The 72,089-nt window shown below is 45.5% G+C and overlaps 4 protein-coding genes across 4 annotated transcripts in view; 1 reads left to right on the plus strand and 3 right to left on the minus strand.

Moving 5' to 3' along the window:
• Nucleotides 1-26,041: 26,041 nt before the first annotated feature.
• Nucleotides 26,042-27,271, plus strand: LOC136451720 (uncharacterized). Its single transcript, XM_066452399.1, has 2 exons — nucleotides 26,042-26,332; nucleotides 26,422-27,271. The coding sequence occupies exons 1-2, from the start codon at nucleotides 26,042-26,044 to the stop codon at nucleotides 27,136-27,138; spliced, it is 1,008 nt and encodes a 335-aa protein (XP_066308496.1). The 3' UTR covers nucleotides 27,139-27,271.
• A 1,637-nt stretch (nucleotides 27,272-28,908) lies between these two features.
• On the minus strand, nucleotides 28,909-29,817 carry LOC136454386 (E3 ubiquitin-protein ligase SINA-like 10). The gene is made up of 2 exons (XM_066454831.1): nucleotides 29,674-29,817; nucleotides 28,909-29,607 (listed from the first exon to the last, which is right to left on the minus strand). Exons 1-2 carry the CDS (start codon nucleotides 29,815-29,817, stop codon nucleotides 28,909-28,911), a joined length of 843 nt encoding a protein of 280 aa, XP_066310928.1.
• A 4,987-nt stretch (nucleotides 29,818-34,804) lies between these two features.
• Nucleotides 34,805-40,494, minus strand: LOC136451721 (E3 ubiquitin-protein ligase SINA-like 10). The gene is made up of 3 exons (XM_066452401.1): nucleotides 40,422-40,494; nucleotides 40,062-40,331; nucleotides 34,805-35,823 (listed from the first exon to the last, which is right to left on the minus strand). Exons 2-3 carry the CDS (start codon nucleotides 40,323-40,325, stop codon nucleotides 35,236-35,238), a joined length of 852 nt encoding a protein of 283 aa, XP_066308498.1. The 5' UTR covers nucleotides 40,326-40,331; nucleotides 40,422-40,494; the 3' UTR covers nucleotides 34,805-35,235.
• Nucleotides 40,495-65,384: 24,890 nt separating this feature from the next.
• Nucleotides 65,385-72,089, minus strand: part of LOC136454387 (E3 ubiquitin-protein ligase SINA-like 11) — a 55,175-nt gene continuing 48,470 nt past the window's right edge. The window contains exon 4 of the mRNA XM_066454832.1: nucleotides 65,385-66,119. Within this exon, the coding sequence (XP_066310929.1) occupies nucleotides 65,385-66,119 (735 nt within the window). The remainder of the gene's footprint in view (nucleotides 66,120-72,089) is intronic.

Genomic DNA, 72,089 nt, shown 5'->3' on the forward strand with positions numbered 1-72,089 from the left:
GCATGATTCCTACAAGTATTCCACACTTGTGTGCACAAATTTAGGGGGAGGTTACTCTATAGGTTGGATGCTTTGAGACTAACATCCTTTCAAGCTTATCATGTGTGTAGTAGTCTCATTGCAAGGAAAATGGAGTCCCCGGAGTTAAGCATCATACTTCAAAATTCCACCACCTATTGTAAAGTGGTAGAAATCAAATTGGTTTCCACATATGGTATTTCTAAACCAATATCATCATGTTGATTTCACTTTGATATTCATATGCTTCCTCCATGCATTATATAGAATAAATTCCCTTGAGCAATATTTTACCAAGTATGCATATGTTTTGTCTTCTACCATATGTATGCATAGATTTAGGGGGAGCTTAATCTATATAATGTGAGAGTCAAATTTTGTGACCTATTCCTTTCAACATACAAAGGTTCACAAAGTTTGACCCTCCCTTGTGCTACTAATGTCTTCATTTTCGGTGTTTGATTCCAAAGGGGGGGATTTAGAGGACCCAAAGCAAGCATTAATTTGTAGGAAGTAGTAAATGGTCCGAGAAAGGAAGGATAGTGGATTATGGATTAGTCTAAGTAATGGGGAGAATTTATAGGAAACAAGGCTTAATTCCATAATGCCACATGGGGACAATTGCAAGGGCAAGATAAGTGTTCATGTAGTATCTTTTAGTCTTACAAGTAATATCTTTTAGTATCAAGTAATATCTTTTAGTATCATATAAACTTGCCCCTTGCATTGCATCCTAGCAAGTAGATAGTTTTTAAATTCTAAATTTTTATTATTTGCTTACTTTGGTCGTATTGTCATCAATCACCAAAAAGGGGGAGATTGTAAGGAAAATGGACCCTAGGCCCATTTACTTTGGATTTTGGTGTTTGATGACCAACACAACCAAATTGGACTAATGAATTTGCAAGTGTTTATTTTGTAGTTCAATAGGGTGCAAGACGTGACTTGGACGAAGGCGACGTGATGATACGATGATCAACACCATAAGCAAGACCTTAGGAGCACAAGAGAAGACCCAAGATATCAAGCAAAGTCCAAGCATAAAGATAGGAACCAAGCCGTACGCAAGATCACGAAGAAACAAGCTCGCAGAGGCGACCGGACACTGGACCGGACGCTGGAAGAAGCAACCAGACACTGGACCGGAGGCTCGGCAGACATGTGTCATCAGCAGCGACCGAACGCTGGATCGGACGCTGGCGGCAACCGACCGGACGCAGGGCAGCAGCGTCCGATCGAGTACAGAGAGGTTCCAGAGCGGCAAAACTACGACCGGACGCGTTCGGTGGCAGGCGACCGGACGCTGGCAGCGTTCGATCGGTGATTCATGGCTTCAACGGTTGGGAGAACCGGACGCGTCCGGTCAGGACGTGATCAGCATCCGGTCAGTAGCAGAAAAGCGGGACTTCATCCCCAATGGCTACTTTCTCAATGGGGCTTATAAATACAACCCCCAACCGGCCATTTGAGTATAGTGGAGCTGAGGAAACATACCAAGGGTGTTGATACACCATTTTAGTGATCTCTACTTGCATAGTGCTTAGTGTTTTATTAGGCGATTAGCGTAGGTGCTTTGCGAAATGCTTAGGTTGATTAGACCACCGCTTATGCGCTTGCTCTAGGTTTAGGCCTAGTGTTTAGTGAGGTTTGCATACCTCTTACCACTCGGTGCTTGCGAGCACCATTGTTGTACATCGAAGTGGCTTGAAGTCTTGCGAGATCACACCAACCGCGTTTGTGGTGTGGCTGCCACCGTGTACCAGAGGGAACAAGGCCCACGGCGTTTTGACCGGAAGCTTGATAGTGAAGACGGCGGGGAGCATCGAGGAGAGGCTTGTCGGAAGGCACATCAGAGACCCACTTGAATGTGGGGAAGGCCCAAGGCTATCCACGGAGTTACCCGACCGGGAGCTTGGCCCTTACGAGGGATTCCTTGCGAGGGGCTCCAACGAGGGCTAGGGGGAAGCTTGTGTGCTTCTTGATACCTCGGTAAAAATACCAGAGTCGTCGACGGAAGTTTGCATATCTCTACCTTGCTCTTTAGCTTCCGTGTTTACATTGATTATATTACTACTTTTGCGGTAGAGATAGCAACACACTAGCAAAACCGTAGTTGCACATTTAGATAGTTTATCTATTGCATAGGTTTTGCTAGAGTTAGAAAAAGAGGCCATAGTTTTGGAAGTAGATTTTTTAAGTTGCCTAATTCACCCCCCCCTCTCTTAGGCGTCACGGTCCCTTCATATACAATGGGTTATTATCTTGCAGATGGCATATATCCTTCATGGGCCACATTCGTAAAGACCATACCTGAGCCACAAGGTAATAAGAAGAAATATTTTGCCCTAGGCCAAGGATCTTGTAGGAAGGATGTTGAATGAGCCTTCAGAGTTCTACAAGCTCGTTTTGCTATCGTTCGAGGTCCAGCTCATTTTTGGGATGATGATACGCTTAGCCTAATCATGAGGGCTTATGTTATTATGCACAACATGATAATTGAGGATGAGCGAGATGAAGAAGATGATTTCAATTATGATGTGGTGGGAGAAAATGTGAAAATTTCTCATGACTCTACACCTGAACCTGAGGAGTTTATTCAGAACTACAAGAATATTAAGGATCAACAAATTCATATGTAGCTTAAAGATGATCTAGTTGAGCACCTTTGGCAAAATCATCCGGACCTATATAAACAAATATAATTGTTTTTCTATATATGGTTTTAGTTTACTATTTTGTAGAATAATTTTAATTACAAAATTATTGTGGACATAATTTTTGTAATTACGCTTTGTCATATTTTCCTTCATCTATTGTTGTCATATTTGCTTCATATATATTATTGGGAATATTTAAGATTCACAGAAGTCTAAATCATATTTGGATCATATATTTTTGTACACATAGTTGTGAACTTACACATGTATGCTGATAGAAAGCACATAGTACTGACACTTATACATGTATGCTGATAGAAATCACATAGTACTGACACTTACACATGTATGTTGATAGAAAGCACATAGTTCTGACACTTACATATGTATGATGTACAATGCAAGGTTTGATTCAAACATGAAAAGAAACTGAAATTAAAATCTTTTAGCTACTGCAGTGACGGCACATGATCTTAGACCGGCAGGACATGTTGTACTGTTGCTGATTATCAAGCATGACACTAAGGTCCATTGTCATAATCCTCTCTTCGTCCTTCTTGTTCTTCAACTCTACCTCCTGCGCCCTCAATTCTAACTCTTTCTTCCTCAACTCAAGATTTAATTTCTCATTCGCAACCTGCTCTTGTTCAAGTGCAAAAGCTTGTTTGAACCTTTCATCTTTCTTTAGCTCCTTGTCACTATCAAATTCTTTCTTCTTCGCCCACAAATTCTCTAAAGCTTATGTACAACCTTTTTTGCCACCTTGATGTAGTGCTGCTTTGGCCTTCTTGTGGCCCATTGGTCTCGACAATGTATTCTCCTCTGGAGCAGCAACTTCATGTCCATCTGTAGTAGTGAGCGAAGGTGTAGGCAGACTCAAATTGGAGGTTTTCTTTTGCGTCTTATTAGATGACTTCCCAGCCAGTTTGTCTAGTTTAGCCATCCATTTTGCTTCTCCTCTCAATTGTTTTCAGCAATCCATAAACTGAAATGATCTCTTTTGCTCGTCTTCAGACTTGTACATAGCATTTGCGTCCTCAATTTGCACGCACGCAACACCCATGTATCAAAAAGTAATTAAATTGTAATTTATGCGTCAGAGAGAATAAACATATGCTTATACATAGCTGGTCAGAACCTTATCTTGCATTGTAGCACCACTTTGTCGTCTACCCGCAATCCTAGAGAGACATCCTATAAACTTATTCACACTGTCTTGTATAGTAGACCAACGGTGCAGAAGAGAATTTTGCGTACGATCTAAGGGGAAGGGCAAGTTTTCATCGAAGTAATCATGAATTCTAGTCCAATATGATTTATGTGTTTGATTTGCTCCTATGATTGGATCCAAGCTCACATTCAGCCACGCAGAAACCAAAATCTCATCTTCCTTCTCACTAAAATTCTTTGATCTCTTGTGATTTGGTCTTGCAGAGGAGGTTGATGGAGTCACTAGCACTTCCTATGATTGTTGCTCATTACAAGGGTTGCTAAAGTCTTCAAAATTCACTGGATGAGTGCCTTCACTCATCATGCTGGTATAATAATTATCGTTTGCCCCCATAGATCCTATTAAAAAATTAAAAACACCAACCTTATATAGAGAATTAGAGATATTACTTTTACATATACACTTAAGCCAACTTGGTTCATAGAATATCACACACACACACACACATCTACACGAGGCAGGCATCAAGCAAGCAGCCAGAGAGGGAGACAAACAGGGACAGGGACAGACAATGATGACGGTGGCTGAGAAGGTAGTAGTAGGACCATCAATAGCACCAGAGAAAACAGTAGTAGTATGAGCAGCAGCACCAGAGTTACTGCATTCAGATCTCCATTCTTAATGCAAACAACATAATCATTAGGCTGGTATATCAAAATGCCTACCCCATAATGAAACCAAAACATTAAATTACTTCCCTCCGAAATGAATAGAAACTCAGAATTTTTTCAAGGGACTAAGCGTTGGCATTTCTTCAAGTGGAGTGCACTCATGCTTTTAGAAATAATCTTCCTTTAGCACAAAATGCAATTGTACTATAGGGACACTTGCCATTGCCCTCTTAGCCAGGATGGACAAAGCAAATAATGATGCATTGATATTAGGTATATGATAGCAAGCCAGCTTCAAAAATAATAGAAACCCAAACATTATCACAACAGAAGAGGCAACTTGCAAGAAAATAAGTTAAATCATGATCACAGGTAACTCAATTGTACTATCAGATACTATGTAAACTATAGTGCCACTGATATGTTGATACCCAAACACACATTCAGTTACTGAAAAGTTTAGGGTTTTCTGCCGAAACACTTGCAGAAGACATATTAGACTTATTAGAATATCACCCATTGCAAAGATAAAATTCCTAAAACACATGTTGTAAATATAACAAGACAGGATCCTCAGTAACACTTGGAGCAATTAGAAGATCTTTCTGAAGCCACATGTGCAGATTATGTTGGCATCAAGTAAACCACATTTGAGATATTTGGCAATAGAATTAATCGCAAGTGAGGAAAACCAAGTGAGAGATGGTCCTGGGACAAAGAGAAGAAATGAACTCGATGCGCTTCTTCAGTAGAGGCTTCACCCAACTGAGTAAGATATCGACTGACGTGTTCTATTGTACTTGTGCTATCTTGACTAGTAAACTTAGTAAATTCTAGAAGCCTATAGTTTATAGGAAGGGACACCAAATTATACCACTCTGGATATGAATGTTTGTACGAAAAGGTCTGCCCTTTTGGTTTTAAACCAAACTGATTTTTTCATCATTTCGCTTACTCTGAACAACAATTCATCAACATTTGAGTTTGGATTTCTTGGCAATTGCTGACCCATCTGCAGATTAAAATTCTGAGTGCCTTGATATCCTAGATTTTGAATCATATTGAGGGTATTATAATCTGAACCACAATGATATCCTTGTGGAATATCTATCTGTCGGGCCCCTTACTGATTTACTGTTTGAAATCTCTGATTGAAAACATTAGGATCTGTATTTTTACGAATCCTTTGGACTGATGGTGCTATTTTTGAGCCGGTGGTGGTATTTGGCCTAATGTACCAAAATTAACCATCTGATTCTGAACTTGCCCTGTCGGCTGTTACATATGCTGCACTGATTATCTATGATTATATTGTATTTGATTGGTAGTAGCACCCTGAATTTGCTCAGATAGATTCTAAATTGCCTGGGCTTCATCACTCTTAGCTAGTGCTACTTCTTGATGGCTAGTGCCAGCTTGATTAGTCCCCTTAGTCGACAGATGCAGAATTTTGTAATAAGTCGGTCCAACCTGATCAAGTGAAAATCCATGAAACACCTCCTTCATGGTATTGTGGAATGTATTCAAGAAAACTATATTATGATTCAGTATTGCATCATGAACTGATTTGTTGACAGCTTCTACAATGAAACGCCTATCATCAGCTTCGTTTGTATCTGACTGTCCATGCATCAAAACTCTCTGCAATGGATATTTCTGAACGACTTTATTGTCACATGTTTTGGTGTATGATAACAAGCACTTGTTCTGAAACTCCTCTATAGCCTTACCAATGACATCTTTATCTTCATCAGGTAAGTCTTCATAAGATACCATAAGAATGCCCTTGTTGTTATGAACCGCCATGACGATTGTCGTCCCACCGGGCATGCCAAAAAGTGTGTTGACACAAAAATGTGGTAATATGTTCAACACACAGCAAGCCAAATGATCTGAATGGAACAAGACCAGAGATCTGCTTGGCTTCAACACAGAACCAGCCGATTCGGAAACCCAACGATGTGTCAGTCAATTTGACCTACAATTAACAAGAAGAGGAAATCTTATCAGTAATTTAAGGTGGAATATGTTGGTGTTGCACTAGACAGTTCCAAATATACGGCTAGATAGCCGATTCAATAAGGCTATCGACTAAATAGTCGATATCTAGCTAAATGGAACATGATCGATATAAAGCGTCGAGCCGATAAGTCTGATGAAAAGAGTATAACATGCGAACAAATCGACCGTCTAATATAAATAAATCTACAAACAGTTTGAATCTAATCTATCATCATCAACAGTGAGGTTCGATCGGGTCGATGCAGCTATGATAATAATAACAAACTAAATCCAAAGAATCTATAAAACCATCTATATGTTGACAGATTCACGAAAACATGCTATATGCATGAGAGTAGGCAAATCGGTAAAAATAGCCGATGCAATCATAGCAAACAAACAGAGTACAAATCTTAATCGTGAACAAGACCACTAATCGATAATTTCTAATCTAAAGTCTTACCAGTGAGGTTCGACCGGATCGATGCAGCTATGGTAGTGTTATTAGATTAGATCTCATTAACTAGTGAGTTTGTTTAAGATTGAAACATGTCTTTGGATGCATACTATGTTTGATTGGAATAGAGATAAAACAACCGATCTAGCGGAATTAAGCCATCAATTATAAGATTTAAAGCATGACCAGATCAAAGGACGACCAATTAAGATGATATGATGCCGATCTATCTCTATCTCCATCAGATGATTTGTTATAATTAATAAAATATTAATTATAATAAGATCAATAATAGGAGAATCAATAAAAAACAGCAAGGAAAATCTTACTAATCTTAGTAGACTTGATAACTGGTGATATTGTATTAAACAACAAGTTATTTAACACAAGATCGATAACTTTGATCTATATTATGATTCGTAAGAGATCAATCAGCTGATGCAACCTTTCAAACTACGATACAGATCGATAACTAACTTATATTATGGATCATAAAAGATCAATCAGCCGATGCAGCTTTACAAGCACAATACAAGTCGTGACGGTACTCACAAGCAAGCTGGAGGTCGATCAGTCGATGCAGCCCTGTTTGCTGAAGAACTCGCCGAGATCTACATTACTCCTACTCCTAATGCGATGGCGAAAGCCGAAAAAATTGTATTGATTGAGTGTTCGTCCTTTTGTATAATAACCAAGGTCTAATATTTATACATGGAACCTACATATGAATCCTACTCAAATACGACTCATTATAATTCTTAGAATAAAAAAAACTTCCTAACTTAATAATAACATGGACCTTAATTTTTCTTATTTGTATAGTCCGACACATCTTCCTGGCACCATTATAGCCAATTTAACGTCGTCTTCTGACGTCATCTATAAAATATCCGATTCTGACATCGCATCTAAATCAGCTGATACCGATTCACATCTAATCGATTCCTTGATGACATAATCCTGGAAGCTTCAAGTTCCCGCGTTCTTCTTCTCAAATTTTGGTGTAAACATGTGCCATCCGTTATTTCAATCAGAATGGATTAGATTCTTACCACCGCAAAACATGTCAACATCGTCCACTTCTTCCAAGGCCTCAGAGGTGTCGTCAGGGAAGGAAAACACCATTGGAGCCTGGGGATATGAAGCATCGCCGGCATATGTCACTGGCCGATGAAGACCGCAGCTGCCCTGACGAGATACGCCGCAATAGCCATCACGGGCTGGACCTCGACGTTGCTGTTCACTCCAGTTGTGGGTGCCATCGGTCGAATCGATGTCGTTGCAACCAAATCCCGGCAGAAATCGACCGCCTCCGGCCTGGGGGTTGCGACCACCGGCCGACGGGGCCACAACCCGCTTTTGTACGCCGCCGCGCACTGCATGCCCCAGGGCGGCGACAGCAGGTCGTGGCGGCCGCATCTAAAGGTGCTCGCGGCCAAATTGCAAGACACGCATCACCTCTCTATGCCGATGCTGGGACGGAGGGTGTGAAAATTGCTAGCCGAATTACGTGGATGGGTGGAGGAGCGCGGGAATTCTCTACCAGAATCGGGCACGAGCGCGAGAAGAGAAGCACGGGAGAAGATTGGGGGCGCCGTCGATTTGCACATATGAGGGGTGCGGGCTGAATTTTTTAGAGCGAGCAAATCTTGGGAAGGTTTGGGGAGCTACCGGAGTGGTGGTTTTTCTCCTAAGCACGCAAATTTTAGTTTTGGGGTATTTATTAGACTTTTCTTGGAGATGCTGTGAACTGTCCTTTGGACCTGCACAACTGCATCTAGCATTATGCTCTCGATCACACATCTAATAGTCATTTGACCATGCAAATTGCTACTACCATTATGCTCTCGATCATACACTTGTTACGCCTCATCGCACGCTATTTGTGATGGGGAGAATTATTTATTTGGCACTGAAATAAATCAGTGTTTCGTATTTGGCACTCGAAAATTTAAACTTTCTTATCTGGCATCAAGTTGAAATTTCCTTTCGTAAATGGCACTTCCGTCCATTTAGGTCCGTAACGGTGTGAAGTGACTGGTAAAAAGACATGAATACTCTTGTTTGCAGCAGAAATCCATGGTGCCAAATAGAAAAGTTCAAGTATTTTCGTATGGACGATATTGCCTGCAAACCTATGCAGCAACTGCCATCCAATTGAATTATAGATACGCTATAATCCCAGAAATTTGTATTCACACCAAAACAAAAACCTCACTGTCACTGTGCTATCTCGTACACACTGAACAGTGCACTTCAGACTCAGAACAATTGGCACACGGAATCAAGAATTTTGAAGCAATCACCCTCCCAGTCCACCACAACTGGTGGCTCCGACGAGTTAGTGACCCCAGAGGTCACAACCACAATGCGGCACGAGATGAGCAGGAGCACTAAGACAAGTAATCAGCTGATCGTGAGAGGAGTTGGATGAGCAAGACCGTACCACGCACTTGCTGAAGCTGCCCCGCAGCGCGGCGAGCGCCACCAGGTCCGCCTCCGAGAGCTGAGCGCCGCCATCTGCACGCACCCACCAATCCGGCGTCAGGGATCTCCCGCACGACACGCAAACTGAAGGACGAGAGAGGTGGGGGCGGGGCATTACGTGAGGAGGAGACGCCGGAGAGGTAGATGAGTATGGCGGTGAGCCCCGAGAAGATGGCCGCGGCGAGTGCGAGCGGGAGCACCCGCAGAGCCGGAGCAGCCCTAGGTGCCATGATGCGCAGCGCCGGTAGTAGATCGAGATGGAGGGAGAGGGAGAGGGGAGGGGGGCCGCCCGTGCCGTGCCAGGCCGCCGCGGCGCGCCACCTCGCCAGAGGACAGCCAGCGCGGCGGGCCTGGACGGTGCGCCGGCACACCGGGAGAGGGGAGAGAGAGAGGCGGCGCGACGGCGGCAGACCATGCCAAGCCAGGCTCGCCCGGCGCCGGGGCCCATGGCCACCCGCAGCGCATGGAGGCCGCCGTGTTCGGGGCCCGCCACAGCGCCGCCACCTCGGGAGATAGAGGGTGAGGGAGAGAGGAAGGGGAGGCGATGGGAGCAACTCTGACGGCAGTGGTGGCTGCATGGGCGGCATGGAGGTTGGTAGAGGTGTAGCGCGCGTGGTAGTCTTCTGTGTATAGGGGTACATCGGACACAGGGAAAAAACTGACATGGTCAAACAGTCAACTAACAGATTGATCAATGAAAATGGACGGCAGTGCCATTTACGAAAGGAAATTTCAACTTGATGTCAGATAAGAAAGTTCACATTTTCGAGTGTTAAATACGAAACACTGATTTGTTTCAATGCCAAATAAATAATTCTCCCTTTGTGATGTGTCTGACTTTGCTTTAACTTCTCATCATACCGATTAAAGTTTGGGAAAATTAGATTTATGCCACTATATCAGTTATGATTTTAATATTTGGCATTGCTTTAGAAAAAATATGGATTTGAGCCACTATTCTGTAAAACGCGTTCCGTCTTATGCAGTTATGCTACTACTATGTACTTACACCTTTTTTTAGCTCGTTCCTTGAAGTTTATTCCCTCTCACATCGGATGTTTGACACAAGCATGGAGTATAAATATAGACTAAAAAATAACTAATTGTACAGATTGCGATAATTTGCGAGACGATTTTTTAAGTCTAATTAGTCCACGATTTCATAATGTGGTGCTATAGTAAATATGTGCTAACGTGGATTAAAGTAAACATGTGCTAACAGGATGGTAGACGGTACTGGTAGAGTACAGACCCTTGAGAGTCCATGGACACTAGCAGGAAGGACACGGACCGGTCCATGGACACTACACTAGCCCATGTACTTTCGCGGTTTCACGCTTCAGAGTTTAAGTTGTCAGAGCTTTGGACGCCTGCCTCTCCTGTCTTGTTTGATGTTGGGCCAGCGGTTCAGCACACAGTGCCTGGCTCCTGGGCAGGGCGGGCGAGCAGCCAAGCAAAAGATTTTTGGCGGTGCGAGTGGATCGGAGCGCAGCGCAGGATGAAAAGGATCGTTTGCCGCTGCGCCTGCAGGGACCGTGGCAGCCGGCTAAGAGCAGGCCCAACGCACACATACGATATTATAATATGCTTCAGCTTAAAGTAACGTGCCACGTAGATAAAGGGTATTTTCCATAGAATAAAGTCGAAGAGGTCTCGTATGGGTGTCACTGTAAGTGTTGGACAGTAATAAAAAAATAAATTATAGAAGTCGTTACTAATCGACGAGACGAATTTATTAAGCCTAATTAACCTATTATTAATATATGTTATTGTAGCATCGCATTGTCAAATCATCCACGAGGCTAAGGGTGTGTTTAGTTGGAGAGGTGAAATTTTTTTGAGTGTCACATCGGATGTGTCGGAAGGATGTCGGGAGGAGTTTTGGATACTAATAAAAAAACAAATTACAGAACCCATCAGGAAAATACGAGACGAATCTAATGATACTAATTAATCGGTCATCAGCACATGTGGGTTACTGTAGCACTTAAGTCTTTTCATGGACTAATTAAGCTTAAAAGATTCGTCTCGCGATTTTGCCGAGAACTGTGCAATTAGTTTTTTTTCATCTACATTTAGTACTCCAATCATGTGTCCAAACATGCTCTTTTACTGTAGGAGATAAAAAAAATTTGGAAACTAAACAGGGCCTAATTTAGTTCTACCGTAGGCCAACCAAAAAGCAGCTTTAACTTTGTTAGTCGTTCGCTTGATCTACTTCATCAATACTTTTCAGCGAACGAACAGTATTTTACTCTCACAACAAATCAGCATAAGCCAAATTTGAGCGAAACGAACAGGGCAGAGTTCCACAACGCTCGGTAAGAGATAGCTTCACACTTTTGTCAGATTGGGCACCCAGTTCTTCTGCGGGATGCTCTAAACCTCTGCGGAGCCATCAATGGTCTGAGCTGGAGGCACCGGGCAGACGTGGAGCCTGAGGCTAATAGCCAGAGTGGCGTGTTAGGCCTTCCCCAACATTGCTTTTTTTACTAGAGCCCCATGTGCTATGTAGGATCGGATAAAAAAATAGGTGCTCTACACTTGTCATAGTGGCTTATAGAAGCTACATATGCTTAGGGAGAGATGAAAGCTCTAGTTTGGTTTTGGTGAATTGATGAAACCCTAAGTGCTAACCTATTACTCTAGTGATTATAAGATATGTAGCACATTTCAAGTGATGGAGCAAATGGAGAAGATCATGGTGACGGTGGAGAGGCCATGTTGATCAAGTGCTAGGCTTGGAAAAGAAGAAAGAGAAAAATAAAATGGGTTCAAGGCAAAAATGAATTTGATAGGGGCATTTTATTTTGGTGATCAATACACCTAGTGGGTCTGATCATATTTATGATAGATACTCGTACTATTAAGAGAGGTGAAACTCGCATCGAAATGTGGTTATCAAAGTACCACTAGATGTTCTAACTGAGTGCATATGCATTTAGATCTACTGGAGAGCTAACACCCTTAAAAATATTTGTAAAAATATGCTAACACATGTGCACAAGGTGATACACTTGGTGGTTAGCACATTTGTTCAAGGGTGGAGAAGTTAGAGTTAAGGAGGCGCTGGTTCTTGTGACCGGACACTGGTCCTGCGCGTCCGGTCAGTATTGAAGAGGTGACGCCGCTCTCAGCCTGTGACCGAACGTAGGCGAGGGCAAGCGATCGGACGTGACGGTGGTGAGTCCGGTCGCTTGTGACGTATGCTGACGCAAGTAAGGAGGCGAGGAAGAAGTGAGCGGACGCAGGGGCGCGTCCGGTCATGCATGACCTAACGTGTCCGGTCGCGTTTTAGCAGCTCGGGAACCTTACTGGAGTTGATCTGATGCGGTTCGGCTCGGTGTGTTGGCTGGGGAGGAACGCGCGAGCCGACGTAGTGGCGCAGCATCACGTCACGGCTGGGTTACGCGTGTGGTGCCTATTAGCGCGTGAACCTTCAAGTGGGTGAATCGCTACAACGAGGACGTAGGTTACCGGCAAGCAAGTGAATCTCGGGAATAAATCATGTGTCGTCTTGTCCTGAGGATATCATTGGTTCTCTTGTGATTGATTGATTGATCATCGTTTGCCACGTCGGTATAACATTTCTACCTCACCCTTGCATTTGCTGTTTTAGTATTGCTAAGCTCTTTAGTGTAATTAGTTTTGAGAGCTAGCTCGTGTCGGGTCTAGTGGTTAGTGAAGCTCGTCAGTTAGCATTTGAGAGCTCACTAGCTAAGTGGTAGTGACCTAGCATTGTGTGTTTAGAGACTATATTAATTAGAAATGTGGTAGGTGGCTTACATTTTTAGTGGCCTAGCGTAAGAATTGCTTGACCTCATATTTGTCTAACCACTTTGTTTAATGTTATTATACAAAGTTTTATAGGCTATTCATCCCCCTCTAGCCATTAGAATCTTTCACGAGGGTGGTGGTCCATGCTAAAAAAGAAGAGGGAGAGGAAATAAATGTGAGATGTGATAAAAGAAAAAAAGTTTATTTATAAACCACAAGTAATGATAATTTACATTATATCAATAATAACCTCAATATTTACATAGTCTATATAGATCACTTTATTTATACTAAAATTACTCGGAGTGCTGGCCTCCCTCGGTGCTACCTTGTAGCACGTCCAACCGTGGCATACATCCTTTTTAGCTTCAGTAAAAAGTTGACATCCACGCATGCATCGACGGGATGAACACACAAGACCACAGTGCAAGATGCCTGGTGTTCTGTTCCTGACATATGCATGTCGCTTTCAATGTTCTCTCTTCTTTTCTCGTCTCTCCGACTCTCTCTCTCGCAACGCAATGGTCCCCTACGAAATTGTGTTGGGGGATCTGCTATTTGCCTCACAACGCGAGCTTCACTGTGTGCTTTGCAGTCGTCTCAGATGAAACCACTGGTACCTCTGCAGGGTACTGTCAGATTCTGCGAAGCTACCAACTCGCGTGACATGGAAGCTGGGGCATACAGCCAGCCTGGTGCGTTGGGGCCGGGCTTATACCGTGTCCATCAACCCTTACCTAAAATACAACGTTTGGTAGCGATACTGACAAATGGTTCAATACTTATTTTTGTCTTCTTCACTAAAAAAATTCTTTCTACAAATATATCTATAGGAGAGAGGATAATTAGATCTAGGTTATACCTTCTGACACTCAAAATAGATCTTTCACGTAGATACTATGTTAGAGTAGCTGTTGGAGATCATTTTGGATTTGGGTCTCCGAGTCTAGGTAGTGTTTAGTTCCCAAAATTTTGTAATTTTTTTTAAAATTTTTCGTCACATCGAATCTTTGGACGCATGCATGAAGCATTAAATATAAATAAAAAATAAAACTAATTACACAGTTTAGACAAAATTCATGAGACGAATCTTTTAAGCCTAATTAGACTATGATTAGACACTAATTATCAAATAACAACGAAAATGCTACAGTATTATTTTTTTCAAAAAAAATCGCCAACTAAACATGGCCCTAGCGCTGGAGGTAGCCTTAGTGCTGGCCTAATCCTGTTCCTGTCCTGTGCTGCGCTGCTGCCGCTGCCCAATCACGCGACGTCACACCACACTTTCACTTTGGACTGGCTCAGGCTGCTACCGCCTACCGACAAACCGACCAGCAAGCTGCAAGCCTGTAAACCACCGTTCCGGCTTGTCTGAATTTTGGCTGAAACTAGCTGAAAAATACTGTTTCGGCTGAATTGTTGTGAGAGAAAAATACTGTTCCGATTGAAAAAACAAGCTGAACCAGCCAAATTTAAGACAAGCGAACGGGGCGTACCATTTTTGTTTTTATTTGTCAATAAATGTTCAATCATGGACTAATTATATTTAAAATGTTCGTCTCGCAATTATCCAACCAAACTGTGTAATTAGTTTTTTTTCGTCTGCACGTATCGTAAGATTTGATGTGATGACTACTGTAGTATCTTTTGGGAAATTTTTTGGGAAGTAAACAAGCATCAAATGTTCACCTGGCGTCCGCTACTCCGGTGCGAGGTCGCCAGGGCGCTTGGCATGCTACAGCCTGCTGCAGTCCACGGCTGCCACGGGACATGTCACGATTGCGGCGTCTTCTACGCAAACGCACGCTGCCCGGGGCTCCACCTTTTCCATCCGGTCTTCCTCGGTCGGTGATCTCCAACCACCCTCTTCCCTTCCTCCGCGGTGACCCCGGTGAGCGAGGAAAGCAGCCTTGGCTCTTTTTGTGCTGCGCCCCTGCGCCAGAGAAAGAGGAAACTCTCTGACACGGCGATATTCGTTTTGATCGTCTCTGCTCTGCTCGTGGGCCCTAGCCCTAGGCCAGATTTTCGGGAGCGCCCCCTGCCCAGTGTACAAATCGTGGGCCAGTTTAGTTACACTTCATTTTGCAAAATCTTTTAAGATTTTTCGTCACATCGAATCTTTGGACGCATGTATGAAGCATTAAATATAAATAAAAAATAAAACTAATTACACAGTTTAGACGAAATCCACGAGACGAATCTTTTAAGCCTAATTAGAGTATGATTGGACACTAATTGCCAAATAACAACGAAAATGCTACAACACCATTTGCCAAATTTGTCGTCATCTAAACTGAGCCTCAAGAGTTCGCCTCCACACCACACATGATCACGACCTCACATCGAAGGGATGAGCATGGCGCGTCTTTTCAACATTATAATCCTTTGGCATTACTAAAACTAATAACCTCCCAATTCTAAATTTAAATTAATAACATAGAAAAATCCAAAGTATTGTCTACGTTTGCTTCTCAAACCTGTTTTCGGGTTGTCAATACAAGAAAGAGCGGATGAAAAAAAAAGTTGAGATAGAGCGAACCTAACATACAAGATCAATTCACCAGCGAGATGCGAAATAGGTGGGGCACACCAAACCCTAGTGCCACTGGTGTAAGCGGCGGATCTAGAAAAAATTTTAGGTGGCTGAAGAAAAGTGCGATAGCAACATACCTCCGACTGCTGCTCGATCTTAAGTCTCAGCCTCACCTACACGATAGAACTTTGCCTAAAAATTCATGGGGGCTCCAAGGCTCCGGTATCGGTAGGAGGGCTCGAGCCCACCCCTGCCGCACCGTTGAATCCACCGCTGACTGTTGTCGTCGCCGTTGTCGCCTACCGAATCCCCGCCGTTGCCGACTCCCTCCGGCCAACACCCCACATCTCCCTCCCTACTAAGTGAATCTCCCGGTTCTCAGTGTAGTATTAGCCCTTGTGGCGGTCCTCCTCTCCTTCCCCATCTCTATTCTTGCTTTAGCTGCCTTTAGTCGATGGTGGCGGCCGTCGTCACCTCCCCTCATAGCCACCATCGCCTCCGCCTCCTGTGACCAAGTGTTGGTGACAAACTTGCGAAAAAGAGAGATTATCAGTACTCCAGGCCATTGGAACCTTGGGACCATCCTAGCAGACTTCCTTCAAGAGCAAGTACGGAATTCCATTTGAAATGCCAAAAAATCAAAAAGGAGACAAACATAACAGCTCATTCTCTTGCTAGGAATGCTTGGAAACAGGCCGATAGAATTACTCCATCTATACGCTGTAAACACATGTTCCATTATGTACAATGCCTTGTGGCATTGCAAAGCTTTTCCTTGGGGTGACTTCCCAAATCCATTACCGCGGTCGTTCAATCGTTTGCAGTGCAGCGAACGATTCGACAGCGTCTCCGACGTGCGCATGCATACAGACGAAAGTTGCAGGCTTCTGACGTCAGTTTTGAAAAAGTTAAGTATTTAGCCGTTGTTTAGTTCACGAAAAGGTGGAAATTTGGCTACGGTAGCACTTTCGTTTTTATTTAGCAATTAATGTTCAATCATGGACTAATTAGGCTTAAAACGTTCGTCTCGTAATTTTCAACCAAACTGTGCAATTAGTTTTTTTTCGTCTATATTTAATGCTCCATGCATGTATCGCAAGATTCGATGTGATGGGTACTGTAGCACTTTTTGGGAAAACTTTTCGCGAACTAAACAAGGGCTTATTCAAATTGCTATAACTTTAGAACGGTGTACCCATTTTTAATTCTGTTTATACTAGTGTGTTCTACGTGACGAGAACAAGACTAAACCCCACTTGCATATGTTCGATTTTTTTTATTATTCTAATAACAAATTATGTGTAATAACTTATAATATATAACTTATGTACCCAAGTTGTGTTTGATAACTTTTGTACGTAAGTTATGTTTATAAATTTTGTTTCTAAGTTTTGGTATAAGTTATAAGTTAATTCGATCCCTTGTGTGTTAATAGCTTTTGTGTTTCTAAGTTTTGGCATAAGTTATAAGTTAATTTGTTCATTTATGTTTAATAATTTTTTAAATGAGTTGTGTTTCATAACTCTTAAGTTTTAAAATTTTCATATAAGTTATCAGCCTGTTCGCTTGGTCGTAAACGATCGTAAATTTCCAGCCAGAACAATATTTTTCTCTCACATTAAACCAGCCAGCAGTAAATAATCCACGATCGTTTACGGCCTGCCGAACAGGCAGTATATGTACAAGTTAGTACACATAATTTTTTACTAGAATAAAATCTTCGAAACATATGCCAGTGGAATCTAGTTTTATTCGTCTCATCGCGTAGAACACACCGGTGCAGATGAAATTAAGAATGGATAAACCGTTTAAGTTATAATATTTTAAAATAAATATTTTGTTTTTTTAGTTTGTGCCATGCTGACGTCAGGGGAAAGAGAGAGAGAACAGTGGAGGGGAGAAGCCACGCTCATGTTTCAGCGGAGGAGAGTCGGCACCGCTCATGTTTCTCCGCTGCAGCGCTTCGCAAAAATGAAAAGCGTGAGAAATTTTTTGCCAAAAAAGAAATTCTAGTATGTCCGAAAATCGATCGCTGGATTTGGATTCCATGAGCGTTCGCCAATTAGTCTGCCCCGGGTGAATTCCACCCATGTAAAAAGCACTTGGGTTTGAATATAATTCAGTTGTTTATAAAAAAAGAAAAAAAACAAAGAACAAGAAAGAGCAATAGAAAAGTTATAAATATTGGTGCATGGCCATATATCCTTACCAATATATGAAAAAGTAACCAAAAGTGAGATCGGGTCGAGAGAGGCCAAAGTACCAAACTATTGATTAGTGAAGTCCGGAAAAATGGACCACAACAAGTGCTATACTCCGATAATCATCTGTTCCGCTGCAACTACTTACGGGCTATTTTTGGTACAATTACATAAAAGTAATTTCCCAATTCAAAGTATTTTGGATGCAAATCTAAAATACCCACCAATGATAAATCGTCCAAAGGGTAAATTTCATACCCACACCTATCTAATATTATTACCTGCGGATAATCACACATCAAGTTGGATTGTCATTAGAATAGATATAATCCCTTAGATTTTAAACACTAATGGGTGAAACAACAACATCACACTTGTTTTCACAAATAGAATCTTATAGCCGTGTCTGCATTGCAGCCACAAATAGAATTTTGTACCCACAGTAACACACCCGGGTACAATACTTGTCGGGTATCAGTATTTGGGATACATGGAAGAAGGAAGGTGATAGCCGCGAACACTAACTCGTCCGGATGGTCAAGAGCGTATTTTGGTCTCGCTTGACCATGAAGGTATGGGCTCCGTCTCGCCCGCCCCCGAGAGTGCGGGCTCCGTGTCGCCCGACCCCGAGGGCGCGCGCTCCGTCACGCCCGACCCCGGGGCGCGGGCTCCATCACGCCTGACCCTGAGGGCGCGGTCTCCGTCTCGCCAGACCCCCCGCGGGCGGGCTCCATCACATCCGACCCCTTGGGCGCGGACTTCGCCTCGCCAGACCCCTCGAAGGGGGATTCCGCCTCGCCCAACGGGGGTCCGTACCACCTCCAACCACTACGGGTCTAAGAGTACGAACCTAGGGTCAAATTTCTGACACCAGAAAGGGAGTAGGCGCGTCTGGACGTGACCCACGGCCACGACGGGCCATACCTGAGGACTCACGTCACCAACCGTATCAGGCATGCCGGCACTATGCTACCTAATCCCCGTACGACTTCCGACGGGGGTATCTGTTAACCATGCCGCCCACCGGGACGGAATGGAGCGCCACGACCGGTTAACAATGCCCGCGTATGGCACAAGTCATGAACAGGGCATGACGTGGAGCCATCTTCATCCTCATCTTCAGGATCGGCGGGGCCCGCGTAAAGAAGATGAAAGGCGTCGCGACCCCGGAGGCCTTCTTCCTCCTCGCTTTTCTCTCTCTCTCGTGTAACCTGCACCTTTCCCTTCATCTATAAAAGGGGAAGCGGGACGCTCCACGAAGGGCATGGCTGAACGAGCTCAATGAGGCTCAACTCTGTTCAACCCTTTCACCAGAGACTTGGGACCTGCTCCCTCTCTCGCTCGTTTCTAACCCGTACTACAAACTAGTGCCGGTAACATGAGCAGCAGCAGGCTAGACATATGGACATTTCGTCCGAACCAGTATAAATTCATGTGTCCTCCGAGCACACCATCTAGGCCAGATGCGCAAATCACAAATTTACTAGTCGGTGATTCGAAACACTGACAGTTGGTGCGCCAAGTAGGGGCCTTTTGCGTGTCTCGTCGTCCACAACAGTCCATGGATGGCTAGCCACGCGCGTCAGCTGGGTCCCGGGCACGCACTTGCGCTTCGGGAGCCTAGATTTCTTCATCACCGTGGAGGGAACGCTGGCGCGGGCTCCTGCCCCCGTCCAACTTCTTCGCTCTACCAGCCTCGACACAACCATTGAGGCCCTCGAAGAGCTGCAGCTGCATGCCCTGGAGGCCCGTGCCCCTGGGAGCGACCAGCTCCTCGGCTTCGATTACGGGAGGCTAGAGCGCCAGCTAGATGCCTTCCTAGGACCCCGACCGTCCTGGGAGGACCTGCGCTGCCTCACCTTCTCGTTCACCAACATCATGATGCAGCTTGTCAGAGGGGAACCGCTCTACCTAGAATACCTCACCCGAAGCACCCCGACAGTGTTCCCGTTTGGTCTGCGCAACGCCGCAAGGACCATTGGTCACCTCGCGGCATAGCGCATGCACCCGTCCCCCACGGATGATGAATTCGTGGGTATGATGAACTACATCGTGGAATCTTTCCATGACCTTCTTGTTGGAGATTCAGAGACGATCTTTGACTCTGACTCCAGCAGGGGAAGCCATCACCCCTCGCGCGAATGCTTCGTGGAAGGCACCCCTGAGGGACATGTCGAAATTGTCCATGAGGAAGGGGGTACTCCTATGGATGACCCCGACGATGAGGTCGATGGAGATGCAGGGGCCCCGCCTCGCCTGCGGGTGGAGCAACTGAAAGCTCTAGTTTGGTTTTGGTGAATTGATAAAACCCTAAGTGCTAACCTAGTTTATCAAAGTGATTATGAGATATGTAGCACTACTCCAAGTGATTAAGTAAATGAAGATCATGAAATGATGATGGTGATGGCAAGGTGATGATAAAATGCTTGGACTTGGAAAAGAAGAAAGAAAAAAAAGCTCAAGGCAAAGGTAAAATTGATAGGAGCTTTTCAGTTTAGTGATCGAGATACTTAGAGAGTGTGATCACATTTAGGTTCGATAGCCGTACTATTAAGAGGGGTGAAACTCATATCGAAATGTGGTTATCAAAGTGCCACTAGATGCTCTAACTTATTGCATATGCATTTAGGATCTAGTGGAGTGCTAACACCCTTGAAAACATTTGTGAAAAATATGCTAACATATGTGCACAAGGTGATACACTTGATGGTTGGCACTTTTGATCAAGGGTGGTGAAGTTTAGGGTCAAAAGAAACTATTTTGTATTGATTGGACTCTGCCTTGGCCAGTGAGCGGACTCTGACCCTATGTTCGGTCTATGGCATGCAGTGAAGTCCGCCCTCGGTCCCTTGACCGAAAGCTGAAGAGACAGAGGGACTAGACACGCAAGGGGTGTGTCCAGTCACCTAGTGACGTATGCTGACACAAGCAACATAGAGAGGCTGTGTTGATCGGACGCTGGCCTGGGTCCGGTCATGAGCCACCAGACGCATCCGATCGTGAATGGAACCTTACTAGAAACGACCGGACTCTAGTGTTGGAGCGTCCGGTCACTTTGAGCAGTGCGTCCGGTCACAACTTAAGTGCATAGATGACCATTGAAATCGGGCGATCAACATTTGAAGCAGAGGACACATGGTGAAAATATGAGGATCGGATGCTGGGGTCCTGCATTCGGTCAATCCGACCGGCGCGTTCGGTCGCCTCGATTTTTCAGGGAACAGAGAGCCAACGGCTCTATTCATGGGGGCTCTCTATTTAAGCCCCATGGCCTGCTCAAGCTCAGTCTCTTGACCATTAGCATTGACATAGCAACCTTGTGAGCTTAGCCAAAGCCCTCTCACTCTTCTTCATCATTGATTCATCATCTTTGTAAGATTGGGAGAGAATCCAAGTGCATTGCTTGGTATTCGTGTTTTGCTACGGGATTCACTTGTTACTCTTGGTGGTTGCCGTCACCTAGATGACTTGGAGCAGCGAGGATCATCGAGCGGAGGTTGGTGATTGTCTTCGGCTCTGATCGTGGTGATTGTGAGGGGTCTTATGCCTTCCCCAGCGGAGCGTCGAAAGGTAACTCTAGTGGATTGCTAGTGTCATTGAGTTACCGCACTCGTGGGTAGGTTCTTGCGGTGTCCAGTTGTTTGGATGAGGTTCGTGCAACACCTCTTAGCCGCCAAACCACCAAGTGTTGGCCGACACAACAGGGACTAGCGTGCCGGCAAGCACGTGAAGCTCGGGAGAAAAATTGGTTGTCTCTTGCCCTTTGGTGTTCTCCTGGTAATTGAATTAGTATTAATCTTGTGATTGGTTCACTTCTCTATGTGACGGTATAATCACCTTACTTACTCATTTACATTCCCGCAAACTAGATGTAGCAAGCTCTTTAGTGTCGCTAGAATTGAGAGCTTGCTTTGTAGCTTAAGTTCATCTAGTGGAGCTCTTTAGTGTAGCAAGTGTGAGAGCTCTTAGTGAGTAGTGACTTAGTAAATTATGTGTCTAGTGATCATAGTAACTAGAATTGTTGATATGTGGCTTGCAACCCTTGTAGAGCTAGAGCAAGTTTACTTTTCGTTATTTGTCATACTAATCAAATTGCTCTAGTTGGTTTGTAGATTTTTAAATAGGCTATTCACCCCCCTCTAACCATATTAGGACCTTTCAGTAGCTGAGGGCTCGGCACAAGGAGATCAAGGATGTGTGACTCTAGCTAGAGCAGGAGCGTGTGGAGCTCGAGTGCGAGATCAAACACCATGGAGACGGTGGCCGTGCACGCGCCATCGCCCGTGATGTAAACCGGAGGATCACCGAGGACGACGGAGGCCACTCGCACTTCGCCCGGGCAAGCTAGAACATAGCTGCCGTGGTGGCCTTGCTCCGAGGGCTCCCGGAGCCTATGACACTTGAAGATCGTCGGGCCCATCGTGAGATCCGCATGCTGCTCGAGCATGCGGCGGCGCAGCAGTCAGAAAGCTCGCTGTCTCGGTGATGCGAGCTCAATGCCAGTCAACGCGTGTCTTCGGTACGACATGGCAGGGATGTATCCGTCCACCAAGCACCGCGTTACAGCAGGGGGCTTGCCATGGTCCTAGTGCATGAGCGTCTCGGCCCCAATCGTGACGCACATAACACCCTAGATGCCCTTAGGCACAGACGAGGGGACAAGAGAGAGGAGCTTGGCCACGGCTACCACTATCGTCACGCGTGGATGCTACGATAGCGGCGAGGACCAGAGCCCGAGCCCTGATCTATCGGGTCCCTAGGCTTTCGGCCGGCACATCCTCAAGCGACTTTCCCGCCGCAGTATCAACCACCAACCAACATCCCCAGAGTTATGTAGTTGTCTTGTGTGACTATCTTATATCTAAACTTGGTAGCATATTTCACTCTTGTGTGAGAGATCTATATTAGTTTTATCTATTCATTCATTGCTTTTAGATGACGTACGGGTTTGGGAGACAAATATTTATGGAACTTCTATTTATTTAGTGAGAGTAAGAAAGTGATATAAACATTCTCACTTACTACTACTTAGCTAGAGTGTAGTATGTCATATGAACATCAAGACATCCAAAAGGCAAGAAAAATGTAATGCAAAGTGGAAAGAAGAAAAATCATAGGCCATGACTTAAAAATGATAGTTCGTTTTCACGGCCCGACGCACACGCTCCTCACGCGCTCGACGAGCCCGTGACTACTTCCCATGTGGCTCCTCCCTCTCTCCCCACTAGCACTAGCGGCGGGGTTCTGGCGGCGGCACCTCCCCACGCGCACAACGTGGCCCTCCTCCCCGGCGCGCATGCAGCTCCTCTCTCTCCCCTCCGACAGCGGCGCCAGCGAGGTAGGCGGGTTCCTCCTGCTCCTCCTCCTTCTGGATCTGCGAGTTAGGGTTCCGGCGAGCTTCTCCTCTCTCTGTCTCATCTTTCCCAACTCCGGCGGGCTTAGAAGTGAAAGTTTGGAGGGAGGAAGGCTAGCCAGGTAGTTGGATGGTTGGAAGACAGTTAGAGCCCTTGGCGGTGGCGATCTAGCTTGGTCGGGGCGGTGGAGTTCCACGACCATGGCGGAGCTCTGGCGAAGCCCTAGCACACCGCGGCGTGGTGGTGGCGGCGGCGGGGGCGAGGGCCACCGGAGAGGAGTAGGGATGCCAGAGAGGAGGAGGGCAGGGGAGAGCGAGGTGCTAGCGTCGGAGAAGAAGGCAGCTGTGCGGGTCGCCTAAAAAACGACCGACTGTTTTTTTGAAGAATCGAAATTCAGAACAAAATTTAGCACGTACATACTGCAACCGTGGAGTATGAGTTTATCTGCAGTGCTACGAAGAGATTCCTTGATTGCTTCCACTTAGCATATAGCGGCACATATGTCATTTTTTTTTTTCTATTTAACGTCCACTAAAAGTGAACGGTGGATACAAAGCTAAATTTTTTAAGTGAATTTTTAAAAAAATAAAAGAGCATGTCTACCTGAGGTTCGAATGTTTGGGGGTTGGAACACTCGTTTTTTGCACTGTTTATCTTTCTCCTCGCCCCCGCCATTGGCCACCGACCCGCCGCGGCCGCGTTAACCCTAGCATAGCCGCGGAGGCCTCATTCTTCCCCTTCCCGATATCCGCAGCGATCTTCAGCATGGGCGCCACCGTCCCAATCTGGCCCAGCCGCCTCCAATGCTGCTAGGACCCTAACCTCCTGGCCGCCTGGCCAGCCCACCTCCCCAGAGCCCTTCTTTTAAGGCCACCGAACTTGGAGAAGTGTAACACGAGAGGCGGTATCTGCAGCCAATCGCAAAAAAACAGCAGATCTACAACCGTCGGCAGTGGATGACGGCTAGGAAGGAGTGCGAGCAGCACGAGAAACATTGGAGTGCTATATAGCTTTACCGAAATAAAAATTGTGGGTGTAGGGGCACAGTGGCGGGGGCCTATTTGGTTAGCCCCTTCTAAAGTTTAGTCGGTCACTTTTCACTCAAATACTATGTTTAAATGGGATAAATTGGCTTTAGCCAACTAGTCACTAAATTGTTGCTAAAAGAGACTAAACTTCACCTTTTAGTCATTTTAGAGCCAAACACCATGAGAAAAAGAGAGCCTCTTTTGACCTATTTTAGTCAACCAAAACAAACACCAAGTCATTAAAATTTAGTCGCTGGTTTAGGTGACTAAAGTTTAGGACAGAAAACCAAAGATCAGGAATTCTACTTTTTTTTTCTTTTTCATGTCCATTAATTGGCGTCATCTGAGCAAATTTTTTTTTCCAAGAGTCGGCGTCGTTTAAGCCAGGACCACAGTTTCACCTCGTCCCAGGCGCTCGCGGCTCCTCGTAGGAAGCGCGGCACTTGATGCGGTGCCGTTCTCCTGTTGCCCTCGGTTAGCCTTCACGAGTCACAAGCACACCACGCCGCCGCACCGCTGAGTCGCCACCGCACCACACCGCCGCGCCGCCGAGTCGTACCATGCCGCCGCGCCGCCGAGTTGTACCATGCCGCCGAGTCGCACCACGCCGCCGCCACGCCACGCTACCACGCTGCTGCATGCGATGGATCGCCAGGACGACGATGATGAGGTCCAGTACGTGCATGTTGTTCAATCTGCAGAAACCTGAAGACTACCAATAGTTCACAGAAACCTAAAGACTACCAACTGAAATCTGAAACCTGAAGCTCTTAAGTACAGATGCAGGATAAAAATTTTGCAGGCCGTCGGCAGCATCTGCTTCAAGTTCTGCAATGGAATCCCAGTCGATATTCTGGTCTACCTCTGATTCGGGAGGGTTTTCATTCAAGTCGAATTCTATTCCAGGCATATTTGCAGCATGAAGCAGAGAGGGGACCGAGCCGTAGCTCGGGTGGTGAGTCCTCCGGTGTGGAGGCTGCCGGTCACGGTTCGAGCGCGCTCGAACGCGTGATTTCCCACCGGGAACTGTTGTTCCCGAAATAATTCAGGTGCCTCTCGCGCAGACGTGCTACAATGGTTAAGTGACGTGCCCGTCATGCTCGGAGTATGGTGATCTTCGAGTATCTCTCAGTTGCGTTCGTTGTCTAGGTATAGTTATCGGTTTGTTCGTATACCGTGTGTGTGAGGTGTGCGTGTGTAGTGGTGTGTGTCTGTATCCGAATAGATTCTATAGCTTACTTAAGATGAGAGGCTAAAAAAAAAAAGCATGACGCAGAGAGAGACAGAGGTACAGAAACATGGCAATGGAATTGCCTCCATGCCAGCTTATATAGGCCATGTCTGTGGCTGGCAAAGGAAAAGGGCTCCGTAATTTTTAAAAGTTTCAAATTTTCCACGATGCTGCTGCATGCCATAGACGAGGGAGAGTGCGCGGCCAAATTTTCAGTCTTGCGAAGATGAAGTTTTCCGCTCGCGCGGGTGATAGATGGCGCGTTAACGGAGTTTTCCGCGGCGTTAGGCATGCTTACGTGGGGAAAACGAAACGGTGCCGGGTAATTAAGTTTACAGCTGCGATTAAATGGAAAGCACGCGAACGGAGAGGCCTCCTTGGTCTTGGTGCGGGAGGCTTAAACGTTGCCGATAAATGGACGGAGGGAGTACTGCTTTGCTTGTCGACCGCAGATGGCCGACGACGCCGAGGAGCATCAGAATAAGCGCTCGCTGACGGCGAGCGGCGACGGCAGCGTCAGCAAGAAGGCCAAGGCGCTGTCCGCCTCACCTAGCTGCCTGGTCTCCAGCGTCATACTGAAGGAGGAATCGGAGGGAGATGTTGCCCAAGGCGGAAGAGGTGTGGTCGCGGAGCAGGCCAATCCACCCATGGCGCTGCCGCGGATCAACGTCAGCTTGCAACCGCAGCTGCTTCACTGCGCCGCCACCGATTGCTACCGTCCCCTCAAGCCCCCCGTTTTCAAGGTAATGCCACTGCACCGATCGAGATGCTTCTACTAGTAGATGCGGAGAAATTTATCTTCTTTCTTACAAATTTCTTTGTGATTGCCCAGTGCGTCGCCGGGCACCGCCTGTGCAACAACTGCCGCGGCGACGGCCTTGCGGGCCACTGCCGCAAGTGCGACCGCGACACCTACTTCGTGCACTGCGGCCCGGACCTGGACGTCTACATCGGCGGCTTCAGGGTGGCGTGCCCCTTCAGGGACTACGGCTGCGACAGCTCCGTCGCCTACCACGAGAGCGACGCGCACCGGGACGCGTGCGCGTACGCGCCCTGCCGCTGCGCGCTGTGCCCCTTCAAGGCCTCCCCACCCGTGCTCCACGACCACCTCGCCGCCGACCATGCCTGGCCCCTGCACGCGGTCCCGTCCTACGGGAAGCTCCTCCACCTCTACGTCGCCGTGTCCGAGCCGCCGCACCGCCTCCTGGTCGTGGAGGGCGACGAGCGGCGCCTCTTCGTGCTGTCCGTGCGCGCGCGCGGCAAGGACATCTGGGCCGTCTCGCTGGCGTGCGTCAGGGCCAGCGCCAAGGCGGAGCCGCGGTACACGTACACGCTCTGGGCGGAGGCGCCGCCGCTGCCGGACATGCCCGCCAACATGGGGCGCTGGCTGGGGATGGAGACGGACGTGCCGAGCTGCGCAGTGCCCGGCGCCGGCGGCGGGGCCGCCGTGGAAGAGGAGGGGATGGCGCTGTGCGTGCTGACGGCGATGCTGGTCGGACCGCTGAAGGAGATTCATCTTAGAGTCCGCATCGACGTGGTCGAGCCATAGATCCAGGCCTCCGGTCTCGCGACGCTGTGCTAATTGCGTCATCATCATCTACCAAACTTTATTTTAGTTTTGATCTTTCTTGCAACTTGCGGAATTTCAGGCGTTGATATATGTGTTTTGATTGTTTCTTCTGGGTTGGCAGTGGCTGCAAATGTAGCAGCAGCTCATAACAGAATCACATCGTTGGAAGTGATTTCTCGCGAGAGGTAAAAATCTCCATCGTTGAACATTTGACTTCGATCTAGTCAAAATTGCAGCAGCCACCAAAGTTTATTATCGTGTACTCCCTCCGTCCTAAATATTTATCGTTTTCGCATCTAAGAAACAACTTTAATTAAATATATATTAAAAATATTAATATTTATGATACATAATTATTATCATTAGATAGATATTTGAATCTAATTTTTTAATAAATTTATTTACATGTATTTTTTATAAACTGAGTCAAATTATGTGCACGCAAACGATGACGACTACTGATGGAGCATGTATCGAAGCCTCAAATCTTACAGACAAACTCCTTGCTTGGTGCTGCATTATTCTTGAATCTCTTATCGGCAACGGCGATCTCCTGTGCAGTGCGTTGCTGGGCACTCAGCCTGCAGCACCTGCTTTCCGGCAACCATGCGGACGACCACCGGCGCGCCGTGCTTGCCCGTAGCCCGCCAGCGAGCACGCTTCGGCATGTCCGGTCCGCGTCTCCTACAGCCGACTGCACGCCCCCGTTGGGCAGGAGGACGACTGCCTGTTCCTCGTGTCGCTGCGCGCTCTCGGCGCGGTCACCGCGGTCTCGCTAGTGTGCCTGCGGGCAGAGCCGCGGCGGCACCCCAGGACGGCAGGCCCCCGAACGGCGACGACGGCGCCAGGGTAATCTATGGATTTTTGCGCCCGCTCGGTCAGCCGTCGATGTGCGGCGAAACTCTCGCCCTCTGACGAGCTCTGACCTGCTCCCGATGCCGCCACCACTCCCACGGAGGCCACAACCTACATATAGAGTAGACGAGCTCGGAGCTCCAGGAGACTGCAGTGATGGCCGGTGACCTGCATTCACGTTTGTTGCTAGCCGTGCTTCAGTCATTACTACAACTGCAACTGCAATTTAGCAGAATTCGTGCTAATTCAGTACTAGTGATTACTACTCACTGCATCAATCTCACCATGCCTGTGTCCAGTTCTTACTTCTTGGCCAGGTTCTAATCTGGAATTGGGGATTTCTAAGAACATCATGAAATGTAAAATGAAATTTGCGAGCGAGCACTCCAGGTAAGACGAACCATCCAGTGGAACATGTGAAAGGGACAACAAAATACAGTACATTCTCGAGCAGCTTGCTGAGCTACATAGTAGTAGTCCTAATCCACTGAGCAACATACTAGGGCCACGTTTAGTTCGACGGATTCGGCGCCGCCGGACTTACCGTGCAACACTGTAGCGCACTGTAGCATTTCGTTTGTGTTTGGTAATAATTATCCAAACGTTGACTAATTAGGTTCAAAACGTTCGTCTCGCAAAATACAACCTAACTGTGCAAATTAGTTTTTGATTTCCTCTACATTTAATACTCCATACATATACCACAAGTTTGATGTGACAGAAAATCTTCTTTTTGTATAGTGCAAAAGTCGGGAGTTGAAAGCACCTAAACAGGGCCTAGACTACTAGTCCTTCCATGGTCAAGCCATGGACAAAAGAAGCCAATCCTAACATATCCAACAACTACACAGCGCCATCGTTCATTCTTACAGCATGAAGCACGATTCGTCGCGTTCATGTCTGCGCCTTGTCGATTCTAACGTTGAGGTGCAGCTCCTTGGATGGCCCGTGCAGCATCTTGCGCGGCACTAGTAGTGCCGCGGCGACTTTGGCCTCCGTGTCCGTGGCCGCGGCCTCCCCGGCCACCGCACTGCTCGGCACCTCCATCTCCACCGAGACGTTCGGCACCTTGCCGGACGCCGCGGCTGCGCTCCCACTCGCCGACATCTTGCACGTGTAGTGCGGCCCCGCCGCGGCATTCGCCCTCAGGGACACCAGCGAGACGCCGCGGTGCGCCCCCACGGACACGACGAACACGCGCCCGTCCTCCATCGCCACCAGCAGGCACCGCGGCTTTGACGCCGGCAGCTGGAGTTGGCATGCCTTGCCGCAGTCGATGATGTTTACGGGCCAGGAATGCGTGGCCCTTAGGTGGTAGCTTAACCACGCCGGCGAGCCGAAGAAGGCGCAGCCGGGCTCCGGGCAGCGGCAGGGCGCGTGTGGGCACTTGGGCTGGTGGTCACCCATCTCGTACAAGGGTACGGAGCTAGGGCAGCCGAACACGACGTAGGGGCACATGGCCCTGGTCGAGCGGACGACGTCTTCCAGCGGGAAGTTGCGGCTGTACCCACCGGATTGGGCGCACCTGTAGCACCGTTCCTTGTCGGCGAGCTGGCCATGACAGGCACCGCAAGCCAAGTGCCCGGCGGCGCACTGCAAAAGCTCGACTTGCTCAAGAGAATGCAAACAAGAAGTGACTAATTACTAAAGCGGCCATACCTGGAAGATGGGAGGCTTCAAGGGGTGGGTACAAACGGGGCACTGAAACTTGGCCTTGTCAATGCTCACCATACAGGGCACTAAAGGAGCCACGGGCGGATCTACTCTCGCCTTCTTGCTGTTCTTTTGCTCGCCCGTCTCCATTGTCGGAAATACGGCGACGGGGGCTCTCTCAAGTCTCAACCAACCACCTCGCCGCAGGCTGCAAACTCAAAGACAATGGTCAATTGTGTTTGTGTGTGCGTACGTGCGGTGCGGTTTCTCAGAAAATAGTGGTGAAGAAAAGCTTCAGCGGGGAAAAAAAGGCACTACTCAGGAGCAAGATGAATCAACATTAGACAATTCGTTTCAAAAGAAACGAAAAAAAAACAGAGAGGAAAATGGTACTCTGATCCAAGGAAAGCATCAAGAGAAAACATGGTTAGTAAATAAAGAGACTGAAAAAGAAACTTGCAAGGATCAAACGAGAAGAGACGAATGAAAACCTTAACTACTAGCAGCTGTACAAGAACTGGAATGTGACCAAGAAGAACTGAAGAACTCGGAAGAAGCAGGAAAACGAGACTGACAGCCAGAGGTGGCCAGATCCAGCTGTTCGGAATCACTTACCTGGTCTTCGCAATCACCTTGGATCGGAGTTGGACTGGATCCGGATTCGGAGCTTGCTTCAGATCAGCGACAGGAAAGATGGAATCAGAGGGGGGAGAATGGAAAAGATTGTGAATTTGGAGAGGATAAGAAAGGGGGAACCTGCTAACAGATGGGAATATGAACGTACCTGCAAATGAAAGGAGGGGAAGATGAGAGGTGACCTGAGCACCCGCGACATTTTTGCCTGCTCCGCGCCAATTTTTCGCGCCCGCGCGTTTTTTCGCTCGCTCGCGTGCTCGCCTTGCCGCAGGGCTGGGTGACGATCGGTTCCGCGCGTTCGGCTCTATCTTAACCAGCCGAAAGTCTGTCTCGGCTGGTTTAGAAGTTCGAGCCGGCTTATTTAGCTTACGAGTCGAACATAAAAAAGAACACATAAAATATTATATATATATATATATATGGAGCTTGAGAATTGTAATAATAAAAAATAACTCATCCATAAGTTTTTAGATCGAATAAATTAATATACAATGACATATATACAAGTATAACGTCAACGGAAGCTAGACCAGTTGGTCGACGCTTCCTACGATACTCCTCATGTTCTGAGTTCGATCCCCTCGAGGGCAGATTTTAGACCTGAGGGTAAAAAATCCCCTCATCTGTCCCACGTCAAAAAATCCCTTCGTCTGTCCCACGCCAAAGTACATGTCTGTGGTCGTTCTGTCTCACGGGAATACGGTGTCACTGTATATGAGTGCGTGAGAATGTTTTTTTCTTAATAAATACCCAGTGGGACGTCGTCCCCCACGGATCGAGTTTTTTTTATATACAAGTGTAACCATATATTGTAGTATACTATGTCATACATCCATAGTCCATACACTATATCATGCATAATATATCCCTAATCTATTATTTCTTATCCATAGATCTATTTAAAACCAAGTGATAGAGTCGTAGTAATCACAAGTTTACAGGGTCTAGTCTAGCTATCAATCAATTGTAAAGTACAAAGCATCAAGTCATACAAAACTAGTATAAGTTTAAGGATAACAGCTTTGGCTCGTTAGGCTAGCTCGAGCCAGCTCGCGAAGTGGCTCATTAGCTACACGAGCTAAAATGTTGGCTTAGCTCATTGAAAAAAAATAAACGAGCCAAACCGAGTCAAGCCACCAATGAGCTGAGTCGAGCGAGGTGCGAGCTTTTCGACCGGCCCTACGTGCCGGTGCGGGAGAGCCGAATCGCCCTGCATGGCGAGCTTTCCCTTGCCTGCAAAGGTGAGTTTACCTGGCAAAGTGAGTTTTTGGATGAGTACCAAACGGATATCCTTGCCCAACAAAGCTAAGTGGGCAATAACATGGCAAAGTGAGTTCTTGGATAAGGCCTACTCTCTTATGTGTTGTCTTATGATATTAGCTGTCCCTGGCTCACCCAAGACTCAACTGAAAAACTAAGGCCTCCCAATATTTTTTTCTATTTGTGTGTTTTCTAAATGAACTCCATTTTGGGCACGTTTCCCATCACTTCTTCAATAACCTCAAGAGTTGTTTAGAGGTGTGTGTCACTCGGATATTTTTCAAAGAGTTTTAGATGAAGCTTCTAGAAACATGCTCTCACAAAGAAATAGACGAAGATAATTAGATGAAGCTAAATGGAGTGGGTTGGCCCAACAATGTGCATGGAGGTCGCATTGGCCTCCTTGCAGGGAGGGGCAACGACACACGAGGGCGCGCGACTCAGCGTTCAGGTCACACGACCATCGATCGGGGGCTTGAGTAAGCCTGGGCAAAATACCCGATACCCATTACCCGTACCCGAATTACCCGAACCCGGACCCGAATTACCCGAACCCGAGGTACCCGATCCCAAATTCGGATAGCGATTTTGATTACCCGAAATTAGTTTGGGTAATTCGGGTAATATCCCCTGGTACCCAAACTACCCGAACTACCCAAAGATTTGTTTTTGTCTTTGTATTTATCATGTGTTGTTAGCTGAACCATTTAACTTAGCACTTTATTAGAATATAATTCTCTCTATTTGAATGAGTGACTGTAATATATTATTCTCTACAAATTGCTATTGAAATTCTATACAAATTGCTGCTGAAATTATGTATAGATCGCTACTGAAATTTAGTGTAGTTTGTTGTTTTCTGTAAATTTGGGTATATCGGGTAATACCCGAACCCGAATTATCGGGTACCCGAATTTGCGGGTAGTGTTTTTTTCGGAGGTAATATCGGGTAGCAATTTTCATTACCCGAATTTTGAATTACCCGAATTATCCGACCCGAAAAAATCGGGTAACCCGAACGCCCAGGCTTAGGCTTGAGTGTGGGTATGGCAGCCGGAAGTAGGGGCCGCTCGGGCGCACAAGTGCGAGGGCGCGATGAAGCTCAAGGGGAGTCGGGTTCTGGGAGATGCATGGATGGCGGAGCACATAGTAAGAAAGAAAAAGAAATGGGATATACACGAAAAAAGAGAGAATAGTGTTATGGTCATTTCATTCTTTTTATCTACCATGAAGAGCTATTGTGTCAAACTGTTCATAAGAACAGATTCAACTCTAATGATATAGCTGCTCAGGGAGCTCAAGTAAAAAAAATGTTATCTCAATATTTTACGATTTAATATAGGCTCCCTATCAGCAAATATAAGTAACTTTCATAACTTTTTATAATACATAAGTTATTTTCATATTTTTATAATAAATATCCATGATACTACTTGCTAGATTTTATAAACCATTATACAAAACAATGGATCAAACAAACATTTTGCTGTCCGTGCTAAATTGTTGAAAGGAAATGTCAAGTATACTCTCTCGTTCACAAAAAAAATGGAATTCATATTCTAGGAGTTAAATAATTCTAAGTTTAACCAAATATAATAAAAATATCAATACTTATGATGTGTAATAAGTATCACTGGATCAATGATGAATATTTTCATAGTAAATTTATTTGAAGATACAAATATTAATACCATTTTTAGCAAACCTGGTTAAGGGCGTATTTGGTTGCGCTCCAGCTTCGGCACCAGAGCCACACCAAATAGCCATAGGAGGAGGAGCACTTCTGCTGTTATGTGCCACAGACAGAGGAGGCGGAGCCTTTTTGGTGTACGGAGGTGGAGCCACGATTTGTTGCTCTAGCTTCGGCTCTAGCAAAAAAGCGGGGTAGGTGGAGTCCCGCCAAACACACTCTAAATATGACATTAGTGTTCTTTTTTTGCTCCGGCTCTGGCTCCGACGAAAAAGTGGGGCGGGTGGAGCCCCGCCAGACACACTCTAAATATAACATTGTTAGATTACTCGGAAAATGAAAATTCTTTTTTTTTCTTAAGACAGAGGGAGTATTCATAGGCGTATAGTTATATTCCATCCGTCCCAAAATAAGTGTTGCTATAGTTTTCATATCAATCAAACTTTCTTAAGTTTGACTGGATTTATAATAATTATTATCAATATTTTTATCTCTAAATAAGTTTATTATTAAAAATAGGTACAAAGATCCAGTCTAATGATCGCCATGTTCGCTTGACTTATAAGCCGTACGCCCGTACTTTTTCAGCCAATGAACATTATTTTTCTCTCACAATAAATCAGCCAACAGTACTTTCAGCTATGACTTATCAGCCCAGCGAACATGACAGATATTAATATACTATAAATATTAATATTTTTTATATATTTAGTCAAATTTTAAAACGTTTGAGAAGAAAACTACATTTATTTTGAGATCAAGGGACTATTTGCTATCCAAAATCCCATGGAAGACGTGACGCGTCTAGACACTAGAGACTAGAATCACAGTTTGAGACGATGGGCGCGGAGCAAGCAAAACATTTGCGCAGGTAGGCAGCGCCTCGGGAGTCAGGACACGACGGTGCGGCACAGTGGGGACCATGCGATGCGATGCTTGCGTCCCTGCCAGCCCGCAGCCGGCGAAGCCTGCGGACTCCAGTCCTCTACTAGGATGGCACGTTGCTGTACCAATTCACAGCCAATGTGCAATCCACTGGAGAAAGCGAGAAACCGTCACACATCTCAACCACAGTTCGATGATTCCAGGCTTCAGAGCTTTGCCCATGAATGGCAGCAGCCTAACATTAACATCAAGACCCATTTGTTAGAGTTCCAACCGGCTCTGGCTTTTCTGACGCATTTATTATTCATACACTATTTATAGAAACTCTTTTTCTCTCTTCTCTTTCCTCCTCTCACAAAGTCACTGTGGGTAGGTGAAGTCCAAAAAAAAAAAAGGCAAAGTGGCTTCACTTGCTCCCATGGCTCCATGAGAGGAGAGAGAAAATTGCCCGTTCGCCTCGCTGAAAAAAATACGAATTATAAGAGAAACGAACGGAGCCAATGAGCTCCTGTGAACCATGCACGAACAATGAATGCGCCAGAACAATGAATGCGCCAGGGAAGCTAGAGCCGGTCAGAGCCCTACCTATACATGTGCTAGCTATTGAAACAGACAAACAGTATCACAGCGTTAGCTGAACGCATTATACATGGGGCAGCTGTTCAGTGGATTAAGCTTACACATTAGCTGAACGCTGAAAACAAAAGACAACGGGAATACGGTTACTATCCATCCAGAAACAGCATAAGGAGTTAGTGTCTCACAAATTTAGTTAAACAGTTAAGAAACTATTCATGGCTATGATGGGTAAGGAACTTGCTACCACAGCCATAGTAGCTACTCAAGATGCATCCAGTCTTCTAAATTCTACCAACGATATTCGACATGCAACTATCCCAACGATATTCAACATGCAACTATCCCAACTTTAGTCCAGTTCCTGCAACACCAAAAGTCTCAGGCCACCACTTTTTGCCAACATGTCGACGCGATCAATGATGCACAGCACACTTGATCTTCTCAATACTAACGTTGATTGTCAGTTCGTCAGTCGATTCATCAACTAGATCACGAGGCACCAGCAGGAAGAACCTGCTTCACAGTTGAAACCCACCATGAATTGAGCAGCTCGCCACATGAGGATCCATCTGAAAAACATACCTCCCCTTGTCAGCTTCAGCGCGGTGGACAGCTGAGATCTTGGATGAATAGCATGACCCGGACTCATGGGGCCTGATGCAGACCGTGGCGAGAGCATTGCCAATGTGGACACAGGTGTTCACCATGAGGAACATGGACTGGTCCTCCCCGACCAGGAGCACGAACCGGCTATGCCGTGGGATGGAAATCCTCTGCGCCTTGTCATAATGGAAGTTTGTGGGAGACCATTTGTGCTCGGCGACAAAGTGATTGAGGAGCGATGCTGTTGATCCTTCAAATGAGCAGCCATCTTCTGGGCAGAAGCATGGAGCATGCATGCATGCCTTCTCATGCTTCCCTTTCTGGTAGTATGTGATGTACTTGTCACATCCAAAATTTGAGTTTGAGCATGGCACCTTGACAGCATCGGCCATTTGTTCAATTGCAAAGCAGCGGTTGAAGCCAATTGCTTGGAAGCAGGTGGGACATAAGTTGGAGCGAAGTTTTCCGCGGCAAGCAAAACACAAAACATGCCCGACCTCACACTGAAGATGAAGAAAATCAGCACGTTATTCAAACAAAAAATGAATGATAAGAGGACAGAAAATTTGGAATGGATACACAAAAGAGAGCAATGCATATTTAGTGCTTTCATTTCATCAAACATCTTTCAAACAGAAAAGAATCTATACCTACTTTTATACAAACAGAAAATAATCTATATAAAAGATCATAAGAAAAACACCACAAATCATCTCTCAAAAATATATTCATAACATCATATGCCAAGTTTTTTCTTGTCTTCGGAGAGGATACTGTCCTCAGAAAAAAAAAGGTCATGCAATGGCTTCTTCGAGTGTCCCACATGGCAAGTTTTTATTCATAATACTTTCAACTATATGACACATAACTAAGTCTAGAACATACAAGGTCAAAATAAAATACGCAGCTCATCAGTTGTGTACTCAAACTTACTGAAAATTGAGGTATCTCTTGTTCTGACTCCCTGACAATGGGATCCTAGAAGGTTATAGGCACCAGCGGAGCAGCAATCAATCAACTAATAAGGATCCTTATGCCATCAAATGTCATTCCATTGATGTATATGCATTATAAGTTATAAAATCTAGGTACACATGACACGATGATGCCTTCACCTTATTTTCTAAGGTCAAAGAAACCACTTCCATTTAACTTGGGAGTTTTGCTCCGGTGGACCTTTCAAAAAGGATTGCACGAATCTTGAAACAACCTGATAATTATTTTAATTAATTTGGTAATGGGTAGCTTACCCGTGTCCAAAATCCAAACCCAGCCCTAGTAGCCCACCTAATGGTTTCTATCCGATAATTCTGAACCTAGATTGGGCATTGCCCGTGCGGACAGATGGTGGCGGCGGTGCCACCAGCGATAGAGGGTCCAGGTCCATCACCCTGCCGCCGCATCTCCAGCCTCCTTCGCTGTGCCCTGCACAACAGTGCCATCGAATTGAAGGCCGCCGCCATAGCCGTCAGCTGCGCCACACCACACAATGGGTGCCTCCACGAGAGGCGAAGCGGCAAGGGGAGACCATTGCCAATGGATATAATCACACAAGCACTAAGGCTTAAGCTAAACTTGCAGCTCGGATCAGGTGCATGGAGTTCATTTGCCTTCAATGGCTGAAAAAGTTTGGTTGAGCATTTGTGAGATTTGAGTGTGTTGTTTTGACTTGATGTAATGTCAGCGAATTTTCTTATTGAGCCTCTACTGACTGAGAAGTTCTAAATTGGGATTGACATTTGCTATAAGCAAAAGGGTTTGGCTTTAAGTTGTGCAGTGGTTCAGAAGTGGATTTCTAGGTGGCTAATATTATTTCTGTTTCTTATAAGTTATAGTAACCCTTCTGTGTGATTTTTTCTACTAATAAGAGATTATACTGTGTAATGGTTTGTCAATTGTGTTTCATGTTTTCTCCATACTAGACTGAATTTTCTTGCCTCAACATTCATATCTGAACAGGCATGCAGTGGGGAAGCAAGGTCCAATTGTGCTTGATCTGAAACCGTTGGCTTTGGACCCAAAGGAAAAAGTATGGACAAAGTCTATATGATCATGATACAGCATGTTCTTGTGCGATCATGCTCATCAATAGGCCATCGGCCAAAGGGCGCCTAGCTCAGTCGGTTAGGTGACCCAGCGGCACTCCTCAGGTCCTGGGTTCGACTCCCCGTGGGAGCGGATTTCAGGCTGAGGTTAAAAAAATCCCCTCGCCCATCCCCATGTGCCAAAGCACAGTGGAAGGCTCCGGCCCGGTTCTCACAGGGTTACGGCACCTCCTGCGTCAGGATGGGGGCGGGGGTTCGGGGGTTTTCTTGATCTGTGTGAGAAGATCTTCTTCTTAAACGGAAAACCCGGGGGCCGTCATAACCCCCCGCAGGTCGAGTTTTTTTTTTTTCAATAGGCCATCAGTTCTGAAGTGAATCTCAGGACGTTGTGCAAGCTGTTCAAGGTGTATGTTGCTGACTATATGTTATTACTACATTGAAATGAGGCTCTCAGGGAGCTTCCATCTCGTGGTAAGAGTGGATAGCAGCGACGTCGACTGAGTGGATAGTGGCAGTACGGGCATGGGCGCTGGTGCTGGCGCAAGTGAAATCAAATTGGAGGAGGTTGCTATTCTGAATTACGCGTACACAAAGCTCTTGGACCTAACCTCAATGTGGAATATGGGTGTGGCTGCAAGCCAACTAAACAATGTGAAGCCATGTTTTGTCTTGGAATTTGGCTTTGCTGGTAGTCTCTTTGGATTGTTTAGCTAGGTGAACATACCTTGTACAAACAACAATCATTTCCTAATCTTTTGTCAGGTTAGGTGGAGCTGTACTGATCTGCAGACGCTTTCACTATGTGGAAGTATAAATGATCTTTATCAAGTTTATCAGATAGGTTTTCATTTCAAATGTTACCTTGTACAGCATCAAGTTGTGCTCTCTGAGTGCTTTCATCATAAATGAAAAAGCAAACCATTTCCTGTGGGATCACTATTGACCTACCTCAGTATTTTCTGTTGGAGGAGTATTTGTATATATTTCCATGTTTGAAAATCAGTAATTTTAAAGAGCTTATACAACATGAGCAGAGGCAAATATGCTTTACATACTAAGATAGAATTGTAAAGGTCATGTACAACAAGAGTTTGTCTATATCTTATAATGTTCCTTGCACCAACTCTAAAACTGAATGAACCTTGCAGCTTTTAAACTGAATGAATTTCAGAACCCATGTCCTTATATTCCCCAGGATATAAGCTCTGAATTTTGACACTTTTTTTCTTCTATATATCAGAGACTTAGAACTATGTGAATTTGAAGAAAGCAGCCCCATAGAAATAAATTGATCTAGTACTTCCATACCAATAAAAAATCACACAAACCACTAAAATTTACATAACTAAAACAAAACCTGCACCTACATGTCTTAAATTACTTGAATATGAAGCTAAAACTAAGAGTAGCTATTGTGCGGGCAGCAGCACAATGGAGGACCCTCTGTCACTGGATGGCGTTGCCATCCTCCTGTCCGTACGCACAGCGCACAATGCGGCCTACAAAGGAAAATAAAACTCAATGGCCAATCTAGGTTCAGAGTTGTGCGAGTTGGTCTTGGATCTGGATCTGGATCGGGTATGGGTAGGGCCGAATCCAAACATTACCCATTTCAAAATTAATTAAATTAATTACCAGGTTGCTTTAAGATTCGTGCAATCTTTTTCTTTGGAAGGTCTACTGGAGCAAAACTCTTAACCTGGTTATGTAATAATTATTTAAAGATTAGTTGGGTTTTGGAGCCAACCTACACTAGTGGAGTGTAGAATTGGCAATCCTCCCTATGTTATCTTCTTCCCCTCTCCAATAATGAACCAAAACTAAAGTTCACAGCCCATCATGTTTGCTCACTGCCCAATCTAGAAAAACAATTATCATTTTGAGAACCAAGACCAGTGTATTAAGAACTTGTACTGTTTCAAGCTACGTCATCATATATCATCAAAATGAGCTAAATAATATTATTACCCCTCTTACCCTTTAAGTGCTATCCAGGCCAGTCTCAGCATTAGTAAAGGAGTTCACATATATTCTTAGGGAGGAGAGCAAACAAAATGCATACTTCCCCCCACATATTGAATCAAGCAAGTTTCAGGATGAAGTGTCAATCCACTGATATACAATGCCTTGTAAATTATGCGAATGCAGGAAGATGTATTCACCTTAATTATAAGGCCTAAAGAAAAAAAATCCATCTAACTTGGTAATTTAATATTGCTTATCAATTCGAATGGATTTTGGAACCAAAAAACATTAGTGGCATAACCCTCCAGGGTATTATCTTTCTCCCTATATGGTAATGGTAATGTTTAATGAACCAAAACTGCAGGCCAGAGCCAATCATCTCTGCCCAAAGTGATATAGATGACATCCAGAATAATACTTCCTAATCAAGACCACAAATATAAGGAGTTGTACTGTGTCAAATATCCATCATATCCATATCATCAGGTGAGCAATGCAAAGAGCAAAGTATAGCATTCTCTCACTAATTTCCAGAGCTATCCAGGCCAGTCTCAACACTAGGGGGAAAAAACTTTTACGCACACTGTTAGGAAGGACTAAAGGAGAACCGGCAAAATGCTCGGTACCTCACACATTAAGAAGCAAGTATGTTTTGGAAAAAAAAAACAAACGGAGCAGCAAGAAGTAGTATACTAGCAGCAGATGCAACAAATGGTGCGTGCGGTGATCACCTGGAAGATGGACGGCCTGAGGGGCTCCGAGCAGAAGATGCGGTCAAGAACTCGGGGGTCCAACTTGGCAAAGATCTCGCAGTCCGGTCGCCCCGCGTCTCCTTGTCCACCTTGTTTTGGTCCTCCAACCGTCTCCGCCGCCATTTGCGCTCGCCGTTCCTGGCCCGGTTTCTCGGAGCAAGTCGCCGACGTCTTCGCCCGGCCTCCCTCTTCTTCCGCGCTGGAAAGGCACCTCCCCCTCCTTTGACGGGTCCGCGGCGGCATTGCTTGCTACCACGGAGACGGAGCAGATGAGACCAGGACGGTTCGATGTGAGAGGACAGAGGAGCTGAGGAGGAGGAGGAGGAAGAGAAACCAAACCAAGTTCAGTGAGGCCCCTCCGAGAAGAAGGGGAAGAAGTCATGCGCAGTCGAGCCACGTTTGGACGACGGCGTAACACTGTCTCTGTTAACCACGACCTAGAAAATACAAGCAGCATTCGTTCTATGAGTAGCACGGTAGAAGACTGAAGGTTCTATACCTATTTTTTATCTTCTTCATCGATAAAATCTAAAAGATATACTTAAATTTAGATTATGGCTCTCCTAGCATTTAAAATAGGTCTTCCATACAAATATTAGGTTAGAAACTTATTTTAAATTTGAGTTCCGCAATTGGTCTCCTATCAGATACAGTCTAATAAATGAGGTAGACAACTTTTATTTTATTTTTTTGGAAAATTATGCCACACCCACACCACACCTAAACGTTGTTGGTAGCTAGGCCTACCCATATATTTTTGGGGAATTTTGCTCAGGGACATTGCAAAAAGGTCTAATATGCTGTTGGACACCGCCAAATCTAAAATATGTTCAGTACCATTATGAAATCATGATTCTTGGCTGCTGGACACCGCACTCATTAAAATATTCATTTTTCATGGTTTGAGAGAGAAAGGGCGCTGAATAGACGAAATTGCCCCTACTAGTCATCTTCCACCTCCGTCTGTCTGCCATGGCTCAATGCTGTGCACGTTTGGGTGGGGGGTGGGGGTGGGAGGCGCTCCGGCCAGGCACTCGCTAGACTAGCGGAGCTGCAAGCCGTCCCGCCCGTGGCCTGCTCCCTCTGATCCTTGGCCTTGCCGACGTCGTGCTGGGGGCGGGCAGGGCCTCGCCGAGGGTGGGCTCGCCGGAGCCCAGACAAGCTCAGTCCTCGTCCGTCTCAGGCGTAGGTGGATGCGGTGGGGCTCTTTCGGACAGCATCAGTCATGCGCTCGCCTTCTGCCTCGCCACGGCCAACGTCGGAGCTCAGAAAAGCTCGACGCGGTCCTCGTCGGTCGGAGACCCAGGCTGTAACACCCTAGGTGTTTGGCTCCCACAAAAATTGCATTTCATTTCATAAACATGTGCATCATCTATCTCATTATGCCATTGTACTGAAATATGTATATGCAACATTCTCAATTATATTTGTTTCATACTTGATTGCTTGTGAATGGTAGTAGTGCAACATGTGAATGCAACATGAGTTTCTCATACCTTGAAACATGGCAACATGGTAGTAATATGACAAGTTTAAAATTACAACAAAGTCATGAAACATGTGAAATATGGAATTGCAACATTAGGGTAAATTGAGTGTTTTGTTGTTTCATCACATGTGATCTTTAGAAGTTGGTGTAGCACTTGTGTAGAGTGGTTAATTATGGTCTAATACACCTTAACTACACTTAGGGTAATTGATGGGACATTGTTCATGTGGACCAAAATGACTAAATTGCCCTCTAGGTGGAGGTTTGACTTAGGGTGACCTATAGAGTGCCGATGTTTGACTGATTCAAAAGTCCAACCTAGAGACCTTGCATGGATGTGCACCCTTTACCAAAGTTGTAGCCAATTTATCAAGGAACAAAAGTTATTTTATGACCAACTCATGAAAATGTGTGGAAACAGTCTCAAACATGGCCCACAAGTCAGAATTGGGGTTGAATTCTACACTTAGAATTTTTCTAAGTCCAAGAGTGGATTTTCAGTTTCTTGTATCATTGTTTGGAGCCTTGTATCTCCCTAACCAGGCCGAACCAACTCGAGCTCCAATTGACAAAGTTGTAGTCCTCACTTAGATCTTCAATTTTGTCAACTATACCATGAACCAGATCGCCATAGTTTGGGAGATATTGATCGCCAAAGTCATGCTGTCAGTCGTGCCATCAGACTTCGATTCAGCCGTTTCAGAAAACCGTCAGAGCACGCCGTGGCCGACCGGTTCAGGGGCTGACCACCGCGTGGCGTGCATGCTCTGCTAGCGTCTCCACGTCATGCGTCCGTGCTCCTAGATGAAGCCAGCGCCTTGCTCACTCTCTCTTCATCTCGCCATTTCACCCTCTACCATCCTCTTCCACGCGAGCGCGGCGACCGGGAAGTTGTGGCCGCCGCCGAGCCAAATCCCCCTCAACCGAGCACCATTGTCCGATTCCTCTGAACCACAGCACCACCATGAGCTCCTCCACGTCCACATCCTCGACCTCACCGTCATCTTGTTTTCGCCTCAGGTAGAACTCAACGTGAAGGCGGCTCCACCGGGTTGCCATGACCGCCGCCGGCCGAGCTCGCACGTGGCTATGCCGCTCGAGCCTCTTGCTGCCTCCTTTTTCCCTTGCTTTAGGTCCTGTTAGTGATGCTGATGCTCGTAGGGTCGACCACTAGGGCCGTGACGCCGTCGGTTCATCGGAGCTGGCCAACCCGTGGCCGTGCGCCGCCATGGCCGTCGCCACTTCCTCTAGCCGCTGGAATAGCTATAATTGATGGTATCCCTAGGTGCGCGTGGGTGAGGCGAACACGTTGGCACCGATGGCCTCGCTGGAGCTGCCACCGGCGACGAGCTACGCCGTCGTCCTTCTTTCCTCCCCTGTCTGTCTCTCTGACATGCGGGGTCCGCTCGTCAGCAGCCGCGCGTAGGCGAGAGCCGGCGTGGGTCGCGCCGTGCTTCTGGGCCATGCTGAGCGCTGACACGCGCGCGCGTTGTGGGACCGCTGAGTCTTTCCGGGCCGACCCAGTAGCTGGTTAGGTTTTCCTATTTTTGTTTTGTTTTATTCTTTTTCACTAGATTTGAGTACATATTCAAAAATGTGTATCTCTTAGTTGGTAGATCCAAATGATGTGGTTCCAATTTTGTTGAGTTCCTGGTAATGTCTAGTTTATATTAAAAATATAATTTATGCCATGTTCTGTTATGAAAAATGGAGTTGCTAATTATCTCTTTTAATCATGTGGGAAATAGGGGTAATTATATCTTTTTCTGTGTAGCTCCAAATGGCATGAAATTTTTATGGTGTATTGCTCATATCATGAATAGCTTGTAGTTAAATTTTCATATATTTTGGACACTGTATGTAGGAGTTAGGTAATTCTCTTGTTTGCATGGATGGATCTTGTGTGAATTTTCATAATTTTTCTATAGATCCAGTAAAGGTAAAATTTGGTGAGTGCTATTCTTATGCTAGAATGATACTAGGAAAAATGTGAAATCTATTGCTTGACACTTTCTAATAGGGTTTCCTAATTATGTTAGAAATAGATCCTGCCATCTAGTTATTTTTGATACAGCAAGTTCTGTTTGTTCCAATTGCTGTGAAATTTTTATGGTAGTCTAGGTGAAGCAAGAGGTAGCTACTGTAATATTTGTAGATTTTTCTGTATAGTTTTACTATATGTTGCTTTAATCACCTAATTAACTAAATAAATTAGAAAAGGACATTAAATAATTTATTTAGAAGTTGGCACTATACTTTCTGATGTTCCTCTGGTATGCACAACAAGTTGGTAAACTTGGTTTGGTCCAAGTATGCTTTTGCATCATCACTAAATAATTAATTTAGTAAACCTGTCATTTCTGGACAGATTCTATGTTTACTTGATTTCGATTTGGTTAACGTAAGAATCATGCTTTGATGTTTAAAAATGAATTGTAGAGAATTTCATAAGCTTTCCAAAATGTCCTCTTGCAAGGCATTTGAAATTGTAGAACTCTTGTTATGATTGAATTAAGGAACTGCTAGTTTGCATATGAAATCGTAACTGTTGATTTAAGTATGCCTTTACTATTCCTAAGCTTGTGGTAATGTTCCTAGGTGTTAGGCCTTTAACTGAAGATGAGCATCTTTACCTTAGGTTATGCAAGTTAGGTAAGTTGATCTTATTCTTCAAGTTAAGTTAGATACATGTTTTAAAGTGATTTGAATAGAGCTATTCTTAATCGGTAAACGAGTGTCCAGTGATGTTTTCATTAAACACTTACTGTGATCCATTTATCATGAGCATCATGTCATTCCTTATGCATCCATGATATTTATCTTGTGCATCGGCATGCAATAGGTGTACCAGAAAGAGTGACACTGCTGGAATTCGAGGAACCGAGCGGGGAGCAGCAGCAACCAACACCGGAGGTTCAGGAGGTGCAACCCTCGGGAGAAGTGCCAGACGAGGTTGCCAGTTGAGTGCCCGGATCACCGTCCGTGTAACTTTGTGAAAGGCAAGCCCTGGAGCATATTAAGCCTCCTAATTTTCGAAATGCAATTAAAGTATTACTATTACATATATATTGTTGCATTAAGTTAGGTGTTGGATGCAAACACTTGCTGCATTGGTTATCCAATTCTTGTCCAGATATTGATACCCTGAATCCTATGTAGCTTAGGCTCGTGTAGTGCTTAGCCCTGCTTAAACGCGGTAGAAGTCAGGTGATTTCCTCTCACCTACGAGATATAGGAATATACATATGGCACAGTTGGCTATATTTGCTATCATGGAAAAGAACATGTCTTAATTTGAAATGAAGACCGGGCGAAGGCTTGCCAGTTTGTAGTGACTCCGTCTGTGTCGCTTAAGGACTGAATCTTGGAGCCTTTCCTGTTCATGTTGAACGCATGCCTCTATCTTAGTTGGCCGTGTCTGAAGATCGACCACGAAGCCGAGTAGCTCACCTCAGGCCGGGAGTCGATAAGTATAAAGTACGCCTCGGAAGGGAGCCGTAGGCGTGAGTCCAAGGGCAGGTGATTTAAAAGTCCTAATCGTCCTGGCTAGAAGGGTAATCCCTGAGAGTGCTGGCGCTGATCGAACCCGTGAATTTGGTTCCTGAGTTATCCTAAAGGTGACCCACGACTACCCTTGCAAAGTATGCCAGGGTGAGAGTTAGGAATACCCCCTCAGCTGAGTTGTAATTCGATTCGAGTCGCCGTCTCTCCCGGTTAGTGAGAACTTGACGGGCTTATCTCCAAAGTAGATACACTAAATAACAATAATGGTTCAGAAAAGATGATATGATGATGACAGCCTTATTATACCTGCTATGGTTAATATTGTTTGCTCCTAATAAGTGAGTGCTCTAGTACAGGTGCTAATCTAGTGGATAGGTAAATGATGATAAACTTGATGCTAAGTTTAAATTAGTCACTATATTCATAAGCTCTTTTATGCAACTGTGTCAAGCTAGCCCACCTCATAAGCCTTGCATGACCCTTGGTGTCTTTTATTTCTGGTTTTGACGGGTAAGTCTAGCTGAGTACCTTCTCGTACTCAGGGTTTATCTCCCACCTGTTGCAGATGACCAGTTCTACTTTGGTTGCTGCAAGTATTGTCCTTCTCCCGGCTAGGGATGAAGACTAGACCGTTGGGCGTGGTCTCTCCTAGTTCTCGTACCTAAAGATGCTTTTGTGGGACATGACTAAGATCTGGCAATGCATTTGAAACTATGAAGTTATGTACTAAACTATGTTGCTTCCGCAAATTTGAACTTGGCTTGTAATATTTTATTTGAACTCTGATGGATGTAATCCGAATGCCACTTGTGAAATGTTGTAACGAATGATATGTTGTGTTGAATCACTACGATCTTGGTTTGTATGTCGAGAGTTGTTTGAAATCCTTCGTGATTTTCGGACTACCGGGATTATGGGAGCTTAAGTACAGGAATTTGATCACTTCGGTGATTGTTTTTGTACTTACGTTCTTATAATTTGGTCGGTTCTGTTACACAGGCCCGCCTTCTTCTGCAGGGACAACGTGACTCCGGCGGCGACTGGTCTTCTCTTCTTGAGGGGGATGGGGGCGCGGCCAGGGACGGCGTGACTGAAGAGCTCGGGGAAGGAGTTGCCTAGAGGTTGAAGACGAGGAAAGTTTAGACATTTCCTCCACATTCTCTCTCTCCAAAACTGAAAAATGTATAAAATAATCGGTACGGTGTCTTTGGACAAAGAACCAGAAATTTGTAATGTCCGTCAGCAAATTTCGACGTTGACGGTGTCCAACAGCATATTAGACGTTTGTGCAATGTCCGTGAGCAAAATTCCCCTATATTTTTTCACAATTGTATAATGGCCGTGTTCTGCAGCACTATTTTATCAGTATTTTTAGAGAATAAATAATATTTTTCTCTCGTAACAAATCAGCGTAAGTCAAATTTAAGTAAAACGAACTGAGCCACTGATCGTTTCTCCGCTACAAGTTTTTTTTTGGCAGTCAGACTTTTGCCAACGCAAAGCTTGAAAGCTAAGCGGCACACATGCACAATTGTATACGATCCTTTGTCAGCAATGTTCACCTAATCACCTATATTAGTTTATTAAATGGTTAGATTTTATGTTGAAATTGCTCACCCGGGTTAAGTTTCTAACTCGGCTCCTTATCTAAAAAAAAGTTTCTAACTTGGTAACTTTAAAAAAGTTTCTAACCTGATACAAGTGTTTACAGTTTTAGTTAACTAGATAATACACTCGTGTTGTTGCGAGGATTTTGTAATGTTGTATAAAAGGACTTGAAGAGAAACCATGAATTTTTTAATGTGAGAAATAATGAAACCCTGAAAAATATGCACATGTTTATTTGAATATTTGATAGATATAAATTTAGTGGGAGAGAAATTGAAGAGAAACCATGCAATAGGCAAGGGCTATTAATTGCAGGAGAGGAATTGGAAGAGAAGGACCATAAAGGTAGAGGGAGACGAATCGTACGGTCAGCTCCAACAATCGATTTTTGAGCGAGCTCTAAATATTTTTTTTGTATTTTAATAGAAGAGAGACAAAAGCTAGGCTCTTACACACATTCAAAGATCATGTGAAAGTGTTATGTAGACCTAATCATATTAAAAATCATCACTAAAAGTTAACATTATTGAAGATGTTAACTTAGAGCTAGCTCTTACTATTGCGGGTGTCCCGAGAAAAGAAAGGGCTATCATTTGCCTTGTAGTCCTAGTTTAACATGGGAATATATGCATAAAGTTGACTTCCTTCGTGGACTGCTGGACTTAAGAAGCAATATATGCGACATTAATGGCTCCTCATATATAGGAGACTTCAATCTCATTGCCAAGCAGAAGACAAACAATAACCGCTTCAATTTAATGACAATCAATCGTTCCAAGCAGGTAATAGATGACCATCAACTAGTTGAGATAGCACTCCATGCCGGCTTCAGGGGCGCATCCGGATGCACCTCGGGTCCGTACGAGTGTCCTGCCCTCCTCCCCTCGCACGGAACAGTACGACTCGTTTTGATCCCGACCAAAACAACGGAGCAACTAGCGCCTCGGGTCTGTCCGACTCGGCCGTCACTCGCCAGTCGCGGTGGCCCATCCCACGCTCGCGTGGCCTGACCTCCCGCCTTGCCGCCATCTTGCCATTCCGCCACGTCGCCCGTCCCCCCGCCATCCCGTCATGCCGCCCATCCCCTTGCCGCGCCCCGCTAGGTGCGTCACATCCTCACCGCGCTCCCATTAGCAGTATTACTTGTTTGCAACATCAGAACAAGTCTACTGCAATATCATAACAAAGCGACTGTAACAACAGAACAATGCTACTGCAATGCAAGATGCAAGATCAGAAAAAAGAAACTAATGCAACAAAGAAATATTACTTGTTGCAACACTAGAACAAGGCTATTACAACAAACAGAACAAAGCACAATGCGAGAAAAGCAACATCAGAAAAAAGACTAATGCAATAAAGAAAAATTACTAGTTGCAACAACAAAACAAGGCTACTGCAACAACAGAAACAAAGCCCAATGCGAGATGCAACATCAGAAAGAGACTAATGCAATAAAGAAATATTACTTATTGCAACAGCAAAATAAGGCTACTGCAACAACAGAAACAAAGCGCAATGCGAGATACAACATCAGGAAAAAAGAGATCGATTCAACAAAGAAATATTACTTGTTGCAACATCAAAACAAGGCTACTGCAATAGAGCTCGTCGGATGGGGGCGCGGCCAGGGACGGCGTGACGAAGAGCTCGGGGAAGGAGTTGCCAGAGGTTGAAGACGAGGAAAGTTTAGACATTTCCTCCACATTCTCTCTCTCCAAAACTGAAAAATGTATAAAATAATCGGTACGGTGTCTTTGGACAAAGAACCAGAAATTTGTAATGTCCGTCAGCAAATTTCGACGTTGACGGTGTCCAACAGCATATTAGACGTTTGTGCAATGTCCGTGAGCAAAATTCCCCTATATTTTTTCACAATTGTATAATGGCCGTGTTCTGCAGCACTATTTTATCAGTATTTTTAGAGAATAAATAATATTTTTCTCTCGTAACAAATCAGCGTAAGTCAAATTTAAGTAAAACGAACTGAGCCACTGATCGTTTCTCCGCTACAAGTTTTTTTTTGGCAGTCAGACTTTTGCCAACGCAAAGCTTGAAAGCTAAGCGGCACACATGCACAATTGTATACGATCCTTTGTCAGCAATGTTCACCTAATCACCTATATTAGTTTATTAAATGGTTAGATTTTATGTTGAAATTGCTCACCCGGGTTAAGTTTCTAACTCGGCTCCTTATCTAAAAAAAAGTTTCTAACTTGGTAACTTTAAAAAAGTTTCTAACCTGATACAAGTGTTTACAGTTTTAGTTAACTAGATAATACACTCGTGTTGTTGCGAGGATTTTGTAATGTTGTATAAAAGGACTTGAAGAGAAACCATGAATTTTTTAATGTGAGAAATAATGAAACCCTGAAAAATATGCACATGTTTATTTGAATATTTGATAGATATAAATTTAGTGGGAGAGAAATTGAAGAGAAACCATGCAATAGGCAAGGGCTATTAATTGCAGGAGAGGAATTGGAAGAGAAGGACCATAAAGGTAGAGGGAGACGAATCGTACGGTCAGCTCCAACAATCGATTTTTGAGCGAGCTCTAAATATTTTTTTTGTATTTTAATAGAAGAGAGACAAAAGCTAGGCTCTTACACACATTCAAAGATCATGTGAAAGTGTTATGTAGACCTAATCATATTAAAAATCATCACTAAAAGTTAACATTATTGAAGATGTTAACTTAGAGCTAGCTCTTACTATTGCGGGTGTCCGAGAAAAGAAAGGGCTATCATTTGCCTTGTAGTCCTAGTTTAAAATGGGAATATATGCATAAAGTTGACTTCCTTCGTGGACTGCTGGACTTAAGAAGCAATATATGCGACATTAATGGCTCCTCATATATAGGAGACTTCAATCTCATTGCCAAGCAGAAGACAAACAATAACCGCTTCAATTTAATGACAATCAATCGTTCCAAGCAGGTAATAGATGACCATCAACTAGTTGAGATAGCACTCCATGCCGGCTTCAGGGGCGCATCCGGATGCACCTCGGGTCCGTACGAGTGTCCTGCCCTCCTCCCCTCGCACGGAACAGTACGACTCGTTTTGATCCCGACCAAAACAACGGAGCAACTAGCGCCTCGGGTCTGTCCGACTCGGCCGTCACTCGCCAGTCGCGGTGGCCCATCCCACGCTCGCGTGGCCTGACCTCCCGCCTTGCCGCCATCTTGCCATTCCGCCACGTCGCCCGTCCCCCCGCCATCCCGTCATGCCGCCCATCCCCTTGCCGCGCCCCGCTAGGTGCGTCACATCCTCACCGCGCTCCCATTAGCAGTATTACTTGTTTGCAACATCAGAACAAGTCTACTGCAATATCATAACAAAGCGACTGTAACAACAGAACAATGCTACTGCAATGCAAGATGCAAGATCAGAAAAAAGAAACTAATGCAACAAAGAAATATTACTTGTTGCAACACTAGAACAAGGCTATTACAACAAACAGAACAAAGCACAATGCGAGAAAAGCAACATCAGAAAAAAGACTAATGCAATAAAGAAAAATTACTAGTTGCAACAACAAAACAAGGCTACTGCAACAACAGAAACAAAGCCCAATGCGAGATGCAACATCAGAAAGAGACTAATGCAATAAAGAAATATTACTTATTGCAACAGCAAAATAAGGCTACTGCAACAACAGAAACAAAGCGCAATGCGAGATACAACATCAGGAAAAAAGAGATCGATTCAACAAAGAAATATTACTTGTTGCAACATCAAAACAAGGCTACTGCAATAGAGCTCGTCGGAACCCTAGCCACCGCCGTGTCCCTTAGATCCAGATCTAGATCCAAAGGAGGAGAGAGAAGGAGGAGGAGGAGGAGGAGGAGGGTTTAGATCTAGAGAAGGAACGTCCTACCTTGTTAGAGCTGCCGCCGTCGTCCTTGCCTCCAGGGGAAGCGGGAGTGAGGTCGCTGGGGAGCGCGAGGTGGCATGGAGGTCGTGGGGGAGGGAGGGAGCATGACTGGGTAGAGGCAGCAACAAGCTCGCACACGGGTGCAGCATCCTGTCCTAGGCGCGCGGCTCAGGCAAGCGGGAGCAAATGCCTGCGTGAGAGCAGGAGGAGAGCAAGTGCATGCAAGAGAGCAGGGGAGAGCGAGTGGGTGTGTCCGTTCCCGTCCGCTGGGGGTCACGGGTTGGATGAGAGCGGGAGGGGTCACAGCCGCTCGAGTCGTTCCTGTTGAAAGGATCAAGATGCCCAAGAGAGGGGGTGAATTGGGCTAATTCTAAATTTTCTTGCAATAATCAAATCCTACGGATAGCCCAATTAACCCCTTGTGCCTAGAAAAATGTTTCTATCAAACTAACGCACAAAGGACTTGCAACCTATGTTCCAAACTTACTCTAGCATAGCAATTCTAAGAATGTAAGGACAAGTATTGAATTGCTCAACGTAAATACTCAAAGTAAATGCTCAAAGTAAAAAGAGAGAGGAACGCGGCGATGTTTTACCGAGGTATCGGAGAGTTGCCACTCCCCACTAGTCCTCGTTGGAGCACCCGCGCAAGGGTGTAGCTCCCCCTTGATCCGCGCAAGGATCAAGTGCTCTCTACGGGTTGATTCTTCGACACTCCGTCGCGGCGAATCACCCAAAGCCGCTCACAACTTGAGTTGGGTCACCCACAAGCTCCGCCGGGTGATCACCAAGCTCTCAACCACCACCAAGCCGTCTAGGTGATGGCGATCACCAAGAGTAACAAGCACGAACTCTCACTTGACCACACGAAGCCTAATGAGAAGATGGATGCACACTTTGCTACTCTTGATTCACTAATGAGGCTACTCTCTTGGATTCTCAAATCTCAATCACCTCACTAGGACCTTGCTCTTCTTGGCACTCACAAACGTGTTTCTCAGCTGTTGGAATGAGCAAAAGTGACTCCACACATGAGTGGAGCTCCTATTTATAAGGCAGCCTGAAAAACGAACCGTTATGAGCTTCTGCGGGGTGACCGGACGCTCCGGTCAGTTCAACCCATGAACCAGTGAAAATGAGTTGACCGAACGCTGGCAGGGTCCGGTCAGCACTGACCGGACGCGTCCGGTCGCATGAAACCCTCACTGGATGCTTACTGGACTCAATCGGACGCTGAACCCTCAGGGTCCGGTCAGTACTGACCGGACACGTTCGGTCATAGATTCCCTTCTCTGGAACCTTACTGGAGTCGACCGGACGCTGCCTCTCAGCGTCCAGTCACTTGACTGATCCAGCGTCCGGTCGCACCAAACGCTGTCTGCTGATCAAATGAACTGACCAGACCCTGCGGCCAGCGTCCGATCGCACCGAAGCCAGCGTCCGGTCAGCATTTGACCCTCCATTCACTTTCAACTCTCGATCATATGTGAATGAAGTTTGCTCCAAAGGATCTTAGGCATTTATAGGAGCTACCTAGAGCTAGTTTTAACAAGTGTGCACCACACCTAACTCACTAGACTCAACTAGGTCAAGCTATCCGTCCATGCCCCCCTTAATAGTACGGCCAAAGGAAAAACAAAGTCCTAAACTACTCTAAGTGTCTCTCCAACTCCAATCGACACTTAGAACTAGTCATACTTAACCTTGTCGTCCATCCTTTGAAAACCGAAATGATTTCCATCGTAGGGGCATGACCATCTCAATTGCCCAATAGATCAACATTACTATGACCTAACTCAATTGCCTCTGCAAAACACACGTTAGTCATAGTAATCTTGTATTGTCATTAATCACCGAAACCCAACTAGGGGCCTAGATGCTTTCAATCTCCCCCTTTTTGGTGATTGATGACAATACCACTTCGAGTAAGTGAAAGAGTGAGGTTTTTGACGGGCTTGGTTCATATAAGCTTTTGTCGATAAGAACAAAAGAGTTAGGTAAGCTTATATGACCCAAGCCAACACAATGTACTCAAAGGATATGAATTAAGCAAGAGTACAAGTAACAATGCTCATTTACTTTGAAGTATAAACATGGAAGCAAAAGCAAATGAGCATAACACAAGTGATATGACATTTAAATAATGCAAAGTAGAAAGCACACATGTCATATATCACAATCACGTAGATAACACTATCACATATATATAATAGTATTCATGAAAGTAAGCACACGAATGCATAAGTAATAGTGTATCACACAAATAAAACTCCAAATGTATATAATAAGCTAATACTAGATAACTAGCTTCCCCTAAAACTCGCTCTCCCTGAGTCTACATACTCGAACCCTCTCCCCCTTTGGCGTCAAACACCAAAACCTAAGGGTCGGACGGCGGGGCTGCAGCGGACGAGCTGGGCGTTGAAGGTACGTGGAGCAAGATGGAACTGGGCGCCATCATCATCTGACCCTAAGCTCTGAACTGACTGACCCTCTAAAGCAGGAAGTGTTGCTGAAGCGGTCTAGGTCTGAGCTAGGGCTGGTGCTACCTGGGAAGCTGCTAGTATGTCTGTCGTAGGATCTGACGAGGCGACAGACGAGGGGAGCCTCTGAGTAGTCACTGCAACTAGAGCTGCTGTAGAAGGATCGGCGGTATGCATGTGTGGCGGAGTAGGCATGTCGGTTAGCTCGCTGAAAGATGCTCCAAGACTCCTGGAGACTGATGTGTTAGGCACAAAAAGCGAGGAAGACTGCTCTAGTGTGAAGCCCGTCTGAAAAGGTGTGAACTGTGGGGCTACCACTGGTAAGGACAACCACTAAGACACCTGAACTGTAGGTGAAGCAAATGGAGCTAGAGGCTATCCCTGACTCTGAAGCCCGCTAGGCTGTACTGCTGGAGTCATCGAAGTGGTGGCAGGCGGAGCAAGCTGGGGCGAAGACTGTGGCTATGGGGCCCCAAGTGCTGTCACTACATGCTGCATGAATCCCATGAGCTGCTGCTGCATAAGTAACTGCTAGTGCTGAAGGAGCTACTGCTGTCGCTGGAACTCGTCCTGATGAGCCTGAAATTGTGCGAAGTTGGCAGCGGTCTCCTGTGCCTGACATGCCTGCTCCCGCTGCATCTGCTCAAGAATGGCAATCAATGCGAGGTCCGTCTGCGGTGCAGGTGGTGCTGAGCTAGAGCTGCCGGCCTCTGCATCATGTTTGCGTGGAGGCATCTGAGGTATCGGCTGATAGTCATCATCCGAGCTATCACTGGACTCGGTCATCCCCTGCTATGCCTCAAGCTCCTCCTCCTCTGTAGCGGCTATGCCTCTAATGATCTCGTCCTGCTGAGCTGCTGACTCTGGAACATCTGGACAATGGCTGGGCTGAGCAGGTGCCTGTGGAGTGCTGTGCCTGATCCTTTGTGCCATGTTGTATGCTGGAAACTCTGTGGTGGCAGCCCTGTACTCAACAACTAACTCAGGAGTCATGACCTGCACACACTTGAGCATCAAGAATGTGACCCAATGTGCATAAGGAAGCTGTCGGCGACCTTTGAAGCCCTCAGCAATAGTATCCTCCATCTCTGATAGAAGGAGGTCCCAAATATCGAACATGGTCTGCTGCATTAGGGCATTAAGGAGCCAGAGCTGTAAGCGAGTCAGGCCCTCCCTGTATCCCAACCTGGGAAGCAGTGTCCTCCTGATAATGGCCTCTAGCACTCGCGCTGTAGGAGTCAGGTCACTAGGGTTCCTGCTCGACCCCTCACCAAAGGGCTCCTTGAAGCAATGTCGCACCAAATCTGTAGGGGGCACCAACCCTCCATGAGGGCGCCTGGGAGGCTCCTGCTGTCCATAGCATACCTCATGCAGCTTTATAGGCTGCTCCTGTAACCTCAGTATCTCCTAGGCCCTGAAGCTCATCACCCGATAATCTCATCCGTTGAATGCAAAGTGAATGAAGTTGTGATGCGGATCAACGTAGAGTGAAGCATAAAACTGCCAGACCCAAGATGGTACATATACTCCCGTCTGGCCAATCAGATCTGCTAGCCCCGGCAAATATGACAAGTAGGGGCAGATGTGCTCTCCAGCTGCTGCCACAATAGACTCCAAACTACAGACCCTCTGAGATCTAAACATAGCCCCACTGTTGATATAGGCATTGTAGAAGTCCTCCTAGAGCGGTGTATAGAACCCCTCAGTTGCTCTCTCATCCCTCCTCGGAGGGAACCACACGTCAAACTCAACAAAGCGCAGCTGGCGAACCTGTCTAGCTATGGCGGCCCTCAAGTCGAGGTGTACCACTAGAGGCAGACCCTGAGGTCTAGGCGGAGGGCGTGAATCCCTACGCTGTGTAGCTGGCCTCGGTGGAACTATAGCACTGGTATGACCCGAGCGGCGTAGCTAGGGTGCCGGCTCGGTCTCCTCGGTCTGCTGACCCTCCTGAGTCTCCTGGGCTGGCTAAGGCTCTACTGATGGGGGCTGCTGCTGTGCCTCCTGCTGGGACTCCCCCTGAGGACGAGCCTCCTCAATAGCCAGTCGACGTCCTGCCATCATGACAGTCCTAGGTGGACCACCATGACGACGCTCAGCCTCCTCAAGTGCTGCCCTCTGTACTGGTGTGAGCTGTGGATCTACTATGACAACACCACTGCGAGCGCCTCCTCTCTCGGCACGCTCTGCGGCCTCAGCGACAGCTGCTGCTCTCGTTGTCTCTATGTCGGGGTACTTGCGCTTCTTGGATGTCACCTGCTTCGTTGCCTTTCCCTTCGGTCCTGCAGGCTGGCGAGGCGGGGGCCTCTGATCATCATCACCTGGGCCACCACCAACGTTCTTGGTGTGAGCCATCTGATCTGACAAGATGGTGAACTGCCGCTGATGAAGATCAATTGTCAAACTGACACTCCCGAGGCTTGGCCTCGATGCTTACTCATGAGCTTGGCTCCGAGTTGACTGCCAACTGCCACAAGAACCTCAACGGCACCGACTCGCTGCACGATGGAATAGATGGATATACAAATAAATACGATATATCTAATAAATGCGAAAGACCTAGGAAGCAAGCAATGTAGGTACGAAATTGAGACGATGGGCAAGCTACCTAACGATCAGCGATCCGAGAGAAAGAGAAGACATCGCGCGGGGAACCTCGGAACCGACTAGGGTTAGGGATCGCGAACCACTCCGAAGATTTTGGCGGCCCTGGATGATTGGAAATTAGTGCACCGTAATTGTTCTTGGTCATAGGTAAATCAAAATTGGAGCATAGGTCAGGCTTTACCAACAATGGAGGAGGTAGGGCTAGAGCACTAGAATCGACCTTGAGAGCACTGAGTGCCGGAGGAGCCGATGATGGCGCTGTTGTCGTGGGAGGTGCATGGGTCAGTCGAGCGAGCGAGCTAGGGTTGGCGCGGCTGTGGTGGCGTGCCAGGCGGGTGCAACGTGCTCTGCTGCGATGGCGCGGTGAGCTTGGGTGCAGGAGGTGCGCGGGCTCAGGATGGAGCTGTGATGGCGCGGCGTGGCTAGGGCACGGCTGCTATCGGTGAAGGCACGGGACTGAGGCGGCGCGGCGACCTTGAGCGCGGGAGCGGCGGAGGTGGCGGCAATGACAATTAGGGTTAGGCCAAAACAAAACGTGAAGGCCGCGGTTATATGAGGGTCCCAAACGCGACAGAGAAGAAAACAGAAAAGAGTCCTGAAGCCGCGCGAGATCCACTGACCAAACGCTCCGGTGGTAGCGATCGGACGCTACCACCCAGCGTCCGGTCGATTCCAAAGAGGTCCAATTCCTCTGGAATCAGGACCGGACGCATCCGGTGGCCCATGACCGGACGCAGGCAGGGTCTGATCAGTACAACTTGATTCTCCTTCAAACGATCGGACGCTGGATCCCCTCCTGACCGGACGCACAAACACAGCGTCCGGTCACTTCTTCGGCAGCAGTTCACCTCCTGTGAACTGACCGGATGCTGGACAGTAGCGTCCGGTGCAGCGTCCGATGCACCTTTTCCAGCAAATCTTCAAAGTTCCTCCACGCTGGCTGTTCCCAATCAAGTCCCAACTTGAATAAGATCCAAATAAACACCAATTGGGACTGATGTGAGTGACCTCTCTCAAACCCTCATATTTTTCAAAATATTTTGCCTTAGGCTATAATTCTTTTTAAGAAAATAGGCAACACGAGGGCAAATGGAACAAAACGACAAAACAACATTCATGCATATGCAATACTTGTAAGTAAATCTAGTTGCTTGTCAAGTTTGATCCAAGGTTAAGCTTCTTCACACGCTTTTCGGCGGTTATCTTAACCATGTTAGACAAGCCCTATATGCATTGCCAAAAAATAAAACATGTTGTATATTACAATGAATGCAAGGGACAACACAAGCTCAATTTTTAGTGAAGTTACTAAAATCAAGCACATTGAGCTCATTCCGCAATCTACAAAAGTAGCCTCATCTAGCGGTTTAGTGAAGATATCCGCTAATTGATCTTCGGATCTTACACCTTCTAGTGATATATCATTTTTAGCAACATGATCTCTTAGAAAGTGATGGCGGATATCTATATGCTTGGTGCGAGAGTGTTGAACCGGATTATTTGCAAGTTTTACCACACTTTCATTGTCGCACAAAAGAGGTACCTTTTCTAGAACTGCACCATAGTCTAGCAAAGTTTGTTTCATGTGTAATATTTGTGCACAACAAGCACCCGCGGCAATGTATTCCGCTTCGACGGTGGACAAAGCCACACTATTTTGTTTCTTGGAGGACCAAGACACAAGTGATCTACCAAGCAAATGGCACCCTCCGGATGTGCTCTTTCTATCAACTTTGCATCCGGCGTAATCCGAATCGGAATAGCCAATTAATTCAAATAACGCTCCTTTGGGATACCAAAGGCCAATGCTTGGTGTGTGCTTAAGATACCTAAGGATTCTTGTTACGGCAATTAAATGTGTTTCCTTAGGACTAGCTTGAAATCTAGCACACATACACACACTAAACATGATGTCGGGCCTAGATGCGATTAAATATAACAAGCTACCAATCATAGAACGGTAGAGAGTTTGATCAACCAGGTTACCTCCCTCATCTAGATCGAGATGTCCATTGGTAGGCATTGGTGTCCTGATTGGCTTACATTCATCCATCTTGAATCTCTTGAGAAGATATTTTGTGTATTTCTCTTGAGAGATGAAGATGCCTTCTTTCATTTGCTTGACATGAAAACCAAGAAAGAATGTAAGCTCACCAATCATTGACATCTCGAACTCCTTCGACATCAATTCACTAAATTCTTTGCATGAGTCTTCATTTGATGATCCAAAGATGATATCATCAACATATACTTGACAAATGAAGATATGCCCATCAAGCTTCTTGGTGAATAGTGTGGTGTCGACCTTCCCAATGGTGAAACCCTTCTCAATAAGGAAGTCCCAAAGGCGCTCATACCAAGCTCTTGGGGCTTGCTTAAGCCCATATAGTGCCTTGGACAACCTATAAACATGATTAGGATATCTAGGGTCTTCAAACCTAGGAGGTTGATCAACATAGACTAGTTCATTAATAAAGCCATTTAAAAATGCACTTTTCACATCCATTTGATATAGTTTCATTTCATGATGTGATGCATATACAAGAAGGATACGGATGTCTTCTAATCTTGCAACCGGTGCAAAGGTCTCTCCAAAATCCAAACCTTCAACTTGAGAGAACCCCTTTGCAACTAGTCTTGCCTTGTTCCTCACAACTACACCTTGATCATCTTGCTTGTTGCGGAACACTCACTTTGTTCCAATGACTCTTGCACCTTTTGGTCGCTCTTCAAGAGTCCAAACTTCATTGCGAGTGAAGTTGTTCAACTCTTCATGCATGGCATTGATCCAATCCGGATCTTTAAGAGCTTCTTCTACCTTGGTAGGCTCATAGCAAGAGACAAAAGAGTGATGAGCAATAAATAAAGTAAGTTTTTGAGATCGAGTCATTACACCCTTTGATGGACTCCCTATGATGAGATCTTGTGGATGATCTTGTAGAAGAGGTGTATTTCTTCTATTGACCACTTGAGGAGGAGGTTGTGGAGCATCAACATCTTGTGCTTGTACCACCATTTGCTCATGGGAGATATGAGTATCTTCATTTTCTACTCTCCCATCTTTTTCACCATCTTGTGGTACACTTAATGAAGAAGGTTGGTTAATGATTTGTACATCATCGTCATCATCTTTTGGCTTGATGTCTCCCACCAGAATATTCTTCATAGCCTCCCTCAATGGTTCATCACCTACATCATCAAGATTCTCATGTGGCCGTTAGATTCATCAAATTCCACATCATATGTTTCTTCAACCAAGCCGGTGGCATGATTAAATACTCTATATGCTTTGGACTTCAATGAGTAACCAACAAGAAAACCTATATCACAACATCTTTGGAACTTCCCTAGGTGTTGTCGCTTCTTGTAGATGTAGCATTTGCAACCAAACACCCTAAAGAATGAGACGTCCGGCTTCTTCCCATTGAACAACTCATAAGGTGTCTTGCCAAGGAACTTTTGAAGGAATAGGCGGTTGGATGCATAACATGCGGTGTTGATTGCTTCCGCCCATAGAGCTTCGGGGGTGTTGTACTCATCTAGCATTGTCCTTGTAAGAGTGATCAAAGTCCGGTTCTTCCTCTCAACTACACCATTTTGTTGAGGAGTATAGGTTGCAGAGACTTCATGTTTGATTCTAACTTCATCACAATAGGCTTCAATATTTGTGTTGTCAAATTCTTTGCCATTGTCACTTCTAATCTTCTTGAGCTTCACTTCAAATTCATTTTGAGCTCTCTTGGCAAACTTCTTGAAGCAAGATGCAACTTTGGATTTGTCATGAAGGAAGAACACCCATGTATACCTTGAATAGTCATCCACAATCACAAGACAATAGAGATTTCCTCCCAAACTTTTGTATGTTGTTGGTCCAAATAAATCCATGTGTAGGAGTTCTAGCACTCTTGTGGTTGACATGAAAGCTTTGGTTGGATGAGTGTTTGCAACTTGCTTGCCGGCTTGACATGCACTACAAAGCTTGTCCTTCTCAAACTTCACATCCTTCAATCCTCTCACCAAATCATTCTTCATAAGCTTCTTGAGTGAGCTCATCCCAACATGAGCAAGTCTTCTATGCCATAGCCACCCAAGTGTTGTTTTGGTGAATAGGCAAGTCTTCAAGTTTGCATCTTCGGAGGTGAAGTCAACTAGATATAAGTTGTTATATCTAAATCCATTGAATATCACTTGATTGTCATCTACCTTGGATACAACAACCTCTTTCTCAGTGAACAAGCATTGAAAGCCAAGATCACACAATTGCCCAACGGATAGCAAGTTGAAGCTCAATGAAGCAACATAGAGCACATTGGAGATGGAATGATCATTTGATATTGCCACTTTGCCCAATCCTTTAACCTTGCCCTTTGAATTATCTCCAAATATTATTTTCTCTTGTCCATCTACCTCTTCATCTAGTGAGGTGAACATACGAGGATCACCGGTCATATGTTGAGTGCAACCACTATCAATAACCCAATAACTTCCACCGGTCTTGTAGTTCACCTACACACATGAGATTCAAACTTTAGGAATCCAAACTTGTTGAGGGCCCTTCACCTTCTCAACAAATGACTTAGCCACCCAAATCTTCTTAGGCCTACTCTTGTTGGGGGTCCTAAGAACATGACTTTCATCTTTCCACTAGAATCTTTTTTTAAGCATGTAGTGAGCATTGAAAGCAAAGGGTCTAGCATGCTTGGGCAAGGGTTGTGGCGGTGGAGTTTGACACTCATGAGCAAAGTGGCCTTCTTGTCCACACTCAAAGCATCTCTTTGGCTTTGGCTTTGGCTTTGATTGTTGTTGTTGAACTTGAGCCTTCTTCTTCTCTATACTTGCCACATATCCAATGCCACTTCTATCCATCTTCATGATGGTGTTCATGAGTAGCTCACTTTGGAGATGCTTGCCTCTAGCAAACTTGCTCAACCCAATCTTGAGATGTTCTTTCTCCATCTTGAGCTTCTTGTTTTCTTTCTTAAGAACCTCATTGTTCTTCTCTTCCTTGAGCTTCTTGTTCTCTTCTTTGAGCTTCTCATTCTCAAGGATCAACTCTTTGTCATGATCAAGAGTTTCTAGCACAATGGTGTTGTGGCTTTTCATCTCTTTAAGATCTTTCATGAGCTTCTCATTATCACTCTTGAGCTTGATATACTCATCATAGTCATTGCACTCAACCACTTGCTTGCCTTTGCTACTAGATCCATGCTCAATGCTTTCATCAATCAAATCATCACATGATGTGGCTATATCAATCTTAATAACATGGTTAGTAGCATCATGTGGCTCATTTGGTAAGAATTCTTGAGCAATAACAAGTGTATCATGATTGATTTTAAGAGTAGTGTATTCATCTTTTAGCTTGTTGTGACTAGTGATGAGCTCATTGTGCACCCACTCAAGTTTATCATGTTTATCCTTAAGCTCTTTCTTAGAAGATTTGAGCTCCTTGAGTTTGGATGATATAGCATCATTAGTTTCTCTAAGCTCATTATTAGCCTTTTCCAATGTATCACACTTAGCTAAGAGAGAATCATTTTTAGCATCAAGCTTTTCATTTGTATCTCTACTCTTTCTAATGATCTTAGTGTATTTCCTTAGTATTTTGACAAGATCATCATATGTAGGTGAATCATCATCATCGCTATCGCTATCATCATCACTAGCATGCTCATCATCACTACTATCATCACTCTTAGTTACCTTGCGTTCACCCTTGGCCATAAGACATAGGTGTGTAGAGGATGATGGCGATGGTGGCGGTGAAGATGTAAGATCAATAGCAATGGCGGCCACCTTCTCATTGTCACTATCATCATCGGATGATCCACTTGATGAATCAATGTCCGTGAGCCAATCACCGACAATGTAGGCCTTTCCACCTTTCTTCTTCTTGTAGAATTCCCTCTTTTTGTCGTCTCTCTTCTTGTATGGCTTGTTCTTTTTCTTCTCATCTTCATCTTCATTGCTTGAGTCATCTTTCTTGCCCTTGTTCTTGTTCTTGAACTTGTCTTTCTTGGGCTTTGTACATTGATGAGCTAGATGGCCAAGTTCGCCATAATTGTAGCAATCCATCTCGGAGATTGGCTTTCTTCTTGAGCTAGTGAAGAACTTCTTCTTCTTGCCGTCAAACTTGATGCCACTCTTGTTTAGCTTCTTTAGCATCTTAGCGGTCTTCTTCACCATAAGAGCAAGACTTTCTTCATCATCTTCATCACTTGAGCTCTCATACTCAAGTCTTGCTTTGCCCTTGTCTTGGCTAGCTTTGAATGATAAGTCCTTCTCTTTCTTCTTTGTAGAGGATGAGCCATCTTGTGGCGTGATGTGCATGTACATCTCATGAGCATTGATCTTTCCCAAGATTTATGTCGGTGTAGCGGCGGAAAGATCACCTTGATGTAGCACGGTCACAATGTGCCCATATTTGTCAATGGGGAGGACACTCAAGATCTTTCTCACAACGTCGGATGACTGACATTTGAGTAAGTCCAAGCCCATTGACTTCCTCTACAAGAACATTTAAACGAGAATACATCTCATTAGCACTTTCTTTGGGAAACATCTCAAAAGAATTTAGCTTTTTAATCACAAGATGATAGCGTTCCTCACGCTCACTCTTGGTTCCCTCATGGAGCGCACAAACGTCCGACCATAGTGCATGGGCGTCTTTGTGGTTCCTTACATGGTTAAACACATCTTTGCAAAGGCCTCTAAAGATGGTGTTTCGAGCCTTTGCATTCCATTTTTCATAGTTAACCTCATCGCATTGTAGGTTAGTAGCATCCCGAGGTTTTGGGAAGCCTTGAGAGGCTGCTCTAAGAATACCAACATCTAAAGCTTCTAAATACGCCTCCATGTGGATTTTCCAATATGGAAAGTCATCTCCCTCAAAGATAGGAGGAGGTCCTATCCCCGTAAGACATCTTGCTCTAAGCGATTAAGCTTAAAATGTGAGCATGAGGCTCTGATACCAATTGAAAGGATCAAGATGTCTAAGAGGGGGGGGGGTGAATTGGGCTAATTCTAAATTTTCTTGCAATAATCAAATCCTACGGATAGCCCAATTAACCCCTTGTGCCTAGAAAAGTGTTTCTATCAAACTAACGCACAAAGGACTTGCAACCTATGTTCCAAACTTACTCTAGCATAGCAATTCTAAGAATGTAAGGACAAGTATTGAATTGCTCAACGTAAATACTCAAAGTAAATGCTCAAAGTAAAGAGAGAGAGGAACCTGGCGATGTTTTGCCGAGGTATCGGAGAGTCGCCACTCCCCACTAGTCCTCGTTGGAGCACCCGCGCAAGGGTGTAGCTCCCCCTTGATCCGCGCAAGGATCAAGTACTCTCTACGGGTTGATTCTTCGACACTCCGTCGCGGCGAATCACCCAAAGCCGCTCACAACTTGAGTTGGGTCACCCACAAGCTCCACCGGGTGATCACCAAGCTCTCAACCACCACCAAGCCGTCTAGGTGATGGTGATCACCAAGAGTAACAAGCATGAACTCTCACTTGACCACACGAAGCCTAATGAGAAGATAGATGCACACTTTGCTACTCTTGATTCACTAATGAGGCTACTCTCTTGGATTCTCAAATCTCAATCACCTCACTAGAACCTTGCTCTTCTTGGCACTCACAAACGTGTTTCTCAGCTGTTGAAATGAGCAAAAGTGACTCCACACATGAGTGGAGCTCCTATTTATAAGGCAGCCTAAAAAACGAACCGTTATGAGCTTTTGCGGGGTGACCGGACGCTCCGGTCATGTTGACCGGACGCTCCGGTCAGTTCAACCCGCGAACCTAGTGAAAATGAGTTGACCGAACGCTGGCAGGGTCCGGTCGCATGAAACCCTCACTGGATGCTTACTGGAACTCGACCGGACGCTGAACCCTCAGGGTCCGGTCAGTACTGACCGGACGCGTCCGGTCACAGATTCCCTTCTCTGGAACCTTACTGGAGTCTACCGGACGCTGCCTCTCAGCGTTCGGTCACTTGACCGATCCAGCGTCCGGTCGCACCAAACGCTGTCTGCTGATCAAATGAACTGACCGGACCCTGCGGCCAGCGTCCGGTCGCACCGGAGCCAGCGTCCGGTCAGCATTTGACCCTCCATTCACTTCCAACTCTCGATCATATGTGAATAAAGTTTGCTCCAAAGGATCTTAGGCATTCATAGGAGCTACCTAGAGCTAGTTTTAACAAATGTGCACCACACCTAACTCACTAGACTCAACTAGGTCAAGCTACCCGTCCATACCCCCTTAATAGTATGGCCAAAGAAAAAACAAAGTCCTAAACTACTCTAAGTGTCTCTCCAACTCCAATCGACACTTAGAACTAGTCATCCTTAACCTTGTCGTCCATCCTTTGAAAACCGAAACGATTTCCATCGTAGGGGAATGACCATCTCGATTGCCCAATAGATCACCATTACTATGACCTAACTCAATTGCCTCTGCAAAACACACGTTAGTTATAGTAATCTTGTATTGTCATTAATCACCGAAACCCAACTAGAGGCCTAGATGATTTCACCTGTGCGGGTCTGTTCGGATGGGACGGACGTCCAATATCGAAAATAAATTTACCTGGTGTAACGATCAACGCTCACTAACTATGACTAGGATAAACCATTTCTTTGCTTCCACTGTTTGGCCTGAGCTGTTTTCCAAAGCAAATCTACAAGCTCTCGCTTCTCTCAGCTCTGACCATTGTGCGCTATTTCTCCAAGGAGACACTTCTTTCGATTTCTACCACGGTTTTCGCTTCGAATCATGGTGAACCCAACAACCTGATTTCCTCTCAACGGTTCAATCAGCATGGCAACAATAAGTCAACACTTAGCAGCCTGTTCGTTTGGACTGTGACTTATCGTAAACGATCGTAAATTTTCAGCCGAAACATTATTTTTCTCTCACACAAACCAGCCAGCAGTACTTCTTCACGAACCAGCAACGATACGAACCAGCCAACCGAACAGGTTGCAGGACACTATCCTTCAGGTTCTGTAAAATTGCTAAGAACCGCAAAAGCCATAAAAGCTTGAGAAGGAAACTTTTCAGTACTATCAAGCTACAGGAGACTATCATCCAGATTACTATGCTAAACTTGGAAAAGGCGCAAGAAATTAGAAACCTGACAGACGACGAGTTTGATTTCAGAAAATACCTTAAATTAAAATCTTTTAGTATTCTAAATTATACCAACGATATTCAACATTCAACTATCCAAACTCCGGTCTAATTGCTGCAAGACCAAAAGTCTAATTGCTGCAAGACCACAATTTACAACCTGTCTCCAGCGCCCCTGTCCTTGCACAGATGATCCCAATCTATTTGCACAAAGATTACAAGATGAATTGTCTGATATTGCCATTACCCTTTTGAATTTTGTCTGATATCGCAATCTGTTCACTTGATGTCAAAGTACAAACTCAGAAGGCCCGTCAAGAATAGAACGCACGAACCAATTTCACAGGAGCACAAATCTTGGGAGGAATTATAGGTTGCATAAATAAGTTACTTGCATTGAAGTACTACCAAACTACAATTAGACACCAAGTAAAATGCTGAGAACTAGTAGTACTAAACTTCTAATCCATGCTCTTGACACTCTGATGATCCTCGCCACTAACCACCACATCCAGCTACTACTAAGACTCAAATATTGAAGTTGGAGTAGAGTATTACTGCTAACCAAGCTAACTAATTAGTGCCTAGTTTCCGATCCTCATTACTGCAGCATCCTCCTGGGCAGGCTCGACGGCGGAGTGGCGGACGGGGACCTCGACCTGATAGTGGACGCGCCAACTTTGTCGATGCGGGCCATGAGAGCAGGCGGCTCGCCGGACTCGCCGTACAGCAGCGGCGGCAGCGGCAGGAACATGACCTTGTCGGTCGCCGGGAAGCCGCCGGCCAGGTCGCTGCTTGCCACCACGGACGTGAGCAGCAGGGCGTTGCCCGCGACCTCCGCCCAGAGGTTACAGGTGTACTGGGGTGCCCCCGCGGCCGCGTCGCCGCACGCCCTCACGCACACCAGCGACACGGCCGTGGCCGCGCCGAAGGCGCACGGGGACACCAGGAACACGGACCCGTCCGCCTTGCCCATCAGGACCAGCTTCTCCTCCGGGCCCGGGACGGCGAGCTTGCACGGCTTCGCGTAGTCGACCTCGGTGACGGGCCAGGCGTGGTGGCTGAAGAAGTGCTCGGCCAGCCTCGCCGGCGAGGTGAAGTGCCCGCAGCCAGGGACCGGGCAGAAGCAGGGCGCGAACCGGCAGGAGCGGTGGTGGTCCGGCGCCTCGTAGTAGACGACCCAGCTCGTGCAGCTGTACGCCTCGTAGGCGCACGCCACCTTGGCGTCACGCACGATCCCGTCCAGCTCGGCGCAGGGGACGTAGGTGCCGGCGGCGGCGCAGGCCTGGACGTGGCTGCCGCGACAGCCGCGGCACACGACGTGGCCGGCCTCGCACTGCAACCCAAAACAAAGGTCAAGAATCAAATCAATCCAGCATGATATCTGTTATTACTGTAGGATCATCTAGAGTGGATCTAGCGGGTAAACCTTTCTATTTGAGATAGAACACGTAGATCCGTCCTAGAACATGAACTAGAGAGAGGAGAGAGGACGAGGGAGGGGATGTGTTACCGATCATCAGTGGGCTCGGTGCAGGAGCTTGCCATGGCGTCGGTGAAGATGGCGTTGTCGAGTTGGGGTTGATGGAGTGGGGCGACGCAGTCCAGTGACAACGGCGAGTCGGCCTAGGGCGTTCGGTTAACCGATCGGTTTCGGTTCGGTTCTTCGGTTTATGACACAAATTCGGTTTCTACAAATAGGAACCGACCGGTTCTTCGTAAATCTTGGAACCGAACAAAACTAACCGAGGATTTACACAAGCAGTAAAAAAAAGAATAGAAAAAATAGGAAAAAAGATTTTAAAAAAAGCACAATGCCGAGATTTTAAAAAATGTGAGGGTGTGAGGCTGTGAGGAGGTGTCATCCACCTTTTATATCTAGGATTAAGTTGGTATTAGGCCTAGGTTGTAAGGTATATTAGGCTTGTTTGTGAATTTCGGTTCCTTCGGTTATTTCGGTTAACCGAGCCCAGGAACCAAAATTTGATCAGTTAATTCGGTTCCTAAGAACTGAGAACCGAACAGCTAACCGAAATTCACCGTTCTCGGTTCTCGGACTTTATCAGTTAATTGGAGGGGATGTGTTACCGATCATCAGTGGGCTTGGCACAGGAGCTTGCCATGGCGTTGGTGAAGAAGGCGTTGTCGAGTTGGGGTCGATGGAGTGGGGCGACGTAGTCCAGTGACGACTGGCGTCTAGGCGACAGCGAGGCGGTGAAGAACGGTGGTGGCGCTTCCTGCCACTGTTGCGGTCCCTAAGATTGGATTAGGGTTCTATCGGTATAGTACTGTGGCAACCGGTGAACCTCGTACTGCGAGCCGCTGACCCCCACCTCTTTAAATAGCGCAGTGCGACGGGGGCCCACCAACCATGTAGGGTTGGGCGCCCCCGATCAGGGCGTTGGATCAAGGCACAAGTTGGCCGTTGGGCTAATCTTGGTGGAGAGATCAACATAATATTCTCCCCCTTGATCTCACCTTTTGTCTTAAACTTAAAATACTTATCTCTTTTTTCCATTCCATCACAGATTAGTGCATAGAGCGTGCCTCGTCATAACATTTAGTAACATTGGATTAACAGCTACAATGCACCTCTCTGTTTTGAAACAGATTCTCAACTAGGCCCTTATTGTCCAGGAATCATAGTTTTTCCGTAAACTCATGTCGGCTAAGTGTTCTCTGAACACATTGGGTGGTAAGCCTTTTATAAGCGGATCCACAAGTATTTTCTTTGTACTTATATGCTCGAGACTAATAGAATGATCCTTGACTTTGTCTTTCACAACATAAAACTTTATGTTAATGTGTTTGGCAGCACCACTTGACTTATTGTTGTGAGCATAACATACTACTAGCTCATTGTCGCAGTACAACTTGAGTGGCTTATGAATGTCATCGATCACTTTTAACCCGGGACATAAATTTCTTTAGCCAGTTCACCTGTCTTGTGGCCTCATAACATGCTACAAACTCGGCATACATCGTGGACGATGCAGTGATGGTTTGCTTAGAGCTTTTCCATGATATAGCTCTCCCTACGAGAGTAAATACATAACCTGATGTGGATTTTCTATTATCTACATTTCCCGCAAAATCTGAATCTGAATACCCTTCTATATGTAGAAAATCAGATCTTCTATACGTTAGCATGAGACCTTTTGTGTCTTGCAAATAACGTAAAGCTTTCTTTACTATTCTCTAGTATTCTATTCCTGGATTACTCTGATATCTGCCAAGTATCCCTGTAACAAAAACTAAGTCAGAGCGTGTACATACTTGAGCATACTGTAAGCTTCCTACAGCTGAAGCATATGGAACCATTTTCATTCGTCGATCTTATATTGGTTTTCTGGGACATTGAAATTTTCCAAAACTATCGCCCTTGACTATAGGAGCAGGTGAAGGCTTACACGCATGCATACTGTATTTCTTTAGAACCTTTTCTAAGTATGTCTTTTACGATAATCCTAAAACCCCCTTTCTTCTATCTCAGTGAATCTCTATTCCTAAAACAAATGAAGCTTGTCGGCACGAAATTTCGTCCCGTGCCGAGGGCACATGAGCAAGCCGGAAGGGTCCACTCGATGGAGCTGGAGATCCGCCTAGCTTCAGCACAGGGATGGTCGATCCTACACACTCCTCCTAAGACGTGCCAGTCAATTTGACCCTGCAATTGACAAGGAGAGAAAGTTTATCAGTAATTTAGGGCGGAACATGCCGGTGTTGCTAGATAGTCCCGAATGTACGGCTCTGAGAGCCGATATGAAAGGAGATTGACTAAATAGTCGATTCCAACATATTCATAAGAATAAATCAGTTAAAGCTCATAAGGTTGTGTAAGAAGAATCGGTTATCGTTCAGGATGAATATCATTATTTAGACAAATATTGGTCAATGGCAAAAGGATGTCAACAATGATTAATCTATGCTAAGCCAATCACTGCAAGTAACCGAACCCCTTTTATATAAAAGAAACAGCTCATCATCATTCAACTATTTAATAAAGATAAATCTAATAAATATATTAGATCTTATCTATCGCTATGACCAGTGGGGCATGAGGCAGAATCATGCAGACCATAGTAACAACAATAGATTCGACAACCCTAACTTATTACTAATACCAGTGGGGCATGAGGCAGAATCATGCAGGCTGTAATACAATAATAAGATCATGGGGCTAACACATCTTTCAACCTATCTTTACTTCAACGGTCTCATGACGTGAACTATTCGTGAAAGCACTAGATATCGGCTAAAATAGCTGATTCAGGCATAGCGCATAGTTAAGGTCATACCCTATCAAGAACAGATCTATCAAATAACGATCCCCACTCCACGATTGCTAATAGTGGAGTGTGAGGCGGAATCACATAGGCCTATGATAACGGACCATGAAACGGTTTTCGCTAGCCAATAGATCTACTCAAGATCAGACATACCTTAACCGCACGCTATGCACGATCAAGATTGATATAAAACAGCCGATAAAACATAACTCATCATTTAAAGTGCAGATTAGATCAGTTTAGATCAACAAACGATGGGTTAAACAAGATATAAGGCTGATCTAGATCAATCCTAATCGAGCGAAGTGATATTGCCTGTAATTAAATAAATAATAGAAGCAATAAGCAATATCGGTAACTTAATGAATCTATCCAAAGAAACGCCACCCCTTAGATAGAGCCGATAGCTTGACCTTAATCTAGTTCGAGTAGTGGAGGTCGATCGGATCGATGCAGCCTTACTTGAACTAGACAAGAATCGATAACTAACTTATACCAGAGTTGTAGTGGAGGTCGATCAGATCGATGCAGCCGTACGAACAGAAGTATAAGCCATGACGGTACTTACAGACAAGCAGTGAAGGTCGACCGGATCGATGTAGCCATACTCGCTGAAGAACTCGTTGAGATCTACTCTACTCCTACTCCTAAGGGGTGGCCGGAGCTGAAAAAAGTAAGTAACTTGTATTGGATTGATTGTGTCTTTTATAATAGCCGGGGTTCGATATTTATACCCGGAGCCTACACATGAATCCTACTCGAGCATGACTCGTTACAATCTTTGTCATAGAATAAAACTTTCCTAATTTAAAATAACTTGGACCCTAATCTTTCCCTTTTTGTAGAGTCCGATACGCAATTTCCTGGTGCCAACCATAGCTCATCATCGTTATCTGCTGACAGTCATCCAAAGAGATCCGATTCTAGAGTCGTATCTGAATCAGCTGATATCGATCCTCATGCGAATCGATTCCTTGATGGACACAATTTGGAATCCTTCAAATTCCCACATTCTTCTTTCCAAATTTTGGTGTAAACACATGCCCCCCCTAATTTTGGGATAAAAGTAATTTTATTCCAAAATTATCACGTCTGTATCCTCGATTGGTCCAGTAGTAACAGGTAGAGAATCTTGATCTGGGGTCTACTGTTTGTTGCCATCTATGTTTGCTCATGAGCCCATGCTTCAAAACTTTTATGAGAGTATCATTGCTTCATGGGTACTTGGATTCATCTTTCCAGGTCAGCTATAAAATGTCTATCCGATCTTGGCGAGAGCAACTCAACAATTTAGCTATGTTTCTCTTCCATCTGCACCCTCGAGTGCTTCTGACTCCGCACGGATCCTCCATGGTCTATCCTTTCGCTATGAAGATCTTAAACTGGTTAGAAGAATTCTTGTGCATAGGGTGATTGTGTCGCTCATTCTAGCGCCTTGTTGAGCAAGAGGATCAGCTACTACGGCTAAAAGAATTCTTGTGATATCACCTAAGTCTTCTCTCCATGCTCACAGATCTATTCTAGTGTTTGCAAGGGCTAAAATGTGTGGACACCTTCCCCTTGTTTGTTCCACCAAACACCCACCGGGAAAGCCACAGGGCTCCTTTCTCATAATTTCCCAGTCACCGAGAAATCGGCTGGGCATCTGTTAGGCGAGCGACCTTTCCCCTTCTCCTGGCATAATTCTATCAATGGGCCGATGTGACTCACGATGACCTTCGGCCTTGTGGGGACCTAGACTCCCTTCAATCCAAAGAAGCCTTAGTGGGTTGATCTCTGGTCAATGTAAATTCTTCGTATCCATCCCATGATATTTTGTAATTTGGGGAAGCAATAAGTTTGAATCTGTTATCTCTTCGTTATCTGTCCCCTAAATTTCTGGAGCGTCGATCCATTTCTGTATCTAATTTCAATTTCACACCCCCGACGAAATCTATCTCCTCGCCTTCCCGGGCTATATATACGGGCCACGGTTGGAGATCAAAATACAGCTCGTTTCATCTCAAACCTTCTGCGTCCTTAGTATAGTTCCTGCTTTTCTATAGGTTTGAGATCATGGAGAACAGCAAGAGGTCGGCTGAGGAGGCCCTCAACGGATCTGCATCATCGCTGTCAGCGCCTTCATTATTAGGAGGGTGCAACTCGTGATGCCCCCACTGCCTCAGGGCATAGGGCCGACTCTGTTCGGCCTATAGGGTTCTCTTCATTAATAGCTCATCACCAGCTCCCTTGCTATCAGAGGAGCTAGATTGACAATGATGATCTGCTTGCCTCCATTGATCGGCATGGCTAGGGTCTCGCCGAATGTCTCTCCCTCGCAGAATTGGCTCTGGCCATGGTTCGATGCCGATTGCCTCCCGAGGCTGATTCGGTGGAGGATAGGTTGGCCAAGACCGAGGCCAGAATCATGGGTGAGATATCTATCATAACCTTTGCTTCATCTCAATTTTGTCTTCAATATTCTGATCATCTCCCCTTTGAATCTTTTTAGATTTGTTTGTCCAACTGGAAAGCCTCCGATTGGCTGCGGAGTACATGGCGAGATTCATCAATGCCAGGGGCGCCGTCCCGGTGGTTTGCCTACATGACATCCCAAACCGTGTCAGGGAGGTCGCTTTGCATGGCGTTCGCCATGGTGCCGCCATGGCGTTGGCATCTGCGCAAGCCCATTCTGGCCATGAACTTTGGTTCCTTCCCCATGGTTTTCCAGCCATGATGCACCCTGGGGATTATGAGCGCATGGTCGAGGATTTCTTCAGCGCTGCTAACTCTGTAGCCTTTATTTCCCAGGCCGATGAGATAGTAGCCAAAGTGTTTTTTGGCCTGTAGTTTGTAATAGGTGATATTAGCAAACAATTTGTCCGTCTTGAGTGTTTTTCTTTTGTTTCGTACTTCATACTATATACATCACTTTGTCCATGTTTACTTTGCTCCTATAGGCGATACATGTCGTACCAGCTTTTACCCCTTCGGGTTTATTTTCGCACTAGAGGCGATAGCCTTGTGGTATTGGCTAT

Source organism: Miscanthus floridulus, chromosome 5 (genome assembly GCF_019320115.1).
Source record: "Miscanthus floridulus cultivar M001 chromosome 5, ASM1932011v1, whole genome shotgun sequence".
Classification (NCBI taxonomy): Eukaryota; Viridiplantae; Streptophyta; class Magnoliopsida; order Poales; family Poaceae; genus Miscanthus; species Miscanthus floridulus.

What these genes read in the sequence shown, in the direction of transcription:
- LOC136451720 (XM_066452399.1), top strand. Translation starts at nt 26,042, where the DNA reads ATGGCCGACGACGCCGAGGAGCATCAGAATAAGCGCTCGCTGACGGCG. An exon ending in TCAAGCCCCCCGTTTTCAAG is followed by an intron (nt 26,333 to 26,421) that starts GTAATGCCACTG and finishes GTGATTGCCCAG; the next exon opens with TGCGTCGCCGGGCACCGCCT.
- LOC136454386 (XM_066454831.1), bottom strand. Translation starts at nt 29,817, where the DNA reads ATGGAGACGGGCGAGCAAAAGAACAGCAAGAAGGCGAGAGTAGATCCG. An exon ending in TGAAGCCTCCCATCTTCCAG is followed by an intron (nt 29,608 to 29,673) that starts GTATGGCCGCTT and finishes GAGCTTTTGCAG; the next exon opens with TGCGCCGCCGGGCACTTGGC.
- LOC136451721 (XM_066452401.1), bottom strand. Translation starts at nt 40,325, where the DNA reads ATGCCGCCGCGGACCCGTCAAAGGAGGGGGAGGTGCCTTTCCAGCGCG. An exon ending in TCAGGCCGTCCATCTTCCAG is followed by an intron (nt 35,824 to 40,061) that starts GTGATCACCGCA and finishes CTTCATCTTCAG; the next exon opens with TGTGAGGTCGGGCATGTTTT.